At 37.6% G+C, this 72,089-nt stretch overlaps 3 protein-coding genes and 1 non-coding gene across 4 annotated transcripts; 1 reads left to right on the plus strand and 3 right to left on the minus strand.

Moving 5' to 3' along the window:
- Positions 1-3,189: 3,189 nt before the first annotated feature.
- LOC141588370 (uncharacterized) lies at positions 3,190-3,738 on the minus strand. The gene has a single exon (XM_074409815.1). It carries the CDS (start codon positions 3,736-3,738, stop codon positions 3,190-3,192), a length of 549 nt encoding a protein of 182 aa, XP_074265916.1.
- A 5,450-nt stretch (positions 3,739-9,188) lies between these two features.
- LOC141588371 (uncharacterized) lies at positions 9,189-34,649 on the minus strand. Its single transcript, XM_074409817.1, has 2 exons — positions 34,571-34,649; positions 9,189-9,928 (listed from the first exon to the last, which is right to left on the minus strand). Exons 1-2 carry the CDS (start codon positions 34,647-34,649, stop codon positions 9,189-9,191), a joined length of 819 nt encoding a protein of 272 aa, XP_074265918.1.
- A 15,968-nt stretch (positions 34,650-50,617) lies between these two features.
- LOC141588849 (small nucleolar RNA R71) lies at positions 50,618-50,726 on the plus strand. The gene has a single exon (XR_012519818.1). It is a non-coding gene; the product is annotated as a small nucleolar RNA R71 (small nucleolar RNA).
- A 6,053-nt stretch (positions 50,727-56,779) lies between these two features.
- On the minus strand, positions 56,780-59,165 carry LOC141658858 (uncharacterized). The gene is made up of 3 exons (XM_074465630.1): positions 58,835-59,165; positions 58,325-58,504; positions 56,780-57,562 (listed from the first exon to the last, which is right to left on the minus strand). The coding sequence occupies exons 1-3, from the start codon at positions 59,015-59,017 to the stop codon at positions 57,017-57,019; spliced, it is 909 nt and encodes a 302-aa protein (XP_074321731.1). The 5' UTR covers positions 59,018-59,165; the 3' UTR covers positions 56,780-57,016.
- Positions 59,166-72,089: the final 12,924 nt, after the last annotated feature.

Genomic DNA, 72,089 nt, shown 5'->3' on the forward strand with positions numbered 1-72,089 from the left:
AATTAGCATGTGTGACCTGACCTCCCTAGACATTCTCTTTATTATTGTTTTATCATCACATCAAACCAAACTAATCAATCAACCGTTAATCTACCAAGGTAAAATTCAATCCATAACAACTAAATAATAACTCCCGTCTCTTTTGGGTTCGACCCCTACGTACTACATTCATTTGTTTTGCTAGGGTATAAATATTATCTTTGCATAGGTGTGCGATAGCCTATCAAAAAGAAAGGTTGATTTAATAAGGTAGAGAGGGAGGGAAGGCTAAAGGTACGGTCAAGTTTGAAATTGAAGAGGGAAAAGGGGGAGGTGGGGTTAATGTCAGATAAAGATGTTAAAGGGGGACAGGGTTTACTTGTAAAAGGTAAGGAGGGTAGGGTAGGGAGGGAAAGGATGGTCTTACCAGTATCATAAAAGGGGACCATAGTCCAATTTTCAGAAGATGTCAGTGGAGAGTCTTTGTCTAACTCAGTAGCAGGCTTGACAATTTTAGGTTTGACAACCTTAGCATCATTATCACCAATTGGGACCGGAGCATGCTCTGAGGGTGCAGGACTGACTGAGCATGAACCCTTGCAAAAAGAATGGCAAACAGTACAAAAAATTTGCTTGTCTGCCAATTTGATTTCTTGGCAAAAATTTCCCAGCCAAACTCTAGAAGGAATCGGTTTTGACTGATCGAGATGGACTGAAATTCTGGCAAATCTCGCATTATTTCTGCTGAGTCCATTGGGGTCGTGTTTGATAAACACCCCAATAGAATTACCAATTGCTCTTAAAATGTCGACACGATGATACTCGATTGGTAATTCGGGAAGAATGAGCCAGGTAGGAATAGAGGTAATTGAAGCCGTTGATGGTTGAAAATTTGGGGTCCACGCTTGAACATGGAGGTAATGACCTTGGATAAACCAAGGTCCATTTTCTTTGATATTGATGAGATCAGTAGCGGACTCCAGTTTGCAGGAATAGAAGCCCTTGCCGAGACCGATGAGGTGCAGGGTCTGCTTGCAGTTCCAAAGTTGTCTAACGGAGGCAGCAAGGTGACCGGAATCAATGGATTTTCCGGTAAGCTTGATAATCAAGGAGTTCTCCCACTTAGATCGAATCGAATTGATAACTTGTTGCGGAATTTCAATTGAAGGCTCGATTGATTTCTGGGAATTGACCTGAGCAGGGGTAAAAATGGGGAATTTTGGTTTCGAGGGGTTTGGGTGGTGGTTGAGGAGGGAGTTGGTGAGGGCATATTTGTAGGTGGCTTGGGTTGTGGGTGGGGAAAGTGGTGGCATAGGTGGAGAGGGGGAGTCAGCGTGCGGAGAGCGATCGGAAGACCCCAAGAGGTTGGGCACAGAGGGAATAGAGGCGGACGACGGAGGGGCAACGGATCCCTGAGGTGGTTGGGTTGGAGGTATGTGGTGGATCAGGTTGTTGATGAGCACGGACATGGTGGTTGGCGGAGGGGTCAGAAAAAGGGGGGGTGGTTTTTATTATCTTCTATTATTTTTATTTATGTGGTGGTTGTTATATTTCTCTAGAATTTACATCTCTCTAGAATTTACAACTCTGTCTGTCATGTATATGCCCATTTTCCTTTTGTTACACTCATCTTTTCACCTATATATTTTTAAAATATTCGGATTATTATCGTTTCTTGGTAATTAATTTTGTAAAATGATTTTTGGTACGTCAATGAGATTTTATGCCCCTTCCTTCTAATTTGTACTCCGTATTTGGGCCTATGTGACAAGAAAATGATTGATAAAGTAATTATGAAAGGATGACGCTATGGGTTGAGCTTCATATATATTTTTCTTCAATCTTAAAACTAATTCTCCTTCTGTTTAGGATTGGAATGGGTATCGACGGTTGAACGATCATCACGTCCTCCAAAGAACTATGCTGCCAACGTCTACCAGAATTCTGGAATCACTGTCTCAAGGTGTTTTGAAATCCCACAAATATGATATGGTGATGATTGGCAGATAAGCACAACTAATGGTAGCCATAAACCCCTATGTAAAGATATGAGGTTACTGACATATATTTGGGGTCACACACTGTCACAGAGGTCTAAATGTCACTTTTAGTTTCACATCTTGCATCTTAAGTTAAGTTACAACTTGCGGAGTACTTTATTATGAAGGAGTATTATTTTAGACTTTCTTTAGCTCATTGATCAAAATCAATGTATATAAGAATCGTGTATGTATGTTACTTTAGGAGAGAACTCATTGAAGAACAGACTGCCGCCGTATGTCCCCTCCTTTTTTTTTCTCCATCTCCTCTCTAAAAATTACTCATTCTCTCTTTATTTTCATGCATAAAGTTAAAGCCGTTGGATGATGATAGAATACGATTTGGACCATTAAAAAGAAAATGGACCATTCATTACTTTTAAGAAATGGAGAGGATCTTGACTCGTATAACAAAAATAATAGGCCAAAAGACGCATTCCTAATTTCCTACCAACCATACCTGATTTCTCCTTGGTTTACTTTTTTTTAGTAGGTCTTGCTGAAGAGCTAAGACGGTCTTAAGTTACGTAACTCTCACAACCCCCTTGCCATTTTTAACATTATTTAAATCAATTGTGATTACGTCTTAACTTAAGACCGTCTCAAACAAGAATTTGTTTACTTTTTTAGGTTAGTACTCATGTTTAAACAACGTTGATTAGTTCACTTTGGATTTTTTTTTACTATGTGTTGATGTAATACTAAAATTCAGAGAGACGGTCTCTCACTAAGTTTCGTATCCCTTTGTATGTTGACCATGGGTTCGTGACACTTTTATTGTCGATTGTGATCAAAAATTATTCTTTAATTTCGTACATGTTTATATAATAAGAGTGCCCATCTTATTATTATTCGTTATTAGTACCTATTTTATTACTATATTACCATTTTTTTCATTAAACTGTAAAATGGTCTACCAATAAGTTTATTGAGAGACTGTCTCTCTAGAGACTTACTCGATGTAGAATGTTCATTATACAAGTACCCCTTTCATCCCGTTTTTATTATCCTCTTTTCTATTTTGGGAAGATTTAAGGAAAAGTGGTGATTACCAACTTCACCCCTTAAATGAAAGAAGAATTCAGGTCCTAATTTTATGGTGTTTATGGTGGTAGTTAGTTTTTTTTTTTTTTTTTTTTTTTTTTTTTTTTGTCAGAATGAAAAGGCCACCTTATGCTATAGCACATTTCGCAATAGCATGAGCTGTCCTATTAAGAGCCCTGGGACAAAAACTAATAGCAAAGCAATGAAAACATACAAGGAGATTACGAATACAACATAAAATAGAAGTTGCTTCCTGTGTTTTGTCCTGAAGGCCAGCAACCTGGTAGACTAAATTCAAGCAATCAGTAGTTGCATCAATATGAGTAAAACCTTTTGAAAGGGCATCTGAGAGAGCGAGGTAAAGCGCATTAGCCTCAGCTTGAAATGCTGACGAAGCCCAAACACTCTCTTGATTCCTATGGATGACCTCACCGCTAGAATTTTGAAAAATCCAACCCGCGGCCGCCTGAAAACTAGGTTTCCATGCTGCATCACATTTAACTCGGATATAATCCGAGCAACAAGCAGAACCAATGAGAAAATGGGGAAAGAAATTCCTAATGCGCTCCATTTCTGAAAGGTCTTCCTGATCATGATTCAGACGTCTTTGTCGAAAGAGCATACACTGATGTTCAACATCAATATTTAAAGAAGCATCCAAGGACAACAAGCTCATAGAGCCGTATAAATCCACAGCCGAGGAACGAAACTTTATAGCATTCCTAATGCACCAGATCCTCCAAAGACCGCTCACAAAGAAAGAAATGAGATAACAAGATTGTTCATTCTTCAGAAAAAGAGAAATCCAGTTGATGATCCATTGTTGGAGGGACACATGTCTACCCGAATTTGAATTAATACCAAGCTGTGAACACAACCAAATACGCGAAGCTAAAGGGCAATCCCGAAAAAGATGCTCAAGAGTCTCAATCTGTTCAGAAGAAGATCAGTTGTCACAGAAGTAATTCCAATCAAGATTCCTTTTCCGAGCTTCACCCCCCAGAGGAAGTGTATTAGAAAGGATTTTCCAAAGGAAAAGATGCCATTTCCCAGAAATAGGCAAGGACCAAAGACGTTGCTTACAAAATAACACAGAGGAGTTTTCTAAACGAAGGCGATCCTTTGAAGTTGCCTTCCAAGTCCACAAATTAGAAAAAGCAGTCGCGTACCTAGATTTAATGGTGTAGCAACCAGTCGAGGAAAGAGTCCAGTATAGAGAATCAGAGCAATCAGAAGGCGGAATGGAAATAGCCATAATACGTGGGATCACAATTTCCCCACATATCGAATGAATCAGACTGGAGTCCCATTTCCCATGCTCCGTTTGTAACTGACACACTTGAACCTCTGGCTTATTACTTAAAACATCATCAGACAGAGACAATATATCTTGAAGTGAATGACCCTGAACCCATTTGTCTTGCCAAACCATCAAAGAAGAAGGAAAGCCCACTTGCCAAGCAAGATGAGGTCGTAGCAACTCAACACCCCACAGAACACCCCTGCAACCCCAAGAAATAGATCCTGAGGGAGGTCTTGCTGAACCGAGGACTTTATCAATAGAAAGATGGTATTTTGGCCCCAGAATGCTTCCCAGTAAACTTTTAGGACGCTGAAGAATTCGCCACCCAACCTTAGCAAGTAAACTTTGATTGAGACAACTCATATTACGAATGCCAAGACCACCATTGGACTTTGGAGAACTGAGAAATAACTTACTACACCAAGGCAGACGAAACCCACTATTCGATCCCCTCCACCAAAACTGTGAAAGTAAAGAATCAATCTTAACATTCACACTTACCGGCATTTTAAATGCCGATAGAGAGTAAATTGAAAGTGAAGAAAGAACAGAATGAATGAGTGTAAGTCTCCCAGCTGGTGATAAGTATGCATTATTCCAGCTCATAATCCTATTTTCAACCTTTTCGATTAAAAGAGCAAAAATGTGTTTCTTGCTTGTCCCAAAATTAGAAGGCAAACCCAAATATAATCCCATATCCTTATTACCTGGGACTCCTAAAATTTGAAGACACAAGCGTGTGTCATATAAAGTACAATTTGGACTGAAGCATACGGCAGATTTTCCTTTATTAACTTTCTGGACAGACGCAGAACAGTAAAGATTAATAACATCCATTAAAGCTTGAGAGAATGTCGCCTTTGCCTTAATGAAGAAAATAGAATCATCTGCAAATAAAAGATGCGAAATCGCAGGGCTGCCTTGACAAATTTTAATGCCCTTTATCCGAGATGATCGTTGAGCAGCAAGAAGCAAATGAGAAAGCACTTCTGTACATAAGGCAAACAAGTATGGCGATAGCGGATCCCCTTGACGAACACCTGATTTAGGAGTGAAAGTTTTACCAGGTATCCCGTTAACCATGACTTGGTAAGAAACCGAAGACACACAATTCATGATTAACTGAATAAACTTAGAAGGAAAATTCATGGCCATTAACGTATGCTGTAAGAAATTCCAATCAAGTCGATCATAAGCTTTACTCATGTCAACTTTGAATGCAAGTATTCCTTCCTTGCCCCTAGTCTTTTTAGCTATATGATGAAAAAGTTCATGCGAAATAAGAATATTATCAGTAATATTCCTCCCAGGAACAAAACCATTCTGAAATTTACCCACAAGAGTCGGCATGAACTTTTTAAGCCTATTAGAAATACACTTAGTAACAATATTCATGATGACATTACAGAGACTTATGGGACGATATTGGTCAACCGATTCTGGTGAGGAAACTTTTGGAATTAAAGCAATATTAGTGCAATTAAAATCAGCAAGAATCGCCCCAGAATTAAGCATAGAAAGAACAGCAGCAGTGACCTCATTCTTTATGAAAAACCAATATTTCTGATAGAAAAGAGCTGGAATTCCATCAGTACCAGGTGCTTTCAAAGGCCCTAATTGAAAGACAGCATTGCGCACCTCTGATCTAGTGAAAGGCTTAGTCAAAGAATCTTGATTATCAGAGGATAACTTAGCTTGGAAACCTTGAAAAATATGTGAATATGAAGCTGAGAAAGAAGCAAATGAAACTGTATCCCCTTCTGCACCATAAATTCCTTTAAAATAGGAATTAAATAATTTACTTAGCTCATCATCTTTAAAACACCACTGATCATACTCATCCTTTATACCAGCAATAATATTACGATGATGTCTAGTCTTGACAGAATTAAAGAAAAACCTAGTCGAAGCATCTCCCTCCTTTAACCAATGCAATTTAGAGCGTTGTTGCCAAAAAATAGCTGCAGCCTTATTGAAAGCAATATATTCTTGATGTTTAATGTCATACTCTGTTTCCGTCTTTCCTTTAAAAATATTTTCAAGTTCAGACCCAAGTATGTCATCAAACTCAGTCCATTTTGCATTCCATTCCTTACGCTTGTCAAAAGTCCATTGAGTAAAGGCCTGTCTTATGCGTTTTAATTTCTGCAGAAGTACAAAAGAAGTAGATCCACCATCACGCTTAAACCATTCATTCTTCAAGATCTCAAGACAATCAGAGTATGAAAAAATCCAAGCCTCCAATTTAAATTCTCGTCGTTTCTTTTTAGCGAAAAAATCCGTATCAAGAACTATGGGAGCATGATCAGAGCATTGAATAGGGAAATGCTTAATACCAGTATTAGGGTATAAAGAAGACCAATGAGAAGAAGCTAAACCCTTATCCAGTCTTTCATAAGTTCGAGCCATCCATTTTCGATTGTTACACCACGTGAATTTAGGGCCTTTAAAAACAATATCAGATAATAAATTTCTTGCCTTCCATTCAGAGAAACTCTTTGCCCCAAACAAACATCCCTTACTGCCGCCCAATTTATCATCATGAAACTCAATCTGATTAAAATCTCCAAGAAGGATATAGTGTGAATCAAGTTTGTGTATCCATTGTTCAATACACATCCAGACTTCATTTCTGCCAATCTTACTTGGTTCCCCATAGACACAAAACACGTACCAGAACTTTGAGGAGCATTCATTGACTTTCAAAAGTACAAAGTTTGCACATCGTTCCATACAAACAATGTCAAAAGATGATCGCCATCCAACCCATAGCCCCCCTTTAGTGCCTACAGCATCCACCCCCGCACACTGCTGATACCCATAACGACAAAACAAAGAAGACACTAATTTTACAGAACATTTAGTCTCAGAAAGGAAAATTAAACCATACATATTATTATTATACAATAATGCTCTTAATTTGTTAATTGCAGGGGCGAGCGGATCGTTGAGACCCCTACAATTCCAGGCGAGACACTTCATGGAGAAGGAGGGGGTTGAATAGGTTCAATCCCCGCAAAACCAGGCTCAGGACCAGCAGCATTTGCATCCTTAGAACCATCAGAACTTGAAGTAGAAATAACCATGTCATCATCATTAATAAAAAGATGAAATCCTTCCTTAGGATGAGATGATTCACCATGCTCAAAAGAACCTTGACCAATAAGAAGGTCAGAATAAACATAATTAGAAGGTAGAGAACTGGCAGAGCTCTTGTTCTTTTTAGCCAGACTTGAACATTCTGCAAATAGTGAATCATAATCACAGAGCTCCCAACCTGAAGAAGTATAATCACCCGGATCTGAAAAGGCCTTCCTTTTAGGATATGTTGGACTAAGAGAAGATCGATGGCCCAACAAAGCAGCTACCATTATGAGATCCTTGCCTTTACCATGAGCCTCCGTTCTATTCCATACTTGACATCCCCCTTCCACTGGCAACTGTTCAGACTGCACTAACCCAGCCTGGTTAGGCGCATTATTGGCGATGACATCATTATTGATCCGTGGTGGAATCATGGAAAAGGGATCTTCATTGGAAGTAGGAGAAACTCCAAGGACAGGACTCAGGTCTTGTCTAGCATCAACAAAAGGTAACTCATTGGATTGAAGAGGAGAAACATTAACCTCAGGGGAAGAACTTAGCAACGGCCATTCAGGGGTTGAATAATCTGAGCTTGAAGAAGATGACACTAGATGATTGTTGTTTTGCCCATGTTCAAACCCATGGACACCTTGGTCGTGATCCATCTGTCCAACTGGAGCATGAAAGAAAACAAGCACATCCTCCGGAGCTTCAATAAATTGATTAAGACCACGCGCATCAGCCTCTCTGAAAGCAAGATGAGAGTGTTGCTGCACTCTAGTGCTAATAGATGATAAAATAAAAGCAACCTCATCAAAAGGATATTCAATTTCCCCATGTCCAGTATACATATGATACGGGTCACCATGCATAAAATTATGGCCAGATTGAGATGGCCCAGCAGTCTGATGTGCATGGCCTTCTGGCACATTTGGTACCCCTTGAGTAGTAGGATGAGGAGGTGAGAAATGACCATTCTCAGGTACTATATTAGGGTGTATCTCATTCTCGTGCTCAAGAACACCAATATCAACATTTTCAGTATCAACAGGAGAAATGTTTTCATTAGCTCCAATATTAGCCAAACCCTCTTGAATCACCTCCACATGGAAACCCATCCCGTTAGATGTAATAGGAGGAAGATCGACTTGAACTTCAATTTCATGCATCTCTAAATCAGCATGACCATTAGGGATTGTACCATTAGCCAAACCCAGAGGTCCATGCAAAGGAAGAAAACCATTTTGTTGCTGACCATTTGCATGCACAAAAACCTCTTGGTTAAGAGTATTTACCTGGTGATCACCATTAGCCATTTCCAGATGTTGTCCTACTGGAGAAAAACCATTTGCATGCGGCTGCAGATTTTGTAAATGAAAACCATTCTCTTGCTGGTGCTCTGGATGAACAGCTTCAGTTCCGTGCTCCATCGGTTGTGCATGTATGTGATCATTAGTTGCATGCAAATCCTGATTTAAAGGGGGAAGTATCTCCTGATCCAAATGCTCTGCATGCACTATAAGATCATCCAAAGGCCCATTTATATTGACATCCGGAGCCTCCACATTCGTTTGCTGCATCTGATCGTTGAGAATGTCAACATTCTCATATACAACCGGGCTAGCAAACGGTAAAGCCGTCACAGCAAACTCCATGCCAGGGTAAATCCTTCCACCATCAACTAAGCCCAAATCGAAATCGATAGCATGTTCCGAAAGAAAATCAGCAGGAACATAATCTCATCTATGCTCCCCAAGTCGAACTCGAGAAGTGACAAATCTTGTCGTAGATGGGAAGGCACAAAGATTAAGATGAAACATCGTAAATTGATAGCGAGTTTGAAACACAGCAAAGCCACGATTGATAGCTAATTCCAAGGAATTATTAATGCTATCCACAACCTCTTGAATATCTTCAATACATTGACCACTCTTGTGTCCAATTCGACCACACCTGGTACAATATTTGAATAGTTCTTCATACTTGAACTGTATCCACAAAAGTTTATTAGCACAACATGCCAAAAAGAACCCCGGGTTTAGAGGACAACCAAGCCTAATAGTGACCCGCATGCGAAGAAAATCATGATCCGGGATGGTATCAAATTCCTCAATAACTGTATCATTCCCAAACAGTTTCGCAACAATATTTGCAACATGCATGTTCAAATATTCGAAAGGGAGGCCATAAACCCTCACCCACACCCTAACAGTTGGAAAAGTAACAGTGCGAGGCACCAAAGCAGGTTCCCACTTTTTTAAGACCATCATAGCCCCATCAACGACAATAATGCTGCGTTCTAGAACATCATGCATGTCACGTAAATCATCAAAATGGATAATATAGAGGTCACCCATTCTTCTGACCTTCACACGCCCTCTAGTAGCCCAATGATCTTCAAGGATTCTATTAACATTATAAGCACGAAGGAGCCTATAATCAACCAAATAACCCAGCAAACAATGGCTCCAAAATTCCACTGAATCATTCAAATCTAAAGGAGAGGGAGATACAATGCTTCCACTCCTCGGAAATCTCCATTCACTCAAAATTCACGGATTGTTAGCCGCTTCAGTTCGAAAGTTGATATCATTGAAGATATCTTCTAAAGATGGATTGACATCTTCAGTGTAAAAGTTGTAATTATTTTCCATAATAAAAAGAACCTTTTTGGAGTTTTGTAATAGAAAATGAAAAGAAGCTTCTGTATAAAGAAAGATTTAGATGAAAGAGGTTTAATTTGAAACAAATAAATGGAGCTTTCACTTCCTTTTGAAAGAAACTTGACTGACAAGAGAAAGGAATGATTGGTAAAGCCAATAGAATTTCAAGGCTATGCAATCATTAGATTTTAGGGTAAACCAAACGTTAAAGGAAAAAGATATGTTTTAAACTTGAGCATGCAAAGGGAAACCCAAGAAGCAAATAAACATAATTTTAATGGATAAGTTAAACGTTTGTGAAAAGTTAATTTTGAACTCTCAAAAAGAAGAGAAAAGTCTCTCTCTAAACTTAGAGAGAGTTATGGTGGTAGTTAGTTATGGTGGCATTATTGGATAATTAAAGTTTTTCCTTACTAAATTTAAAAAGGAGATAATAATTACGGAATAAAAATTGAAGGAATGGGTGACAATGAAAGGGGATGGAGGAAGTAGTATTTAGGCAGTATGTTGATCACAAAAAATTAAAAGAGCATCGCTATATTTTGGACGTAAAGTTTTTGGCAAATTACTCATGTAAAACCGTTTTACATAATTCATATTGTAAAATTAAATGATAATTTACTTTAGTAACCCTCCTACCAACCACCATTTCCCAATTCCCTTAATAGGGGCTTCAAAGCCTTTTTATAGTAAAACGTTGTAAAGCTGTTTTTATAAGAGACTCACTCAAAGTTTTTTACGAAGCCCGATTAAGCCTACAAAGATAATCGAAACTTATATACGTGGATACAATATAGCAAATGTCTATATCAAGAACTCGGACAAACCTTATCTCGCATACTGGTATATATCTTCCCTGTACAATCATCGACAACTTAATGAGACAGTGTAGACAGTAGAGTGATTACCATTTACCAGCCAGAAGGGTTTGCAAATTCCATATAGGATAAGGATATGGTGACGACACAATTTACCTACAATCATAGATTCATAGTGTACGAGTTTTCTTTCTTTCAAAATTTTAATATCAAGTTATATTGAATATAGATTGTAATCCTAAGTATGTAAATTGACTGATATAGAATGATCGTACTAAGGTACTTGATAGAATATTAATCTAATGAGTTATTTAAGAATAATTTCTGCATAGATAATCAAGGTAAATCCATACCTTTATGTAGTTTTGATGCATTCTTATAAACGCTTTTCTATAATCAAATGTTTATTATTCCCGTGCATTTTTGCACGGGTTACACACTAGTTTATATAATAGCATTAATATACAATAGCTTAAAGTTAGATTTTTAAAAAATACATCATACTTTATTATTAAGAAAATGAAATCATCTCGATTGAAAATCAACTAATTCTTTCGGGGAAGGTAATTATAAAATCGACTGAAAATACATCAAATAAAGATTATAAAAGAAGAGAAAGAAATTACTTCATAAAATGATGAATAATTATGACTAATGAGCTGGAGAATGACGAGATGAGAATGAAACTGACGATAGAGATTAATAGATTAGTAGGCGAGATGAAAATTAGGGTTTGGGTTTGTTAGTGTATGTAATTCTACTTCCTGGCATAATATTATTATTATTATTATTTTTTTTTTTTTTTTTTTATGAATTATTGTGTGCTTATTATTATTATTATTATTTTATAATGTGTGTTGTGGTTTATTTTTAAGTTTTTCATCTTACTTTAAATTTTTTAAAATTCAGATCGGATTTGGATATCCGGATTTCAAAATTTCTCAATCCAAATCCTATCCAGTTTAATTGAAAAAAATCGGATCGGATATCCAATTTAACTGGTATCCACATATTCGATTTTTTAATTCGGATTTCGGGTCAGATTCAGATAAAAAATTCTTATCGGATAATTAGGTAGTTTCCTAGCACCTTCCTATATGAACTACCTTACTAGTATAAATAGATGACGCATGCCTTACATTGACCTTTATTCACTCATAATTTCATAAGCACACAATAATTCATAAAAGAGAGAGAGCGAGATGTAGAAGAAAGAAAAGGAATTAGCACTAGTATCGTCTCAAGGTAATATTTTAAGTCCGTCTCATGTATACATTTTGCTTTGTTATAACTCGTTACTTAGACCACTTATAGACTCGCTACTGCCGTTACCTGACCAGGTACCACCATGGGACCCCCGTTGACCGCCCCTTAACAACCGTTGACCAGCGAATTAGAGGTTTGACCGTGTATTATATTGCTATTATTGTTGTTGAATGGACCGACTTTGGGCTGGTTTTTACCCTTGTACGTGGCTGACCTAGAGCAGGCTAAGGGCTGGGTGTTGTCTTGGGTGGAGTGGAGGTCGTGTTGGTGGTCGGAGGTGGCAATTTGGGTGGTGGTTATGTGTTGTATATTTTAACAAAAATATATTTATAATTATTTGATTATTTTTATTAAAATAAGTTTTTGACCATTTATTATTATACTAACTACTTTATTATTTACAATAAAGTGAATTTAATTTACATACCATTTTATATTTATTGTGTATAAATATTTCTTATAATTATTTTCCATAAAGCCTTGAATGTTTCATGGCATTTAACTTCCTATTTATGTTGGCCATTATATAGGTGATAAATGGTGAGTATTTAAACGGTGTTTTAATTGTTTATCATAAATTACCTTTTACCATTAATTTTGTGAGAGAATTTATGTTTGATTTAAACATTATGTTTTGGTATTAAAAAAGTTTTTTTATGTGGAGTTGACTATGGATGTACTCCATATTATTTATATAAGCATGTATATTTCTTATTTTTAATATATGAGATATGTCTTGTTCTCTTTTATAAAATAACTTCCCCAACATTATGTTTGAACACAAAAATAGTCAGGTGTTTCGTGTGTGAGTTAGCTTCTCCTCTCTATTACGCAGATTAGAGAGTGTCGTTATAGTTGGGGTTTTATCCTGGGGACGATGCGCCATGAACTCCCTGCGATTTATTAGGAGGGCGTGAATCGTCTTGAGGAGAGCTGAATTATTCCGCGACTCACCCAATGAATTTTCCAGGTCATTTAGTCCAAGTGTCGGTTCGAATTTCACATTTAAAAGGTATTTTTTCCAACAATCTCATGGCGAGTCATAGACCCTTCTCAATTGGGGTAAGTTGGAAAAACTTTATTTTTCCGGTGAGTATTTTAAGAATTTGTTTTGTTTTAAGAGGAATCGTTTTTTCTAAAATATTTGATGAAAAAAGTATATATGATCAATTTTGTCACGAGGATAAAACCTGAAAGATGTTAGGGTTGAGATGTAAATAAGGAGGAATTTTGTTTTAATAGTTTATTGGTTCTCCCAAGAATTTTATGTTAATAAGTTTATCTTGTCTTCATCGTTTTGGAAAAAAAAAACACTAAGAACCTTTGGTAAAAATATAATATGATGGATATTAAGAAAATATGATAATAATATGTATTTCTTGCAGTCTTACATTATTGATAAAATCACTTCAGTTTATATTGTAAGTATGTGATATTATGAATTAAAGACTTAATAGTCAAAAGTTATTAGTGACTCATAAGTGAAGATCGATTGCTTGAGGTACGTAAATGTCATTCATACTTTCATTCTATTTGGTGATAACCTTTCATTTTGTTATATGAGTATCTTCTAAATTATTGCCATAAGCATATAGTTTTCTAACAATAGCTATGATTTGAAAGAAATAAAATAATTAAGTTTGTTTGGTCAATATTTTTTTTTTTTGAAATATTAGTTATGTGGTTATTTGCCTTGTTAGTATTGTGTTTTGAATTAGAATAAACAATTGTTATTTTGCAAGACTTTTTAGCAATAAGGGACCACTTATGTAAAGACGACATTGAACTATTTGTCCTATACATGATGGCAAAGTTTAACATGATAGATAATAATGTTGGTCGTAAGATTCGTACATATATATAATGGTCTTGAAATATATTTACTGTCTTGGAACCCGAATAAGAAAAAGTATTTTGGTTGGTATAAAAAATAAGATACTTAGATGGAGTGCATATTGCTTAATAGATTGTTTCTAGGATGTCTACCTCGTTAATTGTTAAATTGCTTATTCAAACAGTTAACTTCTCAAATGTTCAAAATTTTAATATTTTATTTGAAATCGTTATAAAGAGACTCTTTATTGGGTCGTTGATAATATGGTTAAAGTTCATGATAATGGCAGTGATGACTGATGGTTTGAGTAGTTTAGAAAGAATTGAAGATGTTTTTAAGTTTCAAATAAGTAAGAAATAACGGCTAAGTCAATAATGAGTTTATTACGAATATTAATTAGTATGAACATAGTATAATATTTATTCATTAAATTTGAAAAAATGTTGTTTTTTGGTTTATTGTCGCTATTAATCAACTTTGAATAATCGTTTAAGTCAAAGTTATCGATAAGAGAAAAACTATTGTTGTAATATTCTTACTTGCAATCCTATACTATGTTAAAGTTGAGTGTAAATAAATAAGTTCATGGTTTTATGATAATATTAAGTTTTTAATTAAATGTATGTTGTGAAATAAGAGATGAGAGATTTGTAGAGAGAAGACAAAGAGGGAAAAGAGAGAAAAACTATCTATTATTGCATTATGAGGGAGTTTATATATACACATACAATAGGGTAGAGTTTCCATAATATAATATCTCTAGAATATCCTAACATATGGACATCCATATAATATTACATAATAATATTTCATAACACTCCCCCTTGAATGTCCATTACTGAAGAAGATGTCTCGTTAAAAACCTCACTAGAAAAACCCCTTGGGAAAAACACTGGCGAAGGAAAAGAGTACACTAATCTTCAAACACGCATAATAATAGTTGTCTCGTTAAAACCTTTCCATGGAAAACCCAATGGGACAAAACCATGGATAAGGAAAAAGAGTACAACGCGTGTCTACTCCCCCTGATGACTACATAACTTAATGTATCTTGAAATGAACCATGCTTTAACGTAAGTTATCGTCTCGATAGTTGAATAAAATCCATTGTAGTTGTTAAACTTGATATCTTCAAATCCTTGATAATTTCTATCTTCATATTTCATTAGAACTCACAATCTGGGTGTAGTCATTTGCGATGACTATTGGATCTTTATTTCAAATAATACTTCCACAATAGTGATAGGGAATTTCTTGATAGATGACATAAATTATATGTCAAGAATAACTCGTGTTAATAATCATAGCGTATCAATGCGCTGTGCTACCTCGTTAAAAACCTTGCTAGGAAAAACCCATTGGGACAAAAAAAACCTAGTCAAAGGGAAAAAGAGTATAGCCATCATTCCTTAACTCCTTATCTTAAGAAGAATCAATCCGATAATTATTGAATAAATAATCCAATACCTTTGAGTGTTTTTCTTTGCTAAACCACATATGTATGAATTGACATTCTCATTGTAGACTTTGACTACATTATTTTCCAATCGGTATGGTACTTCTGGACCATAAACTAATTTCACATGTTTAGCATGAAGCTCATTTAAATCATTATTCTCATATGCTCAAACTTCAGGTTGAGACAATAATAATTTCCTTCAAGTAAACTCTACATGAATTTAAATATTTCATTTTGAAAATAATCACGATAACATTTCAATCGTGTCGTAGAGATTCATATATAATCACGAGTTCCCAAAACTCAAGAGGCTCCTATAGGGACTTATCCTCGTTGGAGTATCTCGTAAGATAATAAAATTTCTCCTTTTTTTAAACATTTATCCATTTAAAACAATATTATAAAACATGTTCATACATATGATATAAAACTAATTCTAAGCAACAGTTATATAACAATGTAATAAAACTAATTAACATGCAAAGGATGAACTTAATCTCTAAATGCACAAGATGATGACTCGATAATGCAAACTGTACAGTTTTATTTTCCAATATTCATAACTTCAATTGACTTCAGGTCAATAGTTGGACATTTAGTCCATGAGCTCATTTATAATCATAGATTATATGTCGACAATCAAAATTAGACTTACTTATAAGATCCCATTTTATAGTCCATTAATTTCCGCGCGCAAATGCATATCGGTTCCTTAAACATATCGATATAATTTCAATATCTCGTGATATTGTCAGTACTGATCAATGATATCTGAATATATTTGGTACCGTTCCTTTTCTATATAGGCCATCTATTATCATTCAGATATCTATGTCACTTCCGGGACATCCAAATTTTTTTACTCCATAGGAGTACCAACTGCCCAAACTTGCCATTTTCTTATTACTTGAAGTATGTGAACCGATATGACTCTCACACTATATTTCACGTGTGCTTTATTGTTCAATTTGGCAAGAATCTCAATTTTATTACATATATTTTCTATGACTAATTTATAGCTCGCTATACCACATATAGGGCTAAACTGTCTATAATTAAATCATAGATTTTAATGTAACATATCACATTTTGATAAGGTAATAAAAGTGGTATCATAATACATCTTCATAACCAAATGAATACCATCATTTCTAATTCCATGAACTTCTACTTGATGTATTTCATATTGAAAACAAACCACTGAACTTCAGGTTCAGTTGGGGATAATTTACTTGTTTGTTTTTACCAGCTTTTCCTTATCATTCTCCCCCTAAGATGGTAAAAACCATAACCACCTTAGGACATAATTTCTCATATCACCGATGAGAATTTATATGAGCATTTTTTGTATAATAACAATATAATGCAGTTGGATTTTTAATGTGCTGAATCACAATGCCCAATTCGGAGACTAACGATTCCATATAATAATCAAACTGTGATCTCCAATATTAAATATATATACTCAATCTCCGTGTAATGTCTTGCCTTTAATAAATTTACACGAGAGAGTTTTCAGCACTTATGTTTTTTACTTAGGATAAACTTCAGGTTTATCAAAACGGGTATAATAAGAACCCGGATGGCCTTAATTGTCACATCTGGATCATCTCATGTCAAATTTTTTTAGTTGCCAACAACCCATGGCAATCTTTATAATCTATCCGGCCAGATAAATGATGTGACATAAGACACAACAGGTGTCTCGTACATATAGGCAAGACTTATCAATGTTCATTCAGGGAACATGACTATATTACTCTTTTGAAAGTGAGTAAATAATCTCCAACAATCCATGATAATTTTGTATACTTCTGGTATACAAATTCTATTTATATAACTTCTAGTGCAAAATAAATAATATGTAAACAAATTACTGAGACGAAAGAGTACATTATAACCAATCACATCTATAACTCCACTTAGTAGTGAAGTAAACTAAGCGGGCTGTTGATTCAAATTAATCATTTTACGCAAAAAAACACCACGGACAACAAATAAGGACTTAAGCAAACCAGGCTACACCAAATACAACTTGAACATCAAATAGACACTGCATGCATGCATTACAACTAAGAGTTCACCCACATTCACTAACTTAAAACCAATACAAGATTCCTCCCCCCTGCAACTTCTTCTTTTGTTGGGTAATTATGATTTCAAGCACTAACTCTAGCATGGATAGATAAAATTTAATACGCAACAAACAGAGCAATATATGGAGTAAAAAAAAGCCGCACATAATTAACGAATTAAGTGCCAAATACCACAAACAATCAACCAATATTATATAAATATGCAAACAAGTAATTATATAATCAAAAGTAAGCAATAATAAAGGAATGGTTATCATGCTTGTCTATTTATTAGTACTACTGCCACAAACCTGCATACTGACATAATTAAACATACATAATGCAATGGTTATAAAATTTAATCTCTAGTATTGAAGATTCACACATGAAACTCTGAGAATATTCTAAATTATAGGATGAGTGACTCCTAAACTTGTATTTAGGTCAATGATGATTATTCGAGTAGATGACTCAAATATTGTCAATATACTAAGTAAAACTAACGCTACCCTTATTCATACAATTCATTCAAGTTGTCGTGTGCCCATTAGTACTTATTTTACATTGTATTTACCACACGGTCATAATTAAATCAATAATTTAAACTGATAAAACGTACTCCGTAATATGCAAAATATGAAAAATGGAAATATGTAAACAATGTGAATTTTCGGTCACAAATCTCATTATCCTTAAATACTATGAATTTCTAGTCATAGTTTCATTATTTACAAACACTATGAACTTCAGGTCATAGTGCGAATGTCAATATTTCAACCCGTTAATAATTTTCCCTTTCTCATATCAAACTTCGAGCATATACGAGTCTCACGGGGATTTTCATGAGATATTCACTTTTATACAATATTGTCATTTCTTTCAATGAACAAATTTGGTTCAATAAGACCACATTATTAAGCTCAATTAAGGCTTCTTTACTTGCCTTATCAAATGCCACATTATTAGGCTCAATTAAGGCCGCAATATTAGGCTTATCATACTGCCATATTCTCGATCTCTGCTACAGACAAAGTCTTTATGAGATGTCACATTCACTTCAAGGAGTGGATCAAATTTCATATCTCGTTATACTGTTCAACTTCAGGTGAACAAGAATCAATTCGCAAATAAATTTGCATTTTATAAAGATCGCTTTAAATTGAAGAGCTCATAGACGTGGATTTCTAGCCACTTACACTTATACAATATGAATATATTGTACTGATGAGATGGTGTTAAATTATTACACACCTTTAAAACTTTGAACTTCTGGCCAAAGTTATAATATGGGCATATTTCTCATCTTTATAAAATAAATATTTTGGAAGTACTTGAGGCCAAAAATTATATGATATGTCCCTTTTCAAAACTTGTATATATATTTTGTAACAAATGCTCCATACTTTTTTTTTAGATACAGAAATCAAAATCTTGACAATTATAAAACAAAATTAAGTATTTATACGTATATGGAAGAAAATTATACTAGAAAAACTTACCTTGATTAAGTGTGATAAACACGAGTTGTTATCTTTGTTGTATGACCATCTTAATTATTATGTCTTCCCACACTTTCCTTCTATCAAATCGTTTTTTTTTTTTTTTTTTTTTTTTTTGAGACAGATTAATTAATGAGCGTTTCGTGCTGATAACGTGTTGTGAAATAAGAGATGAGAGATTTGTAGAGAGAAGACAAAGAGGGAAAAGAGAGAAAAAACTATCTATTATTGCATTATGAGGGAGTTTATATATACACATACAATAGGGTAGAGTTTCCATAATATAATATCTCTAGAATATCCTAACATATGGACATCCATATAATATTACATAATAATATTTCATAACAATGTATGAGTTATATGGAGACACCACGTAACTATATGTGTAATATCGATCAATGTGTAGAATATATCTTATAGGAGTTTTTGTTTGTTTAATTTCACTTTGGCTAATGATTGTATGTGTATAATGGTAGGAATATAGTATCCACATGCATATTGTAGATAAATGATAAATACAATATTTTATTGGTGATGAAAACCGTAGTTTCGTATTTAATAAATTATAATAGATCATTAAAAATTTGTAATGAGAGGACAATATAGGCCCTGTTTCTTTTGATGAAACGGATCGATCTCGAATCGAATCGAACTTATAGGATCCGAATCGAATCGAATCGAATCGAACTTATAGGATTCGAATCGAACTTATAGGATTCGAATCGAATCGAACTTATAGGATTCGAATCGAATCGAACTTATAGGATCGAATCGAATCAACTTATTGGATCGAATCGAACTTATAGGATTCGAACTAAAATCGAACTTATAGGATCCGGGACCGAATCAACTTATTGAATCTGAATTGAACTTATAGAATCTGAACTGAACTTACAGGATCCGAATTTAAATTAACTTAAATTAATTTAACTTAAATATTATTATTATTATTGTTGTTGTTGTTGTTGTTATTTTTATTTTTATTATTATTTTTTGTTTTTTTTAAACCGCAACTTTTATTATTATTATTATTATTATAAAAAAAACGCAAACTTTTAGTGAGATTAAACAAAAATTTTACATGAAATTAGTGGGTAGCCAAGAGAGAACACTGATAAGAAAATATAATCTAAAACACAAGGTAAAATAATAACATTTTTCCGCTTTATATACATTGGTTTGTTCATATATTGTACTACAGTTACATTACGATAAAAATAATGAGAAGAATGATAATTTTATTTTGAAAATAATAATGTATATATGTATCGAATAATTAATAATGTCAAATATTTTTGCGCCGGTTTTTAAAAAAAATACTTTGTATATTACTTTTCTAAACTGAATTTATAAGATCTGAACTTATAGGATCGAATCAACTTATAAGATCCGAATCGAATCGAACTTATAGGATCTCGAATCAACTTATAGGATCTCGAATGAATCGAACTTATAGGATCTCGAATCAACTTATAGGATCGATCCGAATCGAATCGAACTTATAGGATCTGAAGTGATCTTAAATTAAGTGACTTTAAGTCCAAAAGAACAGGGACATAGTGTAATATTGGTACAAAGAGTTCTCTTAACTTTTATATATTTGATTGTTTTTATATTAGTCAAGTTAAAAATTTAGAGAAGAAGTTGTTCTAGTTTGAATAGTATTGAGTCCTAATCTTAATGCATTGGGAGCATGTTTTGAGCCGAAGATTTGTTGTAAGTATCTTGTCAATAAATTTTTTAGGAATTTGTAGAGTAATTTATACTTTAATAATATTACGATGTCTAAAATAAAAGATATTGGCAACAAAAAATGTGATTTTATTAACAACTCCTATTGTAATAATTTTATTTGGTTTACAATTTGGCTATCACATCTCTATGTATTATTTTACAAGGTTTACTTGAAAATAGTGGGGGTGATAAATTTGATATTGATTTATACCCAATAACAGTATAACTCAAGTGATTTTATTGATTAATCGTTGACCAATATAGAGTATAACATATGTGTAATAAGAGTTCGGCATGGAAAAACAGTTCTCACTTTTATAATTATGCTTTACTCTTTGAATGATCATAATGAGTCTAAATATTTGGGTGGAGTTTTGTTTTTCTATTATTGGCTGATGTTTGGATGTGTATTACGAACGCTTGTAATATTAAGGTAACATTTTCAACTGGTGATATACGTAAGAAAAATTATTTGGAGCACTTGTACAACTTTATTCATGGAGTAGTTAATGGTGTACCCATTAATATTTTTTTTTTGTTACACCTATTTAAAGTTGTGTGTAAATGGTGATTAAAAAAAAAAGTGGTGATTGAAGTTAGGTTTACATGATGAACGTATGTTAATGTTTATGATTATTTATTCATACATGAATGACATTCTAATATTTTTGTTAGTAAAACTTGATTGTAAACTTTGTGGTTAAGGATATATATGAAATGGAAGAAGTTTGATATGGTTGATTTGCGGAGAGATCATTAAGACCGTCGTTAAGTTTTGGTATATAAATTTATTAGAGTTAGAATAAGAAAATTTTGGCTCAACTCCAATATCTATTGGATAAATATCTCACCGTTTTAACGAGTTTGATTTCAAGGCGAATTATTATTATTCCTGGTTTATATATTTAATGGTATTCTATTATGGTGTGAAAGTACTATTGGGAAAATCGGAACGATTTATTATGTGTATCACATGGTCTTACATATCTTCCGAAGTTGGTATTTAAGCTAACTTTATTTTTTTACTTTGTGAAGCAATTGGTTGGCTGAAAGAAGCATTACTTTGTATAAATGTTATATTAAACGCTAATTGGTATTTATAGTTGGAGATTCTATGTCTACCAGTGGTTTGTGATTTTGACAGATGACGATGTAATAAGCCAACTATGGAGGAAAATAAAAAGGCATGTAATATTATCTCATTTTACGATGGGAATTGAGTTGATAACTTCTTTGAATGCCCATACTCTCTATACCACTTAAGTGTGGAAGCGATGTCCCTATTGGTATAATAAATAATATTTTATATTGCATTGGTATATCCAACTTGAAAGTGTGGAAGGACACTGGTCCATTGACGTCATATATGAGCAAAAAGAATGTTATTACTGATCAGTTGGCTAGAGCTCTAGCAAGAGGAAAATTTGTGAAACGCATCGAGGGGGAGTGGACTATTTGCCCAAATTTGAATTTAGTCATGTATGAGGATACCCTGTAAAGGGAAAAACGAATCATATGATGGCGGGTGACATGCCTACTATATATTATGATGATGATTTTTATTAGTTATGTCCCTCCCTATGGTGCAGGCATGCATACTTGTGGTGTAGATAAGGATGAGCAAAGTGCAATTTTGTTTGAGAAATAATTATATTATATATTATATTTGGCTTTGCTCTTAATGACTCATAGCTCGTGTGGGCGGAATGCTTTACCACAAGTGTATTCTTGATGGGTCACCTATATGAGTGTTGAAGTGAGGCCGCTTCTATGAGAATGGGGGCACATTCTCTAAATACACTCATGAATACCGGGATGATGCACATGGCCATTAGTGTGCGACCTTAGAAGCTTTGAAACACCGAAGGTGTCATGTGTGTGAGGTTTCCAACGTGCCTATAAGTAGCCAAAGTTTGAAGGCGGTGCCACTTTGACTCTAGTAAGTGGTTAACTAAAACACTAAGTGGAGGTTTAAAGGCGGAGCCACCTCTATGATGCGTGACATCTTGTGACATTTGTTCAAACAAGATTTTTATTTTTATTTTTGTTAAAATAAGTGGGGGAATGTTGTATATTTTAACAAAAATATATTTATAATTATTTGATTAATTTTATTAAAATAAGTTTTTGACCATTTATTATTATTGTAACACCCGCGAATTTCCCATTTTGACATTTAAAAATTTATTAAACCGTTTGATTACTTTATTATATATTTTTGTATTATTCAATTTAATTAATTTTATGTCAAACACGATTTTTATAAAAGTATTATATAAAAGCTCGTTTATATAAAGAATACGTACGATTAAATTGTATCTTTAAGGCATGATTTATATAATAATATATATATACGTATTTTTGGTCGGATAATAATAGTGACAGTAATAATAATAATCTCTGTCTTAAATTCCGTCTAACTATAGACCGTCACATTTCTACTTGTGAGTCTAACCTTTCTCGACCTATCCTATTTTGACAACACATCACACCCACCAAACATTTTACACTCTAAATTTTTATATACATATTTATATATATTAATATTAATAATAATAATATTATTATTATTATATACTCCCTCCCATTCACAATAAACCTCCCTATTTCCTTTTTCGGTTATTCACAATAATCTCCCTATTTCCTTTTTTGGTAAGTGTTTGTGTGGTCCAAATTTAATTGTATGGTGGGGTAGTGTATTTGTGTGGTCCAAATTTAATTATATGGCGGGGTAGTGTGTTTCCTTAATTTTTGTGCCAAAATGCAATGGGAGGTTTATTGTGAATGGGAGGGAGTATTATTATATAATGATTACAGATATTTTGTTGTGGTTGTATAAGTTGTATAACCCGTCCCCACTCCCCTGCCTTACCTCTTTCTTTCTTCTTCGTCCTTTTCTCATTTTCAACAAACAGCGACAACAGCAACAAAACACAGAGAACCAACGCCATTTTCGTCTACCTTCAACCCAAGATCTCTCCCTTATTTCTCAACCAAACCCCATTATTTTTGCACCATTAGCTTCCTCGTTCTTTTAAGGTAAGAAAGCTCCTATTTTGTTGAATTTTCGAAATGGGCATCTTTTTACAAACCCGGTTTTGTGACCCATGTTACTCGTTTTTCTTCCTTTTTAGTTGAAGACTGATGATAGGCTCGTGTCTTGGACGTTTTGTTCTTGAATTTGCGAGGTTAAAGGTAACGGTGATAGGTTACTCGACATATTGTCGATATTTCGTCCCTTATCTCGGTTTCATGCCTTATTTGTTGTAAAGTTTGGCTCTTTAAGTTCCTCTTTTGTTTGTGGCTGAAGGTATGAGTTCATTAGCCTTTCACTTGCGGGTTTGTACTGATTTTTCCATGGTTCGGTTTCCCATGGGATTTGGAGGTGAAGGGTGCGACTGGGTCTGAGATTCCGTCTCAGAAACATTCTGTTTTACCTGACTTTACGGGTATTGCTAGGTCGAATTCAAAGGTTACTACCCATTTTCTAGTAGCGTCTCGTGTTCGTTTCATTTCCGTTATATCCCCGACTTGAACTTGAGCTGAAATGGTGGTGGGGTTTCAGTTTGGAACCGTAACATGGGGTTTGAGAGCCCTGTTTTGAGGCGTTTTAGTACAGGGTTTAGGACTGCTTCGACGCCGTCTGAGCAGGCGGAGTGTTGGTCGTGGGGAGGTGGTTTTGAGGGCGGTAGTTGGTGGTTTATTTGCTGGCTGTTTGTCAGCCATGGGGGAGAGGTTGAGTGGACTGTTTATAGGTGGTTTATGGCTGCCCAAGGGCTCCCCTTGAATCGTGGTTATCATGGTCCTTGGCGCAATTTGGGTTTATTTAATTTATTTGAATTTCCATCTCGTGTCTTCATAAAACGTAATTCGTTAAATTCGCTTATTTAAATATTTATCTTTTAGGGTTTATACTTATAAGATCCCACTATTTAATTATTTAAATTACCGTCTCAAATATGCCCATGTACCCGTCTTGTTATTTAGTAATGTGGCGAGTTGGGCTTGTTTTATATTATATGTTATTGGGCCATATAGGTGTAGTATGGCATTTTAATAGGGCTAGTCATGGCTATAAAATGTTTGGCGCTAAATTTATTTATTTAAATAATGATTAAATAACCGTGTCACATATTACATAACGTAATTATTCAATGTCGTTCATTTACTTATTTATCCAGCTATTGGGGTTGTCTTATTTATTTAATTGGGCTTATTCTAGTCCTTTCATCGGATTTCATATCGTTTATTTATTGGGCTCATAAATGGGTCACTTGGACTTGGTCACATTTTATCCCGTATATTTCATATAACGTAAATTATTCATTGTCACTCATGATATTTTATTTAACCGGCATGTTAAATCATAAAATGGAATATTTATTATTATTAGATAAGTATGAGTTATTTATTATTAAATGGTTATTTTGGTGAAGAGTCATATTCTTAATAATGTCTTGGATTGTTCTGTTATGAGAGTCTCGGTCCTATCGGATACTAGGGGTGATCTATAAGCCCTCTAGTTGCGATATGATCGTCGGGATTGATGTTCCCATCCGTACTCATGGTGAGATGCAAGCCATGAGTATGAATGTGACATTAATGATCCCGTGTCATATGATGTTTGTATGATCATTCTTACTCTTATTTTGACTCAAGTGTGACGTTTTACATTGTGTGACTACTTGACATTCCTTATTTACCCCTTTCGGACCTTTGGTTACGAGTGTGTGCCATGTTTCCGGATTGGGTTATCTTTCCTCTTTCGGGCCTTTGGTTACGGGTGTGTGCCATGTTTCCGAATTAGGATATCCTTCCGCCTTTCTTCGGACCTTTGGTTACGGGTGTGTGCCATGTTTCCGATTAGAGGTTACTCGACCTTTGGTTACGAGTGTGTGCCATGTTTCGAGTCTTGGATACCATTGGTATATCGTTTGTCGAATCGGGTGACGTCCATCCCGAGAGTCTGGATCCAGGTTTAGACTAGGACCGTATTATGATCGTCGTCCTACCAAGAGGTTGGAGTCTAGATGGTTTGTCTTGAGTTCATACTAAGTATATGTCTTACACTTGTTGAGTCGTGTCAATATGAGTTTGTTAACTTGGTTGTTCTACACCCTTGATTGCATATTCATTCTAACCTACCATGCCTATTCCATTAAGAAAGTACTATGTCTATCTCATCTTGATTATTCATTATATCTCCTTGTTCTTTATTGTTCATATATGATGCATGATTAATATGTTTAATTAAGTATTTGTTACTTGCATTTCGACATATTGTGGCTGGGAGAACCTTGAGTTACTCCCCACTGACTGTGGCGTTCATGTTTACATGAATGACAGGTGGTGAAGATGCTTACGTGGGGAAGACGTGTGGGCTAGCGAGAACTAAACCCTTGGACCTTAGTTGCTAGTTAGAAACCTCTTATTTGTTCATTCGTGGGATATCTTTTCCCCGCCTTCTAGACTTGGGTTGTAATAACCTAAGTTTGTCTATTTTAGTACTTGTTTCATTTCATTTTTGGCAGCCGCGTGTTAATCTTTAACTAGTACTTTAAAAGTTTTTAAAATCTCATAAATTTCCGCTTTAATTTATTAGTTATATTTTCCGCTTTATCGCGGGGTATCACAGTTGGTATCAGAGCATATGTTGCTCCCGACGCACACACGTGTACCCCAAATTTAAATTGAACTTGACCTCGAATAATGAATGAGAGATGGGTAGACTTAAGGACCTAAGGTGGTAGTCTGTAGTGTGTTTGCTCTTTGTTAGGTTCTAACATGTTTGTTGATTGTCATTAATGATCGTTGTGCCCTCGGATCAATGACTGTGAGCTTACCTACGTGAAGATCAGGATTTGGTGCCTATTGTCGAGCATTGAAGGTTTGTTCAGCTTTTGAAGAATGCTTCTTCTTCCTCGAAGTTTTTCCTCCATCTTTATGTACCTTGCCTTGCTCTTTACTTCTTAATGTTTGCTTCTTCTAAACTCTCTTTTCTTATTCCTTGGGAATTACTCTCTATTTCCTTAGTGGAGCGATGGCGTTGTTGGCTACGTTGTAGAGTGAGTGAGATGCTCTTTGAGGTTTCTTGGTGAACCTTGACTTCGTCGAAATTGGATTAGTGGGACTTGAGTTAAGTTGATTAGGAAAAGTTGTGTGACAAACATATTTACCTTTTGGTTGGTGGTCTTTATAATTTGGGGAATGTGACCAGTGTGATTGTATATTCGAGTGTGAATAAGATTTTGTTTGGAATGTTAGAAAGTATAAAGAACTTGGAATTTTGATCTGTGATTAAGGATTTTACCATAGTGAGAACTCATAGTGGTCGATAGTTGATTATGAGTGTAACTCTTTTAGTAGTTTTGATCTTGATCTTGTGGAAGTCGTTTGTAGATGTGTGGGGGTTTGGAGTGATGAGATCACACTTATAGTGGAGTACCTTGTTTCAGGGAATAACTTAGGATGAAGTAACATAAGAGTTTTGAGGAAATCCTTGGGAGTGATGTGGTTATGAGTTTTGTTGTTAGGAAGTTTTCGAACAGATTCGGGATGATCTTTGTTGTTTGCGATTTGAGTACACAGCGTTTCCTTGTTGTCTAATTTCCCTTCTTCTTTGACCATACGCATTACCATTCATACCTCTCTTCTTCGCTTCATCTTGCTCCTCCCTTAAGTTTGATGCTAGTGACCTATAAAAACTCTATCTTTGACATCCTTGTTGACCTTACTTCAATTCTTACCCCTACGATGTTCACCATAGCTCTTTTTGTTGGTTAAGTTTGGACTCTCTTAGCTTACTTTGTATTTATGTTGTCTAAATTGCTTTTCATTTTATACAATCTCTAAACATTTCAAACTACCATTTTTGATTCGTTGTTAAACGTTTATGTTACTTTTACAAAACCTTACCTATGTTGAAAGGTTTGAAAATGAAATTTTGATTTAGTTCCCGATTTGTTCTTTGAGTATAAACTTATTTATCGTGATTTTAATCGTTAAACCCGAAATTTGTTTAAATTTTTATCCAATTTCTATTGACTTTGATCTATTTACGATTTGTTTGTCAAAGTTTAATATTATATTTCCAGGAATTTGGCTCCCTTTTGAGTTTAAAAGTGAAACCTTTATCTCTATTTTGGCTTGGGCAAAAGAAAATTTGAGTAGATTACCTTTTCTTTTTGATTTTAACGTTGATCGGATGTTAGAACTCGTTATTGGAGACGTTTGATAACTGGTTCTACGCTTGTCGGCGATTGATTTTTGGTTTAAATTTGTCTTTGACTTGGAAAGTTAGCGTTCTTGTGTGCACGACAAGAGCAATTTCGTTCCATGAATGAGACTTACACTTTTGAAAACTCTCCGTTAATGTTTTTGAAAGTGTTGATTTTGATTTATACAAATGATTCGCCTTTCGATCCGGTTCTGTCGGAAAATTTTATTTGAAACTTTTAAAAGAAGTTTGATTCTTAAGATAAGTAACCTTTAAAATGTTTTGGTTGCCGATTTCAAAAGTTCGGTTTTATTTTTATAACCTTTCTTTTCTGCTTTCAAGTTTCGAGGACGAAACTTTTTAAAAGATGGGGTGATTGTAACACTCGCGAATTTCCCATTTTGACATTTAAAAATTTATTAAACCGTTTGATTAATTTATTATATATTTTTGAATTATTCAATTTAATTAATTTTATGTCAAACACGATTTTTATAAAAGTATTATATAAAAGCTCGTTTATATAAAGAATACGTACGATTAAATTGTATCTTTAAGGCATGATTTATATAATAATATATATATACGTATTTTTGGTCGGATAATAATAGTGACAGTAATAATAATAATCTCTGTCTTAAATTCCGTCTAACTATAGACCGTCACATTTCCACTTGTGAGTCTAACCTTTCTCGACCTATCCTATTTTGACAACACATCACACCCACCTAACATTTTACACTCTACCTTTTTATATACATATTTATATATATTAATATTAATAATAATATTATTATTATTATTATATACTCCCTCCCATTCACAATAAACCTCCCTATTTTCTTTTTCGGTTATTCACAATAATCTCCCTATTTCCTTTTTTGGTAAGTGTTTGTGTGGTCCAAATTTAATTGTATGGCGGGGTAGTGTATTTGTGTGGTCCAAATTTAATTATATGGTGGGGTAGTGTGTTTCCTTAATTTTTGTGCCAAAATGCAATGGGAGGTTTATTGTGAATGGGAGGGAGTATTATTATATAATGATTACAGATATTTTGTTGTGGTTGTATAAGTTGTATAACCCGTCCCCACTCCCCTGCCTTACCTCTTTCTTTCTTCTTCGTCCTTTTCTCATTTTCAACAAACAGCGACAACAACAACAAAACACAGAGAACCAACGCCATTTTCGTCTACCTTCAACCCAAGATCTCTCCCTTATTTCTCAACCAAACCCCATTATTTTTGCACCATTAGCTTCCTCGTTCTTTTAAGGTAAGAAAGCTCCTATTTTGTTGAATTTTTGAAATGGACATCTTTTTACAAACCCGGTTTTGTGACCCATGTTACTCGTTTTTCTTCCTTTTTAGTTGAAGACTGATGATAGGCTCGTGTCTTGGACGTTTTGTTCTGGAATTTGCGAGGTTAAAGGTAACGGTGATAGGTTACTCGACATATTGTCGATATTTCGTCCCTTATCTCGGTTTCATGCCTTATTTGTTGTAAAGTTTGGCTCTTTAAGTTCCTCTTTTGTGTGTGGCTGAAGGTATGAGTTCATTAGCCTTTCACTTGCGGGTTTGTACTGATTTTTCCATGGTTCGGTTTCCCATGGGATTTGGAGGTGAAGGGTGCGACTGGGTCTGAGATTCCGTCTCAGAAACAGTCTGTTTTACCTGACTTTACGGGTATTGCTAGGTCGAATTCAAAGGTTACTACCCATTCTCTAGTAGCGTCTCGTGTTCGTTTCATTTCCGTTTCATCCCCGACTTGAACTTGAGCTGAAATGGTGGTGGGGTTTCAGTTTGGAACCATGACATGGGGTTTGAGAGCCCTGTTTTGAGGCGTTTTAGTACAGGGTTTAGGACTGCTTCGACGCCGTCTGAGCAGGCGGAGTGTTGGCCGTGGGGAGGTGGTTTTGAGGGCGGTAGTTGGTGGTTTATTTGCTGGCTGTTTGTCAGCCATGGGGGAGAGGTTGAGTGGACTATTTATAGGTGGTTTATGGCTGCCCAAGGGCTCCCCTTGAATCGTGGTTATCATGGTCCTTGGCGCAATTTGGGTTTATTTAATTTATTTGAATTTCCGTCTCGTGTCTTCATAAAACGTAATTCGTTAAATTCGCTTATTTAAATATTTATCTTTTAGGGTTTATACTTATAAGATCCCACTATTTAATTATTTAAATTACCGTCTCAAATATGCCCATGTACCCGTCTTGTTATTTAGTAATGTGGCGAGTTGGGCTTGTTTTATATTATATGTTATTGGGCCATATAGGTGTAGTATGGCATTTTAATAGGGCTACTCATGGCTATAAAATGTTTGGCGCTAAATTTATTTATTTAAATAATGATTAAATAACCGTCTCACATATTACATAACGTAATTATTCAATGTCGTTCATTTACTTATTTATCCAGCTATTGGGCTTGTCTTATTTATTTAATTGGGCTTATTCTAGTCCTTTCATCAAGTTTCATATCGTTTATTTATTGGGCTCATAAATGGGTCACTTGGACTTGGTCACATTATATCCCGTATATTTCATATAACGTAAATTATTCATTGTCACTCATGATATTTTATTTAACCGGCATGTTAAATCATAAAATGGAATATTTATTATTATTAGATAAGTATGAGTTATTTATTATTAAATGGTTATTTTGGTGAAGAGTCATATTCTTAATAATGTCTTGGATTGTTCTGTTATGAGAGTCTCGGTCCTATCGGATACTAGGGGTGAGCTATAAGCCCTCTAGTTGCGATATGATCGTCGGGATTGATGTTACCATCCGTACTCATGGTGAGATGCAAGCCATGAGTATGAATGTGACATTAATGATCCCGTGTCATATGATGTTTGTATGATCATTCTTACTCTTATTTTGACTCAAGTGTGACGTTTTACATTGTGTGACTACTTGACATTCCTTATTTACCCCTTTCGGACCTTTGGTTACGAGTGTGTGCCATGTTTCCGGATTGGGTTATCTTTCCTCTTTCGGGCCTTTGGTTACGGGTGTGTGCCATGTTTCCGAATTAGGATATCCTTCCGCCTTTCTTCGGACCTTTGGTTACGGGTGTGTGCCATGTTTCCGATTAGAGGTTACTCGACCTTTGGTTACGAGTGTGTGCCATGTTTCGAGTCTTGGATACCATTGGTATATCGTTTGTCGAATCGGGTGACGTCCATCCCGAGAGTCTGGATCCAGGTTTAGACTAGGACCGTATTATGAACGTCGTCCTACCAAGAGGTTGGAGTCTAGATGGTTTGTCTTGAGTTCATACTAAGTATATGTCTTACACTTGTTGAGTCGTGTCAATATGAGTTTGTTAACTTGGTTGTTCTACACCCTTGATTGCATATTCATTCTAACCTACCATGCCTATTCCATTAAGAAAGTACTATGTCTATCTCATCTTGATTATTCATTATATCTCCTTGTTCTTTATTGTTCATATATGATGCATGATTAATATGTTTAATTAAGTATTTGTTACTTGCATTTCGACATATTGTGGTGGGAGAACTTGAGTTACTCCCCACCGACGTATGGCGTTCATGTTTACATGAATGACAGGTGGTGAAGATGTTTACGTGGGGAAGACGTGTGGGCTAGCGAGAACTAAACCCTTGGACCTTAGTTGCTAGTTAGAAACCTCTTATTTGTTCATTCGTGGGATATCTTTTCCCCGCCTTCTAGACTTGGGTTGTAATAACCTAAGTTTGTCTATTTTAGTACTTGTTTCATTTCATTTTTGGCAGTCGCGTGTTAATCTTTAACTAGTACTTTAAAAGTTTTTAAAATCTTATAAATTTCCGCTTTAATTTATTAGTTATATTTTCCGCTTTATCGCGGGGTATCACAGTTGGTATCAGAGCATATGTTGCTCCCGACGCACACACGTGTACCCCAAATTTAAATTGAACTTGACCTCGAATAATGAATGAGAGAAGGGTAGACTTAAGGACCTAAGGTGGTAGTCTGTAGTGTGTTTGCTCTTTGTTAGGTTCTAACATGTTTGTTGATTGTCATTAATGATCGTTGTGCCCTCGGATCAATGACTGTGAGCTTACCTACGTGAAGATCGGGATTTGGTGCCTATTGTCGAGCATTGAAGGTTTGTTCAACTTTTGAAGAATGCTTCTTCTTCCTCGAAGTTTTTCCTCCATCTTTATGTACCTTGCCTTGCTCTTTACTTCTTAATGTTTGCTTCTTCTAAACTCTCTTTTCTTATTCCTTGGGAATTACTCTCTATTTCCTTAGTGGAGCGATGGCGTTGTTGGCTACGTTGTAGAGTGAGTGAGATGCTCTTTGAGGTTTCTTGGTGAACCTTGACTTCGTCGAAATTGGATTAGTGGGACTTGAGTTAAGTTGATTAGGAAAAGTTGTGTGACAAACATATTTACCTTTTGGTTGGTGGTCTTTATAATTTGGGGAATGTGACCAGTGTGATTGTATATTCGAGTGTGAATAAGATTTTGTTTGGAATGTTAGAAAGTATAAAGAACTTGGAATTTTGTTCTGTGATTAAGGATTTTACCATAGTGAGAACTCATAGTGGTCGATAGTTGATTATGAGTGTAACTCTTTTAGTAGTTTTGATCTTGATCTTGTGGAAGTCGTTTGTAGATGTGTGGGGGTTTGGAGTGATGAGATCACACTTATAGTGGAGTACCTTGTTTCAGGGAATAGCTTAGGATGAAGTAACATAAGAGTTTTGAGGAAATCCTTGGGAGTGATATGGTTATGAGTTTTGTTGTTAGGAAGTTTTCGGAACCGTTCAGGATGATGCTGTTGTTTGCGATTTGAGTACCTGGCGTTTCCTTGTTGTCTAATTTCCCTTCTTCTTTGACCATACGCATTACCATTCATACCTCTCTTCTTCGCTTCATCTTGCTCCTCCATTAAGTTTGATGCTAGTGACCTATAAAAACTCTATCTTTGACATCCTTGTTGACCTTACTTCAATTCTTACCCCTACGATGTTCACCATAGCTCTTTTTGTTGGTTAAGTTTGGACTCTCTTAGCTTACTTTGTATTTATGTTGTCTAAATTGCTTTTCATTTTATACAATCTCTAAACATTTCAAACTACCATTTTTGATTCGTTGTTAAACGTTTATGTTACTTTTACAAAACCTTACCTATGTTGAAAGATTTGAAAATGAAATTTTGATTTAGTTCCCGATTTGTTCTTTGAGTATAAACTTATTTATCGTGATTTTAATCGTTAAACCCGAAATTTGTTTAAATTTTTATCCAATTTCTATTGACTTTGATCTATTTACGATTTGTTTGTCAAAGTTTAATATTATATTTCCAGGAATTTGGCTCCCTTTTGAGTTTAAAAGTGAAACCTTTATCTCTATTTTGGCTTGGGCAAAAGAAAATTTGAGTAGATTACCTTTTCTTTTGATTTTAACGTTGATCGGATGTTAGAACTCGTTATTGGAGACGTTTGATAACTGGTTCTACGCTTGTCGGCGATTGATTTTTGGTTTAAATTTGTCTTTGACTTGGAAAGTTAGCGTTCTTGTGTGCACGACAAGAGCAATTTCGTTCCATGAATGAGACTTACACTTTTGAAAACTCTCCGTTAATGTTTTTGAAAGTGTTGATTTTGATTTATACAAATGATTCGCCTTTCGATCCGGTTCTGTCGGAAAATTTTATTTGAAACTTTTAAAAGAAGTTTGATTCTTAAGATAAGTAACCTTTAAAATGTTTTGGTTGCCGATTTCAAAAGTTCGGTTTTATTTTTATAACCTTTCTTTTCTGCTTTCAAGTTTCGAGGACGAAACTTTTTAAAAGATGGGGTGATTGTAACACTCGCGAATTTCCCATTTTGACATTTAAAAATTTATTAAACCGTTTGATTACTTTATTATATATTTTTGAATTATTCAATTTAATTAATTTTATGTCAAACACGATTTTTATAAAAGTATTATATAAAAGCTCGTTTATATAAAGAATACGTACGATTAAATTGTATCCTTAAGGCATGATTTATATAATAATATATATATATACGTATTTTTGGTCGGATAATAATAGTGACAGTAATAATAATAATCTCTGTCTTAAATTCCGTCTAACTATAGACCGTCACATTTCCACTTGTGAGTCTAACCTTTCTCGACCTATCCTATTTTGACAACACATCACACCCACCTAACATTTTACACTCTAACTTTTTATATACATATTTATATATATTAATATTAATAATAATATTATTATTATTATTATTATATACTCCCTCCCATTCACAATAAACCTCCCTATTTCCTTTTTCGGTTATTCACAATAATCTCCCTATTTCCTTTTTTGGTAAGTGTTTGTGTGGTCCAAATTTAATTGTATGGCGGGGTAGTGTATTTGTGTGGTCCAAATTTAATTATATGGTGGGGTAGTGTGTTTCCTTAATTTTTGTGCCAAAATGCAATGGGAGGTTTATTGTGAATGGGAGGGAGTATTATTATATAATGATTACAGATATTTTGTTGTGGTTGTATAAGTTGTATAACCCGTCCCCACTCCCCTGCCTTACCTCTTTCTTTCTTCTTCGTCCTTTTCTCATTTTCAACAAACAGCGACAACAGCAACAAAACACAGAGAACCAACGCCATTTTCGTCTACCTTCAACCCAAGATCTCTCCCTTATTTCTCAACCAAACCCCATTATTTTTGCACCATTAGCTTCCTCGTTCTTTTCAGGCAAGAAAGCTCCTATTTTGTTGAATTTTCGAAATGGGCATCTTTTTACAAACCCGGTTTTGTGACCCATGTTACTCGTTTTTCTTCCTTTTTAGTTGAAGACTGATGATAGGCTCGTGTCTTGGACGTTTTGTTCTGGAATTTGCGAGGTTAAAGGTAACGATGATAGGTTACTTGACATATTGTTGATATTTCGTCCCTTATCTCGGTTTCATGCCTTTTTTGTTGTAAAGTTTGGCTCTTTAAGTTCCTCTTTTGTGTGTGGCTGAAGGTATGAGTTCATTAGCCTTTCACTTGCGGGTTTGTACTGATTTTTCCATGGTTCGGTTTCCCATGGGATTTGGAGGTGAAGGGTGCGACTGGGTCTGAGATTCCGTCTCAGAAACAGTCTGTTTTACCTGACTTTACGGGTATTGCTAGGTCGAATTCAAAGGTTACTACCCATTCTCTAGTAGCGTCTCGTGTTCGTTTCATTTCCGTTTCATCCCCGACTTGAACTTGAGCTGAAATGGTGGTGGGGTTTCAGTTTGGAACCGTGACATGGGGTTTGAGAGCCCTGTTTTGAGGCGTTTTAGTACAGGGTTTAGGACTGCTTCGACGCCGTCTGAGCAGGCGGAGTGTTGGCCGTGGGGAGGTGGTTTTGAGGGCGGTAGTTGGTGGTTTATTTGCTGGCTGTTTGTCAGCCATTGGGGAGAGGTTGAGTGGACTATTTATAGGTGGTTTATGGCTGCCCAAGGGCTCCCCTTGAATCGTGGTTATCATGGTCCTTGGCGCAATTTGGGTTTATTTAATTTATTTGAATTTCCGTCTCGTGTCTTCATAAAACGTAATTCGTTAAATTCGCTTATTTAAATATTTATCTTTTAGGGTTTATACTTATAAGATCCCACTATTTAATTATTTAAATTACCGTCTCAAATATGCCCATGTACCCGTCTTGTTATTTAGTAATGTGGCGAGTTGGGCTTGTTTTATATTATATGTTATTGGGCCATATAGGTGTAGTATGGCATTTTAATAGGGCTACTCATGGCTATAAAATGTTTGGCGCTAAATTTATTTATTTAAATAATGATTAAATAACCGTGTCACATATTACATAACGTAATTATTCAATGTCGTTCATTTACTTATTTATCCAGCTATTGGGCTTGTCTTATTTATATAATTGGGCTTATTCTAGTCCTTTCATCGGATTTCATATCGTTTATTTATTGGGCTCATAAATGGGTCACTTGGACTTGGTCACATTTTATCCCGTATATTTCATATAACGTAAATTATTCATTGTCACTCATGATATTTTATTTAACCGGCATGTTAAATCATAAAATGGAATATTTATTATTATTAGATAAGTATGAGTTATTTATTATTAAATGGTTATTTTGGTGAAGAGTCATATTCTTAATAATGTCTTGGATTGTTCTGTTATGAGAGTCTCGGTCCTATCGGATACTAGGGGTGAGCTATAAGCCCCCTAGTTGCGATATGATCGTCGGGATTGATGTTACCATCCGTACTCATGGTGAGATGCAAGCCATGAGTATGAATGTGACATTAATGATCCCGTGTCATATGATGTTTGCATGATCATTCTTACTCTTATTCTGACTCAAGTGTGACGTTTTACATTGTGTGACTACTTGACATTCTTTATTTACCCCTTTTGGACCTTTGGTTACGAGTGTGTGCCATGTTTCCGGATTGGGTTATCTTTCCTCTTTCGGACCTTTGGTTACGGGTGTGTGCCATGTTTCCGAATTAGGATATCCTTCCGCCTTTCTTCGGACCTTTGGTTACGGGTGTGTGCCATGTTTCCGATTAGAGGTTACTCGACCTTTGGTTACGAGTGTGTGCCATGTTTCGAGTCTTGGATACCATTGGTATATCGTTTGTCGAATCGGGTGACGTCCATCCCGAGAGTCTGGATTCAGGTTTAGACTACGACCGTATTATGATCGTCGTCCTACCAAGAGGTTGAAGTCTAGATGGTTTGTATTGAGTTCATACTAAGTATATGTCTTACACTTGTTGAGTCGTGTCAATATGAGTTGGTTAACTTGGTTGTTCTACACCCTTGATTTCATATTCATTCTAACCTACCATGCCTATTCCATTAAGAAAGTACTATGTCTATCTCATCTTGATTATTCATTATATCTCCTTGTTCTTTATTGTTCATATATGATGCATGATTAATATGTTTAATTAAGTGTTTGTTACTTGCATTTCGACATATTGTGGCTGGGAGAACCTTGAGTTACTCCCCACTGACTGTGGCGTTCATGTTTACATGAATGACAGGTGGTGAAGATGCTTACGTGGGGAAGACGTGTGGGCTAGCGAGAACTAAACCCTTGGACCTTAGTTGCTAGTTAAAAACCTCTTATTTGTTCATTCGTGGGATATCTTTTCCCCGCCTTCTAGACTTGGGTTGTAATAACCTAAGTTTGTCTATTTTAGTACTTGTTTCATTTCATTTTTGGCACCCGCGTGTTAATCTTTAACTAGTACTTTAAAAGTTTTTTAAATCTCATAGATTTCCGCTTTAATTTATTAGTTATATTTTCCGCTTTATCGCGGGGTGTCACAATTATACTAACTACTTTATTATTTACAATAAAGTGAATTTAATTTACATACCATTTTACATTTATTGTGTATAAATATTTCTTATAATTATTTTCCATAAAGCCTTGAATGTTTCATGGCATTTAACTTCCTATTTATGTTGGCCATTATATAGGTGATAAATGGTGAGTATTTAAAAGGTGTTTTAATTGTTTATCATAAATTACCTTTTACCATTAATTTTGTGAGAGAATTTATGTTTGATTTAAACATTATGTTTTGGTATTAAAAAAGTTGTTTTATGTGGAGTTGACTATTGATGTACTCCATATTATTTATATAAGCATGTATATTTCTTATTTTTAATATATGAGATATGTCTTGTTCTCTTTTATAAAATAACTTCCCCAACATTATGTTTGAACACAAAAATAGTCAGGTGTTTCGTGTGTGAGTTAGCTTCTCCTCTCTATTACGCTGATTAGAGAGTGTCGTTATAGTTGGGGTTTTATCCTGGGGACGATGCGCCATGAACTCCCTGCGATTTATTAGGAGGTCGTGAATCGTCTTGAGGAGAGCTGAATTATTCCGCGACTCACCCAATGAATTTTCCAGGTCATTTAGTCCAAGTGTCGGTTCGAATTTCACATTTAAAAGGTATTTTTTCCAACATTATGTGTATTAAACAGGTTACTTGTATAGGGAGGCGAGTGGTGGTGGTGTTGTTAGTTGTTGGTGTTGTGTCGAGTGCAGGTGTTTGTGGGCTCATGAGGGAGGTGTTATTGGTGGTGCTAGGGTGGTCTGTAGTGATGGTGGTGGTCATGAATATTGGTTAAAACTGTGTCTTTGTATACGTTGCGTGGGGTTCGTATATTGTTGGTGTTAGAGCTGCGTAGAAATCGTGGTTGGGGCTGTCGTGGGTACAAGTCTAGACTAGTGGTGCCTTAGCTGGTGTGTGAGTGTGGTAGCTCACTAGGTGGGGTAGTGGTGGTGCGAATGGTGGTGGTTTTGGTTGTGTTGGTGTATAAGTCGTGGGTGTATGGTGTTGCCATTGGGCTGTTTTGTTGCTGCTGTTTGTGTCGTCGTTGTTGCTATCCTGGGTAGTTGATGGGGCTGCTGGCTACCGTGGCTAAGTGTGGGGGTGAAGGTAGTCCATGATGGTGATGGGTGATGGGCGTGTTGTCGGTAGTGTTAAACATGGGTTTAACGTGGATATGGGGATGTTGGGTGACATGGGTTTAACGTGGGTTTGGGGTGTTGGGTGACATGGGTTTAAGACGGGTCCAATTAATTATTTACATGTCGTCTTATCGTTTTATAATTAGATTAGTTGGTGATTGTAATTATTATTTGTATCTAGGTGACGGTTTTTTTGAGGAATTCTATTGATTGCTCGGATTGCTTAAATTGGATTTGCGCAAAGGTAGGAAATCTACTCAACACATTTGTTTATTTAATTAATTGTTTAATCGGTTTATGTAAGATAAATTATATTGATGGTTATTACAAGATGGATGGTTATCACGGGAATTACTTTTAGTTGGTTGTCTTATGAGCATGTTGTGTTTGTCATTCTATCATGTTATTAGAATTGGCTTGATTATTATCATGAGATTGGCATTGTGATTATATTCTATTTACATTAATGGAAGGATGGTGTTGGAGTTGTGAGTTGTGCATAACAAGAGAGATTGCTACTGGCAGGTGAGCATGGTATGTAAGTACTACTGCCAGATAGTTGTGCATAGTACGGAGGGTACTACTACCAGTTGAGCATGGTACGAAAGTAAAACTGCCAGATAGTTGAGCATAGCACAGTGTTGAGGGAGTGGTGCTACTGCCAGTGATGACGGTGACTTGTATGCAGAATGGGCTGAGGTGGTGATGATGGTTCATGGTCCGTTGGTTGAGCCATTGCTGTTATTTATTTGTTTATTTAATTAACCATTTGGGCTAGTATTGTTGTTTAGATATTCCTAGTAACCATTGGTTGACGTGTGTGTGTCTTGTGTCAAAAATAAAATGATGCATGCTTTAATTGATGGCGTCCTGTGGTGAACCAATTAATATTTCCGGTTAATTGGGGAGCAGATTAAATAGCAGGTACTTGACTTAGCTGTGAGGAGCCTTGGGACGTGAAGACTTGGACCATAGCAGTTGTCTAGCTCACATTAGTTTGACTTAATTATTATTTATTTTCTGCTGCGTAGTAAATATTATATTTTTAGTTAATTGGTTGACTATTGTAATAAAACCTTTATTGGTTAATTTTATTAAATTTTATTTAAAGTACTGTACTTTGTCATACACTGCCGAGATGGTAACTCTCTTATTTATTTGGGAGGCCTAGCAAAAGGCTCTTGAATAAATGAGGGTGTTACATATGATTTACTAAAATAACATGATAATCTCTATAAAATATCCTATATTATATTTATTAATTGCTGGAAATGTCTTAGGACATATTCCTTCACCTGAAAGACTCTAGCCTTAGTCTAACTGATCAAACCGTAAGACTTGTTCTCTTCTAAATGCTCTTTCTAATGTAGTTATTATTTTCGCTTAGTTTTAGTTAATTACACTCGACCAAACTAAACCCAAAACTAAATGTAATGTGGACGCTGTAAGTCCTCTTTTTAGAGCTCTAGGTTTTGTGGAAACTTTTGGGGTTGATGTCTATGGAGCATCTGGTGGGCTGTGGGTTGGTTGGCGTAAGGGCTCCATGGTGAAATGTGTTATGAGTTGTACTGACTTCATCATCTTTTTAGTGGAAAAATATGCTAATGTTCCTCGGTATATTGTCTTGTTTTATGGTGAACCTGCTTCTTCTTCAAGACTGACTGTTTTTCAAGAATTGGGATCTTGGATTGACTCCTTTACTCATCCCTTCATTATTTTGGGAGACTTCAACCAAGTAGAGTTTTCTCACGACAAGCAATGCAAGAGCGAAAGTGCCATTACCGGTGCACTTGGTTTCAACAAATGGCGTCTTGAGCACGAACTTCTTGACATTCCGTTTAAAGGGCCTCGATTCACTTAGTGTAATAATTGGAAGGGTATTGACCGTGTGTATGAGAGGATTGATAAAGCTTATGGTTGATACCGTCGTTTAGTACCAAAATTAAATTTATAGTTCCAAACTAAAACTATAGCTAGTGATAGTAAGGGTCGAACCACAGAGAGACAAGGTTGATTTTGTTTGCTATTTTTCAGTCTATAAGAGTAACAATTAATTGGGGGTTTGAAATTGATTGACTAACAGGCTAATTGCAAAAATGAATATTCTTAACAAGATAAAAAAAGGGATTGGGAACTTCGGTTCACCATGGCATATAACAGGTCAGTCAAGCAGCAGAGGTCTCATAATACGGTCTCAGGGAAAACAAGCTAGTCTTTCGATCAAAGCTCAAATAACCTCACGGTCTATTAATTCCCTAGAATTTATCAAAGCTTTCACTCAAGAGAAATTCTAAATCTAGCGATAAATCAAATTACCAATCTTTCAATCTAGCAAAGAAATCTATCAAAAGATAACAAGACCAATACGGAAGAACTCATGCTACACAACAATCCTAATTTAATACCATGGCTCACCTTATTCCCAATCAAAGGAATTACCTACGCATAATCATAACTACACTAATTGCGAAATTAATAATAAAGAACAACTTTGACATAATGGAATCTAACTAACACAAAGGGGAAGAAATCAATTCTTTGAAATTAATTGATGAAACAAGAATCAAAATAACAAGTGAAAATAAGAAAAGGAAGAATTGCATAAAAAGCTTACTAATTGAATATCAAGAACCAAGCATTCGAATCAAAGGTTTCCGTCTCATGCTAGATCCGAAAACTAAGTTTTTCCAGAATGAAAAGCATAACCTAAAAGTTGTTGCGTTCTACTGATAAAAAGATACTGAAAGTTAATTACAAGTTGGGCTTTTTAAAAGTCTAACACGGAAAAATAAATATCAGCTCGAAATCGTCGAGTCGATCGTCGTCAACACGGTCGATCGATCGATTACTGAAATAGCTTCGCCGAGCTCTAGTGGTCGATCGACTGAAAGGCTTAGTCGATCGACTGGAAATGCTGTGCAGTGGCTCCTTGTTGCTTCCAACCAACTTTTCACTCCTCTCACGCATCCCAAGGTGAGTGAATGAACTCTCCTTCCTCTTGGCTTCCTTGAACTTGCTTCCGGAGGACGAATTTGGCTTGATTTAGCCTACTTCCACGCATTCCTACAATAAATCATAGAAAATGCAAAGTAAACCGTTTCGGGAGAAATAGCAGCCTTAAGCTACCGATTATGCATGGAAATACGTGCCAAAACCGCAGATAAAGTGTATAGAATATGCACGTATCAAATCTCCCCAAACCAAACCTTGCTTGTCCCCAAGCAAGCACTATGACCCGTATAAAAAACTAAATGGAAAGGAGTACATTTCAGAGCTAACTACAAATCAATGCCAAACCATTTAATGCCCAAAGTCAACTACTGCAAAGCTTAAATCAAGCGAACAAATTTATGCATATCATAAAATTAAGTCGGGCGTTCGACCTTGCAAGACTCATACAATCGGACTCTCCCGGATCACTCTTCTCTCAGCAAAGCAAATGGTAAGATAATATGTAAAAGAGAGGGAAGAAAAGTATAGTCTCTCACCTAGACTGCGACCGACAAAACATGTATGCTTGACTAGCATGAATAATGATTCTATTTACCGTACATACGCATAACCACCGTCAAGGACTATCACATGCCGAACTATTGCAAAATTTGGATAAGTGAGGCTAAGTGGGAAAGAAGGGGCAAAACAATTATGGGAAAGTGAAGGTAAGAGCCAAGCTAGTACCTAACGAACCATCAGAAACCGAATCCCGTTCTTCCAACTCAATAAAAAAAATAACCATGCCTTTATTGACTAGGCAACACAAAAATCCAAACGAACGCCTCTAAATCAAGAGGTAAGCGCATGAGGCGTGTCTTTATTTCAGCCAAGACTCTTTTTTTTTTTCATTTCTGTTTCTTTCTTTTTCTTTCATTTTCATATTTTTTTTTTCAAAATCTGAACTGGTGGTCGATCGACCAATGATGGCAGTCGATCGACCACCCTGCACACTCCAGAGCATTCTGCCCAGGTAGACATACTTCTCTCTTTTTTTTTTTTTTTTTCATTTTTCCGAATTTTTTTTTTTTTTTTTTTTTCCAGGCTGAAGTAAATCCGTCACTTCTCAAAAATACCCGCTCCAACATTACAAGAGCGAACCAAAACAGCTTGAATCAACAAATTCCTCTACTACTTCCTAGCTTGGCACAATGGTAGGCTAAGTATGGGACGTAGTTGAGGGCAACTGGCAATTTTTGGTTTATAGTGGAGTTAATGGGGTAAAATGAGAAAGGGGAGGATGCAATAGTTCTCTAAACATGCAATACCGACCACAAACCAATGCGTATAGGCAATAAGCAATCAAGACTCATACACGTGCAAAACATGAAATGAAGGGAGTAACTACTCTCAAACCTAAATTAACCGGTCATAAATGTCACCAGTTATAGGCTCTATATCTCAGAAGGTATATGTAGTTTGCCAAAAGTAATGAGTCAAGTCTAATTGCCCGAAATGGATTCCATAACGAAATTTGAGAGATCACTTTTAATTCTTGCTAAGCAGCTATGAAAAGCCAAGGAATGGCATATTTGACTAATAGAGCAAAATCATCATTAAAACTCCAATCCGACTCAACTATATGCAAAAATAAACGTGATATTTTTGGTTTTTTATGCATTTTTTCAATTTTTTTTTTTTTTTTTTTGAATGGTGAAAATAAAAACAAATGCAAGCAGAAATGCACTAAACATGTGACTGAAATGCAATAAGAAAAACAAATGCAGATGCAAAACAAAAGGCATATGCAAATACCCTCCCCAAACCAAAACGCACAATGTCCCCATTGTGCTCAACAGCAAATCACCAGCAGAAAAATGGGAGAATAAAAGCATAAAAGGTAATAGGAAGCGAAAAGAAAAAGGAAAATAACTCACAAAATACGACCTCCCCAAACCAGCCAAAAACGGGGAGGTCACCAGCATCTAATCTCCACCCTCGTAGTCAGAGTCTCTGTCCTCGTCGGACCCCGACTCACTCTCCTCCTCCTCCTCGGCGAAGCATGAGTAGCTCTCCGGAAACGGAGGGAGTGGCTCTCCGGGAAGTGGAGGGACCGGTAGTGGTGGTGGTAGGAGGGGGTCTCCTAGCGACCGAGGGTAGCCACCCACGGGGGAACAAAGTAAGAAGGGTGAGCCCAGTCACCCTGTGGAAGCATCCCCCCCGAGCTAGCTCGTCGTAGATCGGGAACAGGGCGATGGCCGTGTCCAATCTGTGCTCGTTGAAGCTCCTGCACAAATCACCCAAGACACGTGACATTGCCCTCTGGTCCATGACCGGAGGGACAACTAAGGGAGTAGGTGGTCGAAAAGTGGAGGTGCCAGCAGTGGGAGCAGTGGAGGTAGGGGGTGCCTGTGAAGAGGAGGCACGAGCCCTCCTCGAAGTGCCAGCAGAAGGCGTGGCCGCCACCAAAGGAAGCCTGTAACTAGGCAAGGGCGGCCTAGCAGCCCCTCAACAGTGGTGAGGGGCGGGGACGAGAGGGTATCCGAGTGACGGGGATGCGGTCACGAGATGAAAGAGTCAATCTTCCACCGCATCTGTCTATCGACCCAATAGACATCCCTCGCGTAACGGAGGTCCATGAAACGCAGGTCAGGGTCGATGGGGTCCTCCTGTCGAGGGAAAAGTAAAACAAGACGGTTGGCGATACGTGTCACCAATCCGCCACAGGCAATGGTGGTCAAGGTGCCCTCACTTACAGTCTGAAAGTGAGCGGCAGTCAAGTAGGCAATGTTATAGATACGGGCTGTCCGACGCTCAACGTTCAGATAGCCCGCCAAAATTGAAAGCTCAATATTATTTACATTATTGGACTCTTTACGGCCAAAAATGGTATTACCCATTAGCCGTAGAAAATAACGAAGAGGAGGCAAGTGGACCGAAGTGCCCGTCCTCCTCGACCCGTAAGTGTCACCGATACAAGACCACATGGCCCGGTGAGTGTCAGAGGGGTCCGAGGTTCTACCCTCGAAGTACAGACCCAGAAAACCCGCAAAATCAGCAAGTGTCAGAGAATAATTAACATTAAAAAGTCGAAAGGAAATGCAGGGTTTGGTCGCATCAGCCTCAAAGGCTTTGGAATCAAAAGCGTAAGAGGAAAAGAATTCAAGGGTCATAACATAATATGTGAACTCAGACATGTCCACAAGGCCCGTCATACCCGTCCCATTTAGCAGGGACACAACTGACTCATAACAGCCTAGTTTCTCCAAAGTGTCTTTATGGAGAAACCGGGTAGCTGTGACTTTCATAGTCGAAACAAAGAAGGAAAATTTAGCGCGCTGAATAGGTTTAGCAAAGATAACCTGCGGATAGTCAGGTAGACTATCCGTAGTGGTTTCTATCATCAGAGGCGGTCCGCGCGGCCGCTTAGCAGGCCTTTGGCTCGATTGCCCCTCTTGCATTGGCTCTTTTCCCTTTGTCATTGTTATTACCTGCAAAACAGCCCATAAGCAACGAAAAACCCCTTAGCAATGTCAATTTTTGGAAACCCGGATCAAGAGCAGACCTGGAAACGAATTAGGGTTTCGAATAAATTGGGGGAAACGGCTTAAAACACGTCCTAACTGCTTATTTGCGTTGAAAAACAAGGGGGAAAGAGTAGATTAAGAAATCAAAGTACAAGGGTGACAAGAAATCAAACCCTAGAATCGATTTCCCCAAATCGATTTTTGTCATCTCAAGGGCACATTACTCGAAAATTTCACATGGAACTTCAGCAAAACTCGAATAAATAGCATAAGGATAGGATTAGAAACATACCTTGATGATTTCTTTGAAGATTAAAACAAGAAAGGCAGAGAACGAGATGGATTTGCAGTTGAAAACGCGAAGAAGGGAGAGGAAATAGGGTTTGGCCTTTTCTGATTTTGGGAAAATGAAAGAATAAGAAAGTAAGGATGAAAACTTCCCTTATTAGCTGCCTCTGAACCCGCGGACTGGTCGATCGACCAGTCTATTCGGTCGATCGACTGATCCCTCATAATCATGGCTTCTGGATTCTCCTTGGTTCAGTCGATCGACTGAATATCCTAGTCGATCGACTATTTGAGCTGGCAATTGGGATTAAATTCGTCAAAATTCATTTTGCCATCAAAACTTCCTGTCTTTCTCTCGCAAAAATCCAGTAAACCACTTACGCACTTTGCATAAAATAAATTCCTGCAGAAATCATCAGAAGCGTACAATTTTCCCAAACCAAGAAATTGCAAATGCATGAAATGAAAGGAAACAAAACAAGAAAACTTAAAATGCAAATTGAATGAAATAACAAAATAGAAATCCTGAATTACAAAAAAATACAACTGGGTTGCCTCCAAGTTAGCGCTGGTTTAAGAGGTCTCGCACGACCTTGTTACCTCACTTTTCATCATCTGATAGCGGGTCGAAGTACAAAACTTCGACTTTCCCAACATATGCATCTGATCCATGATAGTGCTTCACATATTGGCCATTTACCTTGAACCTTTCTCCAGCTGAGGTCTCCAATTCCACTGATCCGAACTTTGTGACAGCTGTGACCGTATAGGGGCCGGTCCACCTGGATTTCAGCTTACCAGGAAATAGACGGATACGAGCATTAAAAAGAAGTACCTTATCGCCAATATTGAACTCGCGCTTGATGATTCTCTTGTCGTGCCAGCGCTTTGATTTCTCCTTGTAGATCCTTGCATTGTCATAGGCTAGCAGCCTAAATTCCTCTAGCTCATTCAGCTGTGTCATGCGTTTCTCACGAGAGAGGTTAGGATCCAAATTCAAATCACAAATAGCCCACCAAGACTTACGCTCTAACTCAACAGGTAAATGACATGTCTTACCATAAATCAATCGGTATGGTGATATCCCGATTGGCGTTTTAAACGCAGTTCTATAAGCCCATAAGACATCATCCAACTTAAGACTCCAATCTTTCCGTGATTTAGAAACAACTTTAGCTAAGACTTCTTTCAACTCTCTGTTAGAAACCTCAACCTGACCACTAGTTTGGGGATGATACCCCAAACCTCTACGATGTTGGACACCGAATTTAGTCAATAAAGCACTAAGTTGTTTCTCTTTAAAATGCATTCCCCCATCGCTAATGACAACCCGAGGGACACCAAAACGAGGGAAAATAATCTTTTTAAACAATTTAATCACGGCCTTTGCATCGCAATGGGGAGTAGCAATAACTTCTACCCATTTGGACACATAATCTACAGCTACGAGGATATATTTATGACCTTGACTGCTCGGAAAAGGTCCTTGATAATCGATGCCCCAGACATCGAAAATCTCAACCTCAAGAATGCCTACCTGTGGCATCTCATGTCTCTTGGAAATATTCCCCGATCTTTGACAAGCATCGCACTCAGCAACAAAATTGCGACAATCTGCATGCAAAGTTGGCCAATAGAAACCAGATTGGAGTACCTTAGCTACGGTCCTGGACGGACCGTGATGACCACCATAAGCAGAAGAGTGGCAAGCCTCCAGGATATCCTTCACCTCCCACTGAGGTACGCATCTCCGGATGAGACCGTCTGCGCATTCCTTGAAAACATAAGGATCATCCCAAAAATATTGTCTGGCATCATAAGCAAACCGCTTCTTCTGCTGCCATGAAAGCTCGGGTGGTATCCTACCTGTCACAGCAAAGTTAGCAAAATCAGCAAACCACGGAGGTGGATAAGACCCTGAAGTAGTAATAGCTAACAAACTCTCATCAGGAAAAGAATCATTAATAGGCAACGAATCCTCCCTTTCTGTCAGCTGCAGACGAGATAAGTGGTCAGCTACCACATTCTCTGCTCCTTTCTTATCTTTGATCTCCAGATCAAACTCCTGCAAAAGGAGTATCCACCTCAAAAGCCTTGGCTTTGCATCTTTCTTAATAAAGAGAGTCTTCAACGCTGCATGGTCAGTGTAAACAATAACCTTAGAACCTAACAAATAAGACCGAAATTTGTCTAAGGCAAAAACAACAGCTAGAAACTCTTTCTCAGTGGTAAAATAGTTGACTTGAGCCTCATCCAGAGTTCGGCTCGCATAGTATATGGCATTCAAAGCTTTATTCTTTCGTTGTCCCAGTAACCGCACCGATAGCATAATCGCGGCATCACACATGATCTCAAATGGGAGGTCCCAATCAGGCCGAATGAATGATTGGCGCAGAAACTAGGGCCTCCTTTAACTGTTGAAAGCGACATGGCATTCATCAAGTAAATTCAAAGACAAAGATCCTTAAGGAGCAATTGTGTAAGTGGTTTAGCAATTTTTGAAAAATCCTTAATGAAACGCCGGTAGAAACCAGCGTGACCTAGGAAACTCCTCACTCCTTTAACATTCACGGGAGGAGGTAATTGCTCAATCACCTGCACCTTTGCCTTGTCAACATGTATACCCTTATCAGAAATCGATGCCCTAACACAACGCCCTCATTGACCATAAACCGACACTTTTCCCGTTTAAAACAAGATTAACATCTATACAATATTTGCATGACTTTATCAAGGTTAGCTAAACAACGATCAAAGTCACGCCATAAACGAGAAATCATCCATGAATACTTCCATAATATTCTCTATATAATCGGAAAAAATCCCCATCATGCACCTCTCGAAAGGTAGCGGGCGTTACACAATCCGAAAGGCATTCTACGATACGCAAAAACACCCTGTGGACAGGTAAAAGTAGTCTTACTCTGATCGTCCGGATGAATAGGGATCTGAAAGAACCCTGAATATCCGTCTAGAAAACAGAAAAATTTGTTAGAAGCAAGTCTTTCAGTCATTTGGTCAACAAAAGGGAGGGGGAAATGGTCTTTCTTGGTGGCGGCATTTAACTGTCTATAATCAATGCACATCCGCCACCCTGTCACTACTCGAGTTGGTATTAATTCATTTTTATCATTTTTAACCACGGTAGTCCCTCCTTTCTTCGGGACTACCTGAACTGGGCTAACCCACTTGGAGTTGCCAACTGTATAAATAATACCTGCATCAAGTAGTTTCATCACCTCGGCCATAACAACTTCCTGCATCTTCGGGTTCAACTTGCGTTGACCCTGTCTATAAGGCTTGTGGCCTTCTTCCAACTCTATCATGTGCATACAAACATCAGGGCTGATGCCCTTAATGTCATCCAACGAATAACCCAAAGCCTTCCTGTTTTTCTTAAGTACACACATCAAAGCAGACAGCTGGTCATCGTTAAGCTTAGAGCTAACAATAGCTGGGTACTGCTCCGTATCATCTAGAAAAACGTACTTAAGATTAGGGGGAAGTGGCTTACGCTCCGGCACCTTTACCTCTACAGCATAGACAGAATCAGCTTCAATGGCGTAACAAGTGTTCACCAAGTTATCGTTGGCCAGGCTCAAAAGCATCTCATCTTCTTCTTCATTGAGCTCGTAGCTCTCCATTGAGGCAACCAAAGCATCTGGCTCCTCAGCATTCTCCATTGTATTACCTGCACACTCATCTAAATGGGTTAGATCAGCTAAGGGATCCTTGGCTAAGGATTCCCTCCAATTACAAGTAACAACCCTGTCAACAATATCAATGGAATAACACGTATCCTCATCAGCAGGTTCAGTTGCCTTGTGAGCAAGACTGAACTCAATGGTGTCATCCCCTACCTCTAAGGTGATGGTTCCGCGTTTGACATCTATCACCATTTGTTTGTATGTAAGAACGGTCTGCCTAAAATAATAGGTATCGACTATCCTCTCGCAATGTCCAAAACAACGAAATCGACAGGAATAAAAAACTTACCCACTCGAACGGGTACATCCTCTAGAACACCTATAGGTCTATGAGTCGATCTATTTGCCATTTGAACGGTAATATCGGTCACCTTAAGTCTACCAATGTTTAACCTTTCGCAAACAGAATACGGCATGACACTAACACTGGCCCCTAAGTCACAAAAGGCCTTTCCAATTACGTGGTTACCTATAGTGCAAGGAATTGAAAAACTACCCGGGTCCTTTAATTTAGGTGGCACATTAACTTGTGAAAGAGCATTACATTCCTCCACAAATGCAACATTACCATCATCACGAAAATTTCTCTTACGATTCAAAATATCTTTCATAAATTTAGCGTAAGAGGGTACCTGGGTAATTAAGTCAGTGAAAGCAACCGTTACCTCGAGATTCTGGACCATCTCTAGAAACTTACCAAACTTACGCTCCAGCTTGGTAGCCTTCAAACGCTCCGGATACGGGACTGCAACACTGGCCGTAGGATCAGTAACCTTCGGCTTCCGTAGGTTTAAAACCCCCGTCAAATCATCAATGAGTGATGAATCATGCAAACTAGTTGACGGATTTGCATCCTGCTCTGGAGATCCAGTCGATCGACTGGTATGGGTAGTCGATCGACCAAGTAAGCTGGGCGTGAACAGTTCCTGTCCAGAATTAACTTCGTCAGGTGTTTCAGTCGATCGACTGAAGGTGTTGGTCGATCGACTGGATGTGCTGGGTGTGAATAGTTTCTGACCAGAAACTATTTTGTCTGACAATTCAGTCGATCGACTGGGAATGTTGGTCGATCGTCCTGAATTACTGGCATTCGGACTCGTTTTTGCATCAGAATTCAAACGAGGTTCTTCATCATTTCCCGAGTCTTCCTTTGGCTTATCGGGACTTTCATAAGAAAGGCCGCTTCTGAGATTGATGGCATTTAACGTTTCAATCGGTTCTTCGCATTTGCTTGAAGAATTAGCGGCTTGCTTAGCCTCTATATTCTCCAATTGCTTCACAAAATTCCTTGAAGACTCAACCCCGGCTGCTTCCATATTTGCCACTTGAACCAAAAGGAGTTGGACCATCTCTCTCAACTTCTCGATCTCATCTGAGTTTTGAACGGGTGTTTCAACTTTCTCCTTGGAAGCTTCAGAAATCTCGAGTTTCTCGAGACGGGTAGAAATGGAAGTTATAAGTGTCACAACAGCAGTCATGTCTTCACTTTGCTTGCGTGACTTACCACGTGAATTTCCAAACTCAGCTTTATGGACTGCCATCTCCTCAATGGTGTTCCAACCTTTACTTTGACCGGTATTATTTTGAAACCTGCCATTAGCAGCTGCATCCAAGATGACCTTGTAATCATCATATAAAGCATTGTAAAATAGGTTGCAAAGATACCATTGCTGGAAACCATGGTGAGGGACAGCTCGGACTAAACTTTTGAAACGTCCCCATGCTTCACAAAAATCTTCATCGGCTCCTTGCAGAAAACTCGTGATTTTGCCCTTCAAAGCATCAGTCTTTGAAAGTGGGAAGTACTTCTTGTAGAAGGCTAATGCTAGAGATGTCCAGTCCGTGACTCCAGCTGCTACCCTGTCAAGGTAGCGGTACCAATCTCGCGCCGAATCCTTCAAGGAGTATAAGAACATAAACCCCTTTACTTCATCTTGAGTTACCCCCTCCGGTATAGGTATTGAACAGCAATAGTCCGTGAACATTTCCATATGTTTCAAGGGGTCTTCATCTGGCAGACCCGCGAACTGGTTTCGTTCCACTAAATCAATATAAGAGGAACGAAACTCGAATTTACCGGTAGTAGGGGTAGGTAACTGGTGCCCCTTTGGAAGGTGGTGCTCCTTTGGCTGAAAATTATCATATATCGTAGCCATAATTTCCAAAGTGAGAGTACTCAAGTCTTCCTCTCAAAAACCTGTCTTCTAACTGTGCAAAAGCAAAACTAGAAGTAAGGGTAAGCAACGGCCTCAAGGAACAAAAGTTCCTTGAGACAAGAAAAATAAACTAAAATAGAGCAAACAGAATTACACCGTCTCCCCGGCAACGGCGCCAAAATTTGATACCGTCGTTTAGTACCAAAATTAAATTTATAGTTCCAAACTAAAACTATAGCTAGTGATAGTAAGGGTCGAACCACAGAGAGACAAGGTTGATTTTGTTTGCTATTTTTCAGTCTATAAGAGTAACAATTAATTGGGGGTTTGAAATTGATTGACTAACAGGCTAATTGCAAAAATGAATATTCTTAACAAGATAAAAAAAGGGATTGGGAACTTCGGTTCACCATGGCATATAACAGGTCAGTCAAGCAGCAGAGGTCTCATAATACGGTCTCAGGGAAAACAAGCTAGTCTTTCGATCAAAGCTCAAATAACCTCACGGTCTATTAATTCCCTAGAATTTATCAAAGCTTTCACTCAAGAGAAATTCTAAATCTAGCGATAAATCAAATTACCAATCTTTCAATCTAGCAAAGAAATCTATCAAAAGATAACAAGACCAATACGGAAGAACTCATGCTACACAACAATCCTAATTTAATACCATGGCTCACCTTATTCCCAATCAAAGGAATTACCTACGCATAATCATAACTACACTAATTGCGAAATTAATAATAAAGAACAACTTTGACATAATGGAATCTAACTAACACAAAGGGGAAGAAATCAATTGCTGAAATTAATTGATGAAACAAGAATCAAAATAACAAGTGAAAATAAGAAAAGGAAGAATTGCATAAAAAGCTTACTAATTGAATATCAAGAACCAAGCATTCGAATCAAAGGTTTCCGTCTCAAGCTAGATCCGAAAACTAAGTTTTTCCAGAATGAAAAGCATAACCTAAAAGTTGTTGCGTTCTACTGATAAAAAGATACTGAAAGTTAATTACAAGTTGGGCTTTTTAAAAGTCTAACACGGAAAAATAAATATCAGCTCGAAATCAGGTCGATCGATCGTCAAGACGGTCGATCGATCGATTATTCTCGAATAAAAGTAGCTTCATGTCGAAGCTCAGTGGTCGATCGACTGAAAGGCTTAGTCGATCGACTGGAAATGCTGTGCAGTGGCTCCTTGTTGCTTCCAACCAACTTTTCACTCCTCGCACGCATCCCAAGGTGAGTGAATGAACTCTCCTTCCTCTTGGCTTCCTTGAACTTGCTTCCGGAGGACGAATTTGGCTTGATTTAGCCTACTTCCACGCATTCCTACAATAAATCATAGAAAATGCAAAGTAAACCGTTTCGGGAGAAATAGCAGCCTTAAGCTACCGATTATGCATGGAAATACGTGCCAAAACCGCAGATAAAGTGTATAGAATATGCACGTATCAATGGTTCTAAGGACTGGTTCCATGTCTTCTCAAATACGGGCGTGAAGCATTTCCCGATACAAATTTCGGACCACGCCCCTATTGAACTTGACTTTCATCTTACAAAAAACCACAACAAAAAGCCATACAAAATTGAGTCCTGGAACCTTGATAATGAAGACTGTATTGCCCTTATTCACTCTGCCTGGTCGAGTTTTGTTGTTGGTTCTCCGGCTTTCAGACTCGCAAGAAAATTGTCGATGATAAGGACACTTATGAAGAAATGGTCTTTCGATAAAAAATCTATTTGGCGAAATAAATGGGATGACTTTGATGTACGTCTTGAGGATGCACTGGAAACTGCTATTAATACTGGTAATGAGGCTTCTTTTGTTTCTATTAATAGCGAGGTGACTGATTTTGCGAAGGCAGCGGCTCTCTACTGGAAACAACGAGCTAAACTTAAATGGACTGTTGATGGTGACACTTGTACACGTTACTTTTTTAACTGGGTTAAGGGACGTGCCGGTAGTAATTTCATTTTGGGGGTTAAAGACGACTCAGGGGCCTGGGAGTATGATACTCAGGCGGTCAGTGAACGTTTTTACGCTCATTTTTATGATCTTTTCCATCCTTGTATGACTGACTCTACGCCTATCACTGAAAATGATCCTATTTTCCAGTCGATTAATATTAAGGTTAAGGAAGATGATGTTGATTTCCTTGGTAAACCTTTCTCTGCAAAGGATGTCCGACGGGCTGTTTTTCAATTAGGAGCTCTTAAATCACCCGGACCTGATGGCTTTCCGGCTTTGTTCTTCCAACGTTGCTGGTCTACTATCAAACATGATGTTACCCAAGCCGTCCTAAGTGTGCTTAATGGGGGTCATATTTTAAAGGAGCTTAATCGTACTTTCATTGTCCTAATCCCGAAGTGCGCTAATCCTGAAAAAGTTGGTGAGTATCGTCCCATTAGTCTCTGCAATGTTATTATGAAGATTATTACGAAATGTATCACTAATCGACTCACCCGAGTGATGAGTTATCTGGTTGGTGATTTTCAAAATGCCTTCATTTCGGGACGACAAATTTGTGACAACGTGCTTATTGCTAATGAAGCTATTGAGAATATTCAAAAACACAAATATGGGAAATCTGGTAGATTTGCTTTTAAAGCTGATATGAGAAAAGCTTATGATCGTATACGATGGGACTTCCTCCAAGCTACGCTTTATCGCTATGGTTTTCCTCCTAATCTTATCAGGTTGATTATGAACTGTGTGTCGCCTGTTTCCTATGAAGTTCTGTTTAATGGCGCACCGCTAAAATAGTTCAGTCCGTTGTGCGGGTTACGTCAACGCGACCCTATCTCACCTTACTTATTTATTATGTGCATGGAAGTTCTCTCACAGAATATACGGGCTGCCGTTAGTGATGGCTCCTTACATGGTATTTCTCTGGGCAGAGGCTCCCTCTCGATTTCCCATTTGTTTTTTGCTGACGACTCTGTGTTCTTCTTAAAAGATAAAGGGGAAGCTTTCTTAAAATTGAAATATATTCTTGACAAGTTATGTGAAGCTTCTGGGCAAGTTCTTAACACTGCAAAGTCAGGGGGTGTCTTTAGTCCTAGCACTACCTTAGGTAAGGCTTCTATGGCCTTGAAGATTTTGGGTGTTAATCATCACAATGATATTGGCAAGTATTTGGGTATTGAAACCGCTTCTGGTTCCTCAAAAAAGGCTATTTTTAATGACCTTATTGAAAAGGTCAAGAGACGTATTTTTTCTTGGAATGGTATTTTTCTGTCACCAGCTGGTCGGTTAACACTTATTTCGTCTATCCTTTCCACCCTCTCTGATTATGTCCTATCGGTATTTAAAATACCGGTAAGTGTGACCAATAAGATTAACTCCTTGTTGTCGCATTTCTGGTGGGCTGGTACGAGATCGTGTTCTCCTATTCACTGGTGTAGTAAAAACTTTCTAAGTTTGCCTAAATCTCAAGGTGGCCTTGGTAACCGGAATCTTAATTGTATGAACCAGGCATTATTAGGGAAGTTAGCCTGGCGAATTATATCTGACACGGACCCACTTCTTAGCCGTGTTTTCTACTCTAAGGTTCTATGTAATGACTTGATGATTTTCCCTGATTCGGTTAAACATGGCTCTAACTTTTCATGGGGTTGTCGAAGTATTATTTATGGGATGCATCTTGTCCTTCCTAATATTGGATGGAATTTTGGTTTCAACTCCAAGTTGAATGTTTGGTCTTCCAAATGGATTGCTGGACGGTCCCCATCGCAGGTTACTAGCTTTGGCTTCGAACCGCCATTTTCCATGCTTGGTTTGACCATCAAGGATCTTATTTTGCCGTCTATGTCATGGAATTATGAGCTTATTCATGATCTCTTTGAACCAGAATGGGCTAATAGAATTTGCGCCATACCCATCTGCCCATCTGTTGTGAGTGATACGGTTTTCTGGATCCCCTCCTCTTCTGGCCTGTATACTGTTAAAAGTGGATATGCCATTTCTCTCGGCTTTCATCTTGAGAAGTCTGGCACGAGCAAAGACAACAGTAGAGCTAGTAGCAATGTTAAACAGTTCTGTAAATCTAAGCTTTGGTTCTTGCCAGGGCCACAAATCAGGAAGATTCTCATTTGGAGAATTATCACTAATTCGCTTTCTGTCGGAATTGAGTTTCAAAAGAGACACTTGATGGTTTCTTATCACTGTCAGCTATGTAATGACACAATGTCGACGGAATCTACTACACATCTTTTTAGGGACTGCACTGTGGCGAAAAGGCTCTGGGCTTCCTCTTCCCTCGGTATTAATGCTAATCATGCTGATAACTTGCCCTTGTCTGATTGGATCTTCAACTGGATTTCTCTGTTCTCTAAGATGGATGACTCTTCTACTCCTACCATTATTTTCCTTTTTGTTCTTTGGAGTATTTGGTGTGCTAGAAATAATTCTATTTTTAGAGGAGTCGCGTTCTCGGTTGATCACTTCTTCCATCTTCAGGCTAAGGTGGCTCAGACTGCACTTTCCGCTCTCTCCTTCTCTGATAATAGCAGTGCAACACTCATATTGAAGGAGCCAGACTTGCGATTAGCCATGATTGATAATATCAAGAATAGCGTTCCTTTTTATTTGATAGGTGAAAACTATAATTGCCTTTGTGCTAGAGCTAAGGTCGACGCAAGCTGGTCTAAAACCCTTGCGGCTTCCTACGGTTGGATTGTCTATAATCCTGATGGGTCTTGCCTCAACATGTCTGTTGTTGCCTTACGAGCGGAATCGACTCTACAAGCCGAAGCTGTAGGTATCCGTAATCTCTTGAGATGGGCGGGCATTCCAACATCCTTTATTTCGAGGCTTCCTCTGACTGTCTCCAGATTCTTCTACAAATTGCAGGTGTCGTGACTCCTCATCAATTAACCAAAGGCATTGTTAATGATATCGCACTCCTTCTACCGTCTTTCCATTGTCTTAGTTTTAGTTTTATTCCTCGTAATCTTAATAAGGTTGCCCATAACCTGGCTAGAACCGCAATGGGTTTGTAACTTTTTATAACTTTACAGCTGCCAAAAAAAAAAAAAAAAAAATACACTTTAACGACCACTAAAACACCTCCGACCTAGTGGATGTGACCTCTAGTAACCTTCTATATTAGTTGAGTAAATTGTTTGGGTAGAAGACGCGAGTAATTAAATCCTACATCAATGAACATATCTCGTATCTATCCCAGTTGGCAGAAGTAGGGCTGAGAATCGGTCCAAGACCGGATCAAACCGGATCGGAGTCCGAAAATAAAAATTTAGTAGACCGAAGACCGGACCTAAAACTTTCGGTCTTGGACCGGACCCACAAGCTTGGACATGACCCAAGCCTCCAGTGGCGTAGCCACATATGTTAGTGGGGTCTTGAGACCCCACAGCCTTTCGACAATTGACGTTTTTTATCATTAAAATTTGTTTGTTTTGAAAATTTTATGTCTTTAAGACCCCGTAATAAGAAATGGGTAACAATTACATTAGAATAGACACCACAAGTAAACGATTCTGGCTCCGCCACTGCAAGCCCAACGCTAGAAATCTACCATAACGGATACGACCTAGTGTTCAATATGAGTCGGTGGTCGAAACATTATAGTAGAACTCCGAAATTTAAAAAAAATCTGATATAGTAAACATATATACAAGTTCAATTCGATTCAAGTAGGTTGTATTCTAGAGGTATAATCCTTTTCTGATATCACGTAAATAGTTATGTAGATTTTGCATGTGTGCTTAACAAACTATTAAGTAAATTAAACACCATTTCTATCACTGTTGTTTACCATATGAGAATCTAAAAAGAAAACTGCAACATCATATCGACAGAAAGGGAACCTATCATGTTCTTTTAAGTTTTTTTGTGCTCAGAATTCGGAAAATTACCTAAAATGTCTTGGGTGAAAAGAGAAGTTCTATCCTACCCAGGCGATCTAAGTCCGACCCTCTTTAACCCGGGCTCGAGGAAGGCGAAAATTATTGGAGACAACACACGGGCAACCCTTGGGAGTGTAGGAGCAGTGAGTGTGCCAAGGATAAACCAGTTGAAGCTCAAAAGAGCAACAGCATCCGAAGCTGGTCTGTTTTTAATTGTTGAAAAGAACTGCACAACGCTTCTCAAGGATAAGCCTACTACCGAGAATAGAGCCATCACAAGAGGCATACAAGGGTCCTTAGCCTCCCATATTATGGCCCCCACCAAGAGCGATAACAACGCACTAAAAACAGATTGAAAGAACGCGACTTCCCTTCTCTGATGGAGAGCCAAGTCAGTGTCTGTGCTGCTTGAGAAAACTAGTGGATCCACTAGCCCTGTTGGGTTACGTGACCAAATTCGTTCCTGGAGTGCCAAAGAACTTTTATGGATCACCGGATCTCTTGCATTGCTCATTATAGCTGATGAGTCCCAAAGGCCTTTGGTATGAGATTCTTTCAGTCTGCTATTTTCATCCTTCAGATATTCTAGCTGTTGCAGAAAATGTTAATAGGCTGGCCATGAGTACTCGGCAAAGTCAATCGACACAAAGAGATAACTATGAGTTTACTTAAATGAAACATGAACATATTACACAATTCATGATGCAATACAATTTATTTCATTTTTTTTTGTTGTGTTAGAACATAGAACACAACTCATATATCCGATCATTTAGTAGTTGGGTCATTCTCTCAATCACTTAGAGCTTCCTATTAGCACCTGGTAATAAATCAAGTACACCAATTTCCTTCCAAAAATTAACAAGTACACCAAGCTGCATAATAGTCAATAAATAAAAGTTACAAGTCCAGTTCAAGGTGGTATCAGCCGCATTTATGGCATTTATGATGAAACAACTAAATCCAAAATCTAAGTTTCAATACATACCATGGCTATAATGGACCAAAAATTCTAAGAAAGCCTAAAATATGAACAGAATAGAGGTAATTACTAGAATAGCTCATAGTTGTTGCCACTTGTGAGCCATAATAGTGATACATAGAGGTCTAACACATGAACATCAGCAACCTGGTATTGGCACTCATGAACAGCGTAAAGACAGCTACCCTGATTTTGGAAATAGCATCATTTTAGCAGGAAGTAGTCATATTGATGCAAATTATGTTCCCTTGAGATTTCAAGGTCAGTGATAAAGCTAATTGATACATAGATTTTCACCTGAAATGCAATTATAACTTGCCATAACCGCAGACACATAGTAAAGCCGAACAAAATAAAGAAATGATTCACCTCTTTCTCCAGACGTTCGATTTTCCCTATGGTCACGTCATGCTCTTCTTCTATTTCAGCCAACATTGACTCCACCAGATGACGTTCTTTGACAGCCATCTCCAGCCGTGCCTCTAGCTTCTCGTTTCTCCATGAGAGGCTCTCAAGTTCACTCAACATCTCCTGAAGAAGCCTCTCCATCTACAATGATGTAAATCAGCTTCAAATAAAAGGTTAACTTCCGTCCGTTCTTCCATTGGCACATCTCCCAAACAAACATAAGGGAGCTGTAGAAAATTGGTGAGACTACGTAATAGTCTTAAGTCCATTACTCAGACTCCTTTCCATTCCCCCTCCAAATCCTTCTAGCATAGAAAAGATTTAGTTTATCAGAGGAAGGAATATTGAATCAATCCTGTTTGTTGGTAATAACGATATCGGTCATGAAGTTCTTATCAAAAAAAGGAACGAATACTCGGACTTTGTAAAGCATAAAAATGGCAGATAATTAAAGAAACTGAAAATGCGTACCTTATTCTCCCTGTGAAGTGCACCCAGAGCTCGGAAAGGAAGTGTCATGATGGTCACTATCCAGGAGATGATTCTCCAGTACATTCTTGCATGAAAGTTAATTACTTCCAAAAACAGTTGTATGCAAGTAAGAATCACCAACCAAAGGCTCCTTACAGTAAGGAGGAGCATGAGCTTCATCATGAGGAAAGACTACACCACATGTGCTTTACTCGTAGGATGCTCGCAACCGTAGTACAAGTCCACGCATATCTACAGAAATTGAATATAAAAGAAAAAAAAAGGTGATATCTTTGTTCGAACCGAGGAAACTGAAGGATCCGCAATTATATCATCAGTTTATATAACCCTGCAATTATGAGAAAACAACACATAAGCAATGGCCTTGGTTGCCACATGTCCTAGAGTATAGATATTTAAGGCATCAACAATATAAAAGGGGAACTTCCATGGCACATAAATCTCCACTTTGCTATAATAATCTCCGGACAATGGTTAAGTTGCGGTTGCATACTATGGTTGGTGGCCTATCCAATGTTGCGAGTTCGTTTGATATCGGCCGTATAAGCCGTATCAGCCTAGCTACGGCTACTTATTGGCGCCTAATTTAGGTAAGGTACTAAATTAATTATTTTAAGGGTACGTGGGTATGAGAACTAAAGAATAAGGTTTTTAGGCCTAAGTCATGTTGATCCAAGATTGAAGTGACAAACGGAGTCCAAGAAGACCAAGAAGTCCAAAAGGAGGAACGCTGGGCTAAGGGCATGATAAGCGGCCATATGAAGCTTCAAGAAGACTCGGCGGTTTATCAACCGCCTCCCACTAAGGAGTAGTTTCCAAGGAGTCGGGTGATGCCTATATAAGGAGGCATTTCATTCAAGCAAACAACAACTACAAAAAACAACCAACTACAACTTAGTCTATTTTTAAATTAGTCTCCTAGGCATTTCATTCAAGAAGACTCGGCGGTTTATCAACCGCCTCCCACTAAGAAGTAGCACGGCGAGCCCATCCGATCATGGGGATAGTCAGCCATCTATCCCTTAGTTTATGATTTAGCATCCATAAGTACTCTTGTGAGTGGAATCTTTTTGATATATAAGTATCGTTGGGAATTCCTGTGTAAGTTTAAGATTTATCTCAAACATTGTTGAGCGTTAAATTATTATAAGTAGTTTAACGCTGTTTATTAGATTACGCATCTAATAACGTGGCTCAAACCCTTGCATTTAAGGGTGGATCACAAAGTATAGGAGGCAAGGTACCCTAAGGTACTAATCTTGTTTCACACAAACACTACTATCAGCTTTACTAGCTTTATCAACCAAGTATTGACAACAATCAATCAAATACCGTCATGTATCTGGCACGTATTGGTCATACTGGCTATTTTATCCCCCCGGTAAGCTGAAAATCCTCTACGTAACGGGCAATAGTCGCATAACATCCTATATTTAATATCACACTTCTGGCAGGCACGGATACCACCAGCTCTATCGAGCATTGATTGATATACGTTGCCAGATTACGAGAAACATAAAAACTTTACCGGAGTAACATATTTATATCTACAATCACACACTTTAGCTATTAAACTGCAAGAGGGAACGAAAGAATTGAAATAAATGAGACCTAGTAGTGTACATATACATCTAAAAATAAAAACTATTAGCTCGCTGTTACAATCATGCATGACCTGCGTTAGAAAATTGAAGAAATTAAGAGAAATAGCGAAAAATGCATGTAAATAATTGCATAATAGGTCAGAGTAGCAGAGAAATAACTAACCTACGAATTATGAAATAAGTGGAGTTTGTAGACTTGCAGTTGAGACTTGCGAAACGAAAGAGAGAGAGAGAGAGAGGAAGAGTAAGGTGTACGTGTTTATGGAAAAATAATGTGAGGAAAGTCACGTGCATCCGTGGCAGATGATTCCCGCCATGTTTGCCACGTGTGTTTTAGTTTTATTTTACGGGAACTAGCTAACTTTTGACCTAATCGATAGATTGTCGACGTTTTTTGTATTTTTGACCAAATACCTTTGTTATTTTTGTAGTCTCATTCCTTTTCTCTTTCTTCTCTCTAGTCTCTCACAATCTCCTAAAACTAACTTAAACTAACAAATTTTTTTAAAAAAATACGACATTTTCAAAATCGAAATTACTTTCTTCCATTCTTTTTCTTCTTCTTCTTCTATAGTTTATCAATGGTCACTAACAATTTCTTCCTCTAAGCTTTAATTCGCACGAGAAAATTAAAACACCAAGCTCAAACAATTAATCATTTGCATCTTCATTACACGGTTGCAATTCAGGATTCAGATTCTCGAAAAATATGTAAATTAATAGGCGTAATATTAGCAATAATAAACGTATCATATCACTTTGATATTATACGATATGATACGGATATTATTGTTATTCTATTTCCGATATTTTCAGGATTATTTCCTATTTACTAGGTTATATTATTCTCTTGTAATCCTTATAAAAAGGAATGCTTATTGAATGAATGAAACAATTACATCTTCACACAAAACACATATTACGTCTCTTAACATGGTATCAGGTTCTAGGTTACGTTTCCGCGCTAAACTCTAAATTTCTTTTCCTCTGTTCTTTCTTTCTCTCAGTTTCGTCTTTTTCGTCATCTTCATCATAAACAATGACGATAGACGGCGACACAACCGTTTCTACTATCAAAAATACTACGACCATTGATGTCTTATCTCCGTTTTACCTTGGAAACAGCAACATCCTTGGTCTCTCCATTTCTCATGTTAAACTTTGTAGTGATAACTATGAGGAATGGAGTCGATCTGCAAAAATGACTCTTAAATCAAAAAGAAAATTTGGTTAATGTGACGGTTCTATTGCAAAACTGTCTGACAAATTGTTATTGGATCAATGGGAGGTTATCCACGCTACTCTTGTTCAATGGATAATGCATTCCATTGATCCTTCTATCAAAAGTAGCATCTCTTATTTCAAAGATGCTCGTCTTCTTTGGTCGGACCTGGCTGAGCGCTTCTCGACTGTTGATGGGTCGAAAATTCACTCTCTTAAATCACAGCTTCATGACTGTCATCAAGCAAAGGGAATGACTGTCACTACCTATTTCGGCCAATTGAAGAATTTATGGGACTCTATTGCTAATCACGAGCCCCCACTTGCTTGCTCGTGCGGTCGGTGTTTGTGTGGCATTGACAAGTCTGCTATTGCTCGCTAGGATTCTGAAAGGCTGCACAAATTCCTGATGGGCTTGGATCGCTCATTTTATGGTAATCTCCGTTCTCAATTGTTAGCATTAGATCCATTACCTACTCTCAATCGTGCTTTTCAGTTAGCCTTGCAAGAGGAGCGACTATCTCAGGGTCGGAAAGCCACGGCAGAAGCTGCTGATATTGTCGCTTTTGCTATCCGTCCTGTTGTTGCTTCCTCCTCGGCACCTGACTGGCGAGCACTCCGCGAAAAGGAAAAGCAGGAACGCAGAAAACTGAAATGCTCTCATTGTACTCTTCCTGGGCATGAGGTAACATCTTGCTTTATCAAATCCCAAAAGTTTCCTGACTGGTGGGGCGATCGCCCTCGGGCTCTTGAAGAAGTTCGTGCTAAAGCTCGTACTCGGTCTGGTGCGGCTGCCTCTACTTCCAATACTGCAACAGGAAGTACACAAATTGTAACACCCTCGTACACCAAGGTGCCTTACCAAGGACCACCCCAGTGTATGAAGGTGTTACCATCTCGGTTGCCCGAGGTAGTAGATCAAAACAACAATAAAATAACATTTATAAAATAACTTTAAGTCTTTACAACGGTGAACCAAGTGACAAGATACAACCTGAATAGCTATCAAAATTACTAAGCCTGAATGTCAAGGACTTCTACTTCGGTAGCGTGATGACTCGACTCCCTTCCAAGCCCGCAAGCAACATGACTAACTGCACCTGTCAAACCAACTGCTCACCATCCCCGAATGGATCACCACAATTTTTTTTAAAACACAACACGGGGTCAGTTTACTGTATAACAAAAAAAGATAAGTACAAAAGGCAACCAGCTGATCAACATCCACCTCCAAACTCCCGATCTCACATAGTGACCGACTACACACCGAAGTGTGTAGCCCTGCCAGATTACCCATCGCAACAGGTAATCCTCGCCGCCAGTGGGGGACCGCAGCCAATCCCCACCTAAGCCCCGCTTATCAACGAGCGATAACCATGTTAATTAATGTGCACCCCTTCTGTGCCGGGTTCCTCAGAGGGCGAAACTAGGGCGTGAAGCCACTCCCGCAAGTGACTCCACTCAACAACCATCACAACAACCACACCAACTCCAACGCTCCAACAATGATCAGCAGATAATCAATCGTACACAATACAAACAAAATCTTAAATCAATTAAACAGTAAACCGATTAGGGAAACCCTACCTCATCGCCCATCCATGAAAATGCATTCAACAATTAGCCAAGCAAGACTCCGAGATGAATCCTACAAGTGGTAACCACATCCTATTACAAGACTACCCCAGAAGCCTACTGAAAGATGACAACAAAACAACGACTTACCTAGTGAGGCGAACCGATGACGACAACGATGACATCCTTACTTGCATACTTCATACGTAACCCAATCCCCTTCCATGGTTAGTGTCTAGGCTAGATGAGAGTGCAGGGAAAGGTGGGTGATAGGTGAGAGAGAGAAATATATATTAGGGTTAGAGGGAGAAATGAAACCATCAAAAATAAAATAACTTACGATTTGCGTTTTATAATATTGCGTCAACAACGGCTATACTCGATCGAGTACTCTCATACTCGACCGAGTATGCCCTACTCGGTCGAGTGTTACGACACTCGGTCGAGTAGCCCATCCTAGGCCGAGTAAGTCATTACATAAGTCTCTTATCCTCTAACCTATCCCCTCCTAAGGTCTTCCGTGGTCAAAAGGTCGGTCAAAGGGTCCTTAAACAGGGCGGGTATTACAGTCTTCCCCCCTTAAAAGGAACTTCGTCCCCGAAGTTCAACCCATACTTCCCAACCGCGATGACGGAAACATAAGAAAAGGCATATCGCTTCCAACAAGACACGTAAGATACACAAGACTCCGACCACTACAAGGTGCCACCCCGACCCAATTATAACATCCAATTATAGCATCGATTACAAACATTAAGTTCGTGACAACTCGTAGAATGAAAGTTAAATGAATGAAGATACAACATAGAAGGAAAAGATGAAACATAAAGGATTTTTGGTCAACTTGTTAGGACTTTTAGAGCTTTTATATCGCGAAGTTATCTACCCCTCTAAAAGGAACTTCGTCCCCGAAGTTCGTTCTACCCATTCACCAAAGTCAACCAAAAGCAAGGTATCAACAATTATGGAACATATATTCAAGTACAAAGCAAATACAACACCTCCACACGTATGTAAACAACCGCCTTATGGATGCAAGTCAAGAAGATGATACACACACACACACACTTAGAGAATTGCAAGGAGTATGGAAACATCGTTGTCCTTGATTAAATGGAACTACTACTACCCACAATCACACCACATATTATCTTCACCGTCATACTTTAGACTTTTCCATATATCGCGATCACATAAACAAGATACCCCACAATAAGATCCAGAACCATCAGCAAAGTATTGAAGCATACATAGGATAAAAGAGTAATAATCCACTTAAGTCTATAACAATTTCCAACAACGAAGGGTGCATTTTCCGGGTGCTCGGCCGAGTATAATAGTGTACTCGGTCGGGTAAGCGCTACTCGGCCGAGTATGCCGTTACACTTGGTCGAGTTTTTGAGGACAGAGAGCAACTTTTCGACTTTAGGCACATATTCACCAAGGGTCATACCTGCACACAATCACATACTCTATCACCAACGAAAAGTTTATGTCTAAAGATCCCAAACATAGTACGTGCAAGCAAGTAGCGGCCTTATGGCTGGTTACAAACCTCCAAAAGAAAAGAGTACGATAAAGAACGATAAGTATCCATCAACAAACCGAAAATAAATCCAGAAATACAACGTAATCACATATCCGGACCCTCCTCCATCTCCTCACCACCACCTGTACCGGATGTACCAGCTCCTGATGTACCTGCTCCCTGAAAAGCTCCAGCTGCATAGCCTCCACCGCTTAGCTGACTGCCATAGTTGGCTCCCCACGGTCCCGCGAGGCAGCCAAACTCGGTCTCCTCTGGTGGCCTACAACAGCCAGGGTCACCGCCGTAGTTATGGAAGACTCATGTGTCTACTCCGGTTCCCCTCCACCAAACGGGCTGTGCCAACTCTGTCCCTATACCCTGGTTATGGGCCATCTCATGCATGTTCCGGAGCACCAAGGTAGTGGAAATCCGCTCAGTCAAGTCACTAATCTGCATCCTGGGGTCATGAACGGTGGGGTAGGGTGAGTACTGCGGTGGGTAGAAGCTCGGTGTGGAGTAAGAGGGCTCAGTATCAACCTCGTCGACCCTAGACGCTCTCTGTTGGGTTCTCTTGATTGATGATGACATACCCATTTAACTTGTGTTCTCTTAGTTTACTATTTCAGGCTTAATCGATCAATTTGCAAGTCTTAATCTCTCAAGGATCGTCAAGTGTTTGCCACCCAAGACATAGAGTCTTTTGGTCATGCTATATAAAAGATGAAAGAGTAGAATACTTGTTACAGTGACAGTCTGACATACCGTTACCTGTAACGGGTAATATTATGCTTGACTATCCCGTTTGACCCGTCACACTTGAAGCAAAACTTTCAACTCAAATATTTCACAAATGGGTTTTCTTAAACCAGTTTAAACATCTTAAAATATTTGAAAGAGTGGTGTTTTAAAAAAAGAGTTTGTAAAAGAGTATTTCAAAATATTTCCCTTTTCATGAAACAACTTTGGTTTGTCTTTCCATGAACTTGGTTTGGCTATTTCCTTGTTTATCAAAGGATTGTCCTCTTGCTAATGGCATCTCTTCCTTGTTTCTGAAAACACATGGATCTTTTAAGGTTGAATACAAACTCTCTTTTCTTCTTTTTGTTTCTTAGAAAGAAGTTTTTTTAGTGCTAGTTTGGGAAGGTCAACCTTTTTGTCTCATGACCAAAGGTCTTGACCACAAACCCTAGCATGCACCCATCATCCTCCCTCTATAAAAGGAGCACCACTCCTCACTTTGAAAGTAAGACTTTTTCTGAGAATTTACTTGAGTTTGCAAAATTGCTTTCAAGCTTAAAATCGTTTTAATATTTTGCAAAGCTTTCAAAGTCTTCAAGTGTTACAGTCACAACAACTGTTGCCTTAAGTATTAAACTCTTTCACTTATGAACCGTTTGATCTTGTAAGTTGTCCATATCAATTCTTGTTAAGAATCAGTCCGTGGAAACTTGATCTTTGTAAACGTTCTAAGTAAGAGTGTAGAGTTCTAGGACGGAGTAGTCCTTGGACTCTTGTGGCAACCGGAGTAGGTTGCGAGTTCTTTTTATTGTACGGGTTTTTAGTTGTCGGAGTAGATCACTAAATTAATCAATAAAAAGTAGATTGGACGTAGGCTCTTGAGTTTTGGCCGAACCAGTTCAAAAATCTTGTGTTCCATCTTCGTTTACTTTTATTCCGCTGCACTTGTGTTCGTTAAGTTTCTTTATTTGCTTTACTCCTGAGTAGCAGTTCTATATACTGTCACATCCGTTCTATAGCTTGTACTTCATATGCTAAGAGACGAATAGCAACAGTCAGAACCATTGTTACCTTCAGGCTTCAGCAAGTATTCACATTTTAATTCTCGTTTAATTCTTCAATTTAATCGGTGTATTCACAACTCTTCTACATTATCAAACAACTTACTTTAATTCAATAAAGTTCAAGTTGAATTTTTTAAAAATAGTACCTAATTCACCCTCTCCCCCTCTTAGGTACTTGAATCCATAAACTCTTCAATTGGTATCAGAGCCTCATGCTCTTGATCAAGGCTAATCGCCTTAGAGTTTGATTCTTGGGTAATGGATTCCGAAAAACACTCCAAGATCCCGGTCTTTACCGGTGCGAATTTTGGATGGTGGAAACTCAAAATGGAACATTACATCAAAAGTATCGACTATCAATGTTGGACCATCATCCAAAATGGACCTCTTGTTATTGACGAAACCGACATGTTAACCGGTTTCACCAAAACCAAAGAGGAAAGAAATTACAATGAAGATGATTTTAAACTTGCCGAAAAGAATTCCAAGGCAATTTCGATTCTTCAACGTTGTGTTGGTGAAGGGGAAGTTAGTCAAATCTCAGGATGTCCTACGGCAAAATCTATTTGAGATTCTCTTGTACTTGCTTATGAGGGGACTTCCCAAGTTAGAAAACACCATATTGACCTTCTCATGCAACAATATGAGATGTTTAGAATGTCAAAGGACGAGTCCATAAATAGCTTTTCTTCACGCTTTTCTTGTACTATTAATGAGCTAAAAAGTCTAGGAAGGAATTTCGAGTCCGAGGACATCATTCGAAAAATCTTTCGTAGTCTAACCTCTAAGTGGCAACCCAAAGTTACCGCTATAGAGGAAGCCAAAGATTTGTCAACCCTAACTCTTCATGAACTAATGGGATCACTAATGGCTCACGAGTTCAATCTCGACAAGCATTCTAGTGAGTCCCCAAAGGGAAAGAGTCTCGCTCTCACGCCCTCTCCATGCGATGGAGAAGACGAGGAGGAAGACGAGTTTGCTATGTTCTCAAGGAATCTAGCCGGGTTAGTCAATGGTCAAGGAAATAAAAGGTTCAATAATAATTACTCGAAAAAAACGCTTTCCTAAGAAACGACCTAGTTCCACCGTGGGATGCTTTAAGTGTGGTGATAAAACTCACCAAATTAAAGAATGTCCCAAGTGGGATGAAATCAAATCAAAGAAAAAACGAGATAAAGTTAAAAAGGACTATAAACATAGAGTCATGAGTGCCATTTGGGGAATGTCCGACTCCGAGGAAGATGAGGAACTCATCGAGGAGCAATTAGAGGCTAAAATGTGCATCTCACAAAATCTCAAGAACAAAGTCTCTAAATCCTCAAAAATTGAACACCTTAGATGCCTCATGGCTAATCCCGATGACTCCGAATCCGACTCCGACAATGAGGTAAATCATCTAAAGGCCAAGGCTAGAACTTACTCCAAAGAAAAAGTATGTAAGCTTCTTGACCAACTTTTTGATAAGTGTCGGTTTCAAAATGATAAACTTGATGTCATGCAAAATGAAATTGAAGAAATTGCTCAAGAAAATTTTAACCTTAAAAATGAACTAAAAGCAACAGACAGTGTCAGTGTCACCTCTGAGGCTTATGATGAAGTAAAAAGAGTCAACAAATTGAACAAACAATTGACTAAAGAACTAGAGCGTCTTAAAAAGACCCCCACGGACGTCTCTGACCTTGAAAATGTCAACACCACCTTGGTGATGCAAGTCTCCTCGCTAACCAAGGAACGTGATGACCTTTTGGAGGACAAAGATGCTCTCGAAAATGAAGTGTATGACCTTGTGGTTGAGATAGTTGACTTGAGAGAAACAGTATCTGAAACTGTTGCTTCCAACAAAGATATAGACAAGTCAAATGAACACGTCAAACGTTTGGTCAATGAAAACGAGAGTCTTAAAATTGATTTATGTAATCACAAGAAAGAAATAGGAGTTCTTCATGAAAGGCTTACCTTCTTCCAAAAGGGTATGCCCGAATGTAGTACTTCTAAGTCTAATCTTCACCAAAGATCTGAAGAATTTGTTGATCTAAACAAACGTCTTGATGAAATGACATCTAAGTATGAGGAGTCTAAAGAAAGAATTGGATACCTTGTGTCTAAACTCAATGCTCACACTCATGACTTCATAGTGGAAAAAAGGTTGTCTATATAAATTGAGAAGGATGATGAACTCAAAAGGGAAAAAGAAAAGAACATGCATCTCCTCACCAAAGTCAATGAATTGACTAAGGAACTTGTGAATGCTAAAAATATCACTGAGAAATGGGAAGGAAGTCAAACTGTTTTAAACTTCCTCACTAGTCAATCCGAAAGATTTGATAAAACTGCCGGCTTGGGCTTTAAATGGAACAGTCGGACAAACTGTTACATCCAGAAGCCTAAAACCGATTTTAGGAGAAGGAAATACGTTGGTCTTCCCGAATACATTATTTGCAACTATTGTGAAAAGAATGGTCATGTCTTTAATGCTTGCAAGAAAAGACATAATGACATTAACAAGAACATTAAAGTTGTAAAGCAAATATGGATTAGGAAAGACACCGTAAGATATGTTGATCATAAAAGGGGACCCAAGTTTGTTTGGGTTCCTAAACTCAAAGTCTAATCTTGTGTAGGGCTTGGTGAGAGGCGGCCGCAATTGGTACTTGGATAGTGGATGCTCTCATCACATGACGGGTGATAGAAGCCAATTCCTCTCACTTAAGGCTTATAATGGTGGCACGGTAAGGTTTGATGACAACAAAAAGGGTGAAGTAATTCGCATTGGAAAGGTGGGTATGTCATCATTACTTTGTGTCGACAACGTGCGGCTTGTTAAAGGTTTGAAGCATAATCTCCTTAGTATTTCTCAACTATGTGATAAGGGTAATATTGTTGAATTTAGTGCCAATTTGTGTCGTATTTTTGATGCTACAACCCATGAGTTGATTCTTGAAGGTAGACGTGTCAAAGATGTTTATTTAACCGATTTGAACATGTTATCCGGTCAAACTATGTCTTGCATGAGTGTAATGAAAAATGACCCTTGGTTGTGGCACAAAAGACTTGGACATGTTAGTACAAAAACTCTTAATACCCTTAGGAGACTTGACCTAGTTGAAGGCTTTCCTAACATGAAATTTGAATTTGATAAGTTATGTGATGAATGTGCTATATGCAAACATGTTAGAAGCTCCTTTAAATCCAAAAGGTGTGTTAGTACCACTCGTCCTCTCCAACTATTGCATATTGACCTTTGTGGACCTATGAGAACTAGGAGTAGAGGTGGTAGTCGTTATGTGTGTGTTATTATTGATGATTTTTCTAGTTTTGTTTGGGCTCTCTTTCTAAGCTCTAAAGATGAGGCATTTGATGAATTTCAAATTTGGTTAAGAAGAATTCAAAACAAACTTGACTTAAAACTTGTTTCCATAAGAACGAATCATGGAACTGAATTTGAAAACTCATCATTTGGTGCCTATTGTGATGATAATGGCATTGACCATAATTTCTCGGCTCCTAGAACTCCTCAGCAAAATGGAGTTGTTGAACGTATGAATAGAACTCTTGAAAGTATGGCTAGAACTATGTTGTTGTGTAGCAAATTGCCTAGAAAATTTTGGGGTGAAGCGGTAAATACCGCTTGTTACATTTATAACCGTGTTATGATAAGGAACTTACTTAATAAAACACCATATGAATTACTACGTGGAAGAAAGCCCAATATCTCATATTTTAGATGTTTTGGTAGCAAATGTTTTGTCCATAACAATGGTAAAAATAACATGAGTAAATTCGATCCACGTAGCGATGAAGCGGTTTTTATTGGTTATTCTGATCATAGCAAGGCTTATAAAGTTTACAATAAACAAACCATGTTAATTGAGGAAAGTATACATGTCATATTTGATGAATCTACCATTCTTGGACAGGCACAAAATGAAGATAAAGTTGATGAGGATGATGAAGATGAGTTTGAGATTGGTCTCGTGAGGAAAGACTTCATATTCATGGAAGAAGAGGGTCCAAATGACGCCGCCATACAACAGACAAACGGACTGTTACCTGCCAATGACAACAACACTTCAAGGGGAACAGACAACAACACCAATTCTAACTGTTCCTCCTCTCAAGCAGTAACAGACTCAACCACTATCGCATCCACCTCCAAGACTGCAACAGTGGAAGACACTGTCACCACAGGCGAGCATTCAGACTCCATTGAAGTCCCTAATTCTGATCGGCAAACAACAGTCACCGAGACTGTCACATCTGAGGGGGAACAAACCACCATTGTTCCAAGAAGGTGGAAACATCAAAGCTCACACCCACTCTCAAATCTCAAAAATGATCTAAATTCTGGAATCAAGACTAGATCCTCCATCAACAACTTGGCCTACCTCAACGAGTATTGTGCCCACAATGCTTTCCTTTCACAAATAGAACCTGCCAATATAACAGTCACTCTGACTGATGCAGACTGGTTGATTGCTATGCAAGAAGAACTTAATCAATTTAAAAGGAACGAGGTATGGCACTTGGTCCCTAAACCACCTAATCGTACCGTCATTGGTACTAGGTGGGTCTTTCGCAATAAGCTTGATGATTCCGGAGAAATCGTAAGGAATAAAGCTAGACTAGTGGTGCAAGGTTATTGAAAGATCATAGATCCATAGTAGACTCTCTAATAAAAATTAAATTATCTCATAATTTGTCATTTAGGTGATCTATGTAACATGCATGCTAATATGAAAGCATAAAAAGAAAGTATAAGGAAAAACAATTTCCTTACATTGAATTTGTGGTAAAAAAGGGCACAAACTAGTTCACCTTACTAGCTTGTTCTTGAGCTTATACCAATGGAAGATTCTCCTTGCAAATCTTCAAAATAGAAGATCTCCTTCTTGTTGCACCCAAGAACTAACCCAAAAATAATAACAAGTATGAACTAGAACTTGTTATTGTACCCTTGATTATTATTAGTAATATTACTAACTCTCTTAGTAATAAAATTTATGTTTACTAACAAGCTTAGTAGAGATGGATAATTATTTTAGAGAGATGGTGATATTATTCACATGCAAAATGATACACAATAATGTAGTGTGTAGAAATGAACAATAGGTAGAGTATATACATGTGAAAGTGGCGGGTGGAACATAGTGGAGTGAGGGAGTGTACTTGTTTTTATTTTTGTCCAATCTTATATCACATGCAAGTGATCATAAGATGACTTATGGAAGAAACAACAAGTAAAGTGAAATGATTATGTCTATAATCATCCACTACACTCCATTTACACGGTCCAATGTCCCATTTATGGGTCCATTTTGGTTCTTATATTTGTCGCACAAATACGTGTAAATTTTATTTAAACATCGTTTCATGTTTAAATGCTTCCAATTTATTTCGTCCAAATCACTCCGTAAATATACGTGTACCGCTACACATATTATTTTACGTACCAATACAAATCACATTAGTCAACTAGTACCAATTTAATAATTAACTGCTTAATC

This window comes from Silene latifolia, chromosome 6 (genome assembly GCF_048544455.1).
Source record: "Silene latifolia isolate original U9 population chromosome 6, ASM4854445v1, whole genome shotgun sequence".
NCBI lineage: Eukaryota > Viridiplantae > Streptophyta > Magnoliopsida > Caryophyllales > Caryophyllaceae > Silene > Silene latifolia.

Bases quoted from the DNA above. Each gene is read 5' to 3' on its own strand.
- LOC141588370 (XM_074409815.1), bottom strand. From the start codon at position 3,738: ATGAGCTTGTTGTCCTTGGATGCTTCTTTAAATATTGATGTTGAACAT.
- LOC141588371 (XM_074409817.1), bottom strand. From the start codon at position 34,649: ATGGCGTTGGTTCTCTGTGTTTTGTTGCTGTTGTCGCTGTTTGTTGAA. The intron at 9,929-34,570 runs GTAAGGCAGGGG...TGAATGATTCAG, and splicing joins GACGAAGAAGAAAGAAAGAG to TGGAATTTTGGAGCCATTGT.
- LOC141658858 (XM_074465630.1), bottom strand. From the start codon at position 59,017: ATGATGAAGCTCATGCTCCTCCTTACTGTAAGGAGCCTTTGGTTGGTG. The intron at 58,505-58,834 runs GTACGCATTTTC...ACATCATTGTAG, and splicing joins CACTTCACAGGGAGAATAAG to ATGGAGAGGCTTCTTCAGGA. The intron at 57,563-58,324 runs GTGAATCATTTC...TTTCTGCAACAG, and splicing joins TCGAACGTCTGGAGAAAGAG to CTAGAATATCTGAAGGATGA.